Source organism: Chelonoidis abingdonii, chromosome 1, assembly GCF_003597395.2.
Source record: "Chelonoidis abingdonii isolate Lonesome George chromosome 1, CheloAbing_2.0, whole genome shotgun sequence".
Taxonomy (NCBI): Eukaryota; Metazoa; Chordata; order Testudines; family Testudinidae; genus Chelonoidis; species Chelonoidis abingdonii.
Window position 1 is genome coordinate 20084287 of NC_133769.1, and position 72089 is coordinate 20156375.

General features: G+C 42.8%; 1 pseudogene; it reads right to left on the bottom strand.

The window, feature by feature from the left end:
* Positions 1 to 2757: 2757 nt before the first annotated feature.
* Positions 2758 to 34684, bottom strand: LOC116837264 (semaphorin-3D-like; annotated as a pseudogene).
* Between the last annotated feature and the right edge of the window lie 37405 nt (positions 34685 to 72089).

Here is a 72089-nt window from a genome sequence, read left to right on the forward strand (position 1 = left end):
AGGGTTGCCAACTTTGGTTGGATGAATTCCTGGAGATTTCATCACATGACATAATCTTTAACTGAAGATTAATCTTTAATTCCTGGAGACTCCCGGACCATCCGGGAGGGTTGGCAACCCTAAAAAAGTCCAATGTTTCTGCTTTCATGAAGAAGGTAAGTAGGGTTTATGCTGTAAACAATAATTACAATACTGAGTCCAGTCTTGCTCCCATTGACTCCAGTGGTAGTTGAGCATGTAAGCCTGGGCCCAACATGGATTATTTGATGCTAGCACCTTAGCTTAGTCATGGTGTGGCACCACTCATTCCCTGGAGGACCAAGTCTAAGAGATGGCACTCTCTAGACTGATAAAATACAACAAGGAATACATCGGTGGGTTCTGTATGGTGACTGCAGTCATCCTGAGGCAAAAATTTTAGAAAGTGATTCCAGATTTTGAGTCTCTCATTTTTTGGGTGTTCAACTTGAGATTTCTTAAAGGGGCCTCATATTTACAGGATAACATCCCTTCTGGAGTCTCAAATTGGGTACCAAACATCAGGGCAGTCAAAATCACTGGTCACTTTTGAAAATCTTGGCCTAAGGTGCTATTGCTGTACAAGCTGACTTCTGAGCATAATGCTTACTACTGTGAAAAGTTCTATAGACATTAACAGACTACTCAGAGTAGTAAGGACTAAGCTTACTAATAAGAGCCTAGGACATCAGTCTCTTTAATTAAAGGCCCTGTATAATGAAACTCCCTCTCATCTTTTATAATATTTAACACTTGCAGAGTACACTATCAAAGTACTGTACACAAACTACGTAATGCCTTCTAATTAACTAATGTATCTCAAAGAAAAAACAAAAAATCTAAAATTAATGACACAATATCCCTGGCTTTATACAATACATGCACATTCTGTTTTGTTTTTTTGTTTTTTTACAATAAACTTGAGTCAGCTGAGGTTCCTTTCTACAATATGAAAAACACATCATCATATTTGTATCATGTATCAGAAAGGAAATGTACAATGGCACAGATTGTATGGACACAATTATTGATCAGGAACTGAATGCACACACACATTGGGTAGCAGATAGGGATAATCTCCAGCATGCAGAGCCAAAGTTCTTGGTTCCTTAATGAATTGCACACCAATTACATGGCATTCCCACAGACTTTGCTCTCAAGACATGTAGAATGCATGAGAAACAAGTAAAGTCTGTCGGTTTAGTATCCATCAAAGCTTTCTTCCATGTGAGGAAGTGGCTAATTTGTCATTTCACACTCAAAGAGGCGTGAAAAGCAGAAAGGGGGAGGTTTCGTGGAGTAGGGGAGAGGGGCTGCGAAGCATGAGAAGAGGCAATAGACTCGATTTTGATCTTGCTTACACTAGCGTAAATTGGGAGAAAGTCCAATGAAGGCAATGGAGTTACACTGGCGTAAATCACAACTGAAGGAAGCACAGTGTCTCTTCCTTATATAAGAAGATTTATCTTATTAAAGAGAGAAAGTAAAACTAGGAACACTTTACAAATGATGTTATTGTAAATCGCAAATCTGCTCATCTCTAACTTCTACTTCTGTTTATTTACACATGGGTTCTTTTTGTTTTTATTTAATTCTAATAAAATAATATTAATTCCAACAACACAATGCCTTGTTTGAAATACACAAGGGCTTTTATAAAACAAATACACAAGACTGAGGAATGTCTGCTCTCTCCCCATTGTTATACCTGGCGTAAGAGCACTGTCAGTTTCTGTCTGTCGCCAAATATGTTTCCCTCATTGACTCTTGTCATCAAGTTCGGGAGGGTTTTTGTGCGTGTATGTTCTCCACTTCTCTTCTTCTCTACAACAAACTAACCACACTCCAGAAAATGAAGCCAGCCGGGGATTAGAGTTGTAGAGGTGAGTGGAGACATTCAGGGTAAAATCTTCAGCGAGACAATAGAGGTGAAGGCAGAAATCCCATTATTTGTTAATAGGGTTTGTGCACATACCTCCCACATGCTACTTAGGACATTTAATCTTGAGTATCTTGCTGGCAGCATCAATTTGAGTCAACATTTCATTTCAGCAGATGGACTGCAAGCTAGAGGCTACTTATGCCCTAATGAATAAAGCTCTACATTTCCTCCTATTAAAATGTGATTACATTTTTATGGGGAAAACGAGCGTTACTCTTAAGCTGATATTTAATTTGATTTGTTTGTTTTGCTTCTGTGTGCCAGCAAATGCCACCCATGTACCTAAATATATGCCCAGTGGGTAATTTAGTATAGTTTTGCAGATCTGTCACAAAATGGCCTGTATCTATATGGCACCTCCCATCCTTACAAGATCCCAAAGCACTTTTGCAAATACATGCACATATCCCTGAACTGCAGCCATCTCTGGGGTGGAATGATTAATAATGCACTATAACACAGACTTTAAGTCTCATATAAAAATTATGCTAGACAAGCTGTGAAACATCCACATGTTCATGAATCAGCTTCTTGCGATCTAAGTGTTAACTGAAAAATCTGAATTTCTGGGGAAAAAAACCCAGATTTGGAATTATTGCCTTGAGTGTGATGCTCAGATAAGGAACTTGCCATTTGCTTAAGTATTCCAGTATTACAGTGCAGTCATATAAGACTAATAATGACTGTGCATTATCTAATCTCAGTATGAGGCAATATTAATTAATCGGAAGGATGCACAAAAGAGAACACAGTATTTTTGCATGTTTAATGTCCTTTCTTTAAATAGACTATAAAAGCTACGTAGATGTAGACCTTGCATGTGGGCTGCTGACAGGTTCATGGTGCCTTCGATTTCGCTTTTTCTTCATCTTCTGCATGTGCTTCCATTTTGCCCCACCTTTGTTCTGCTGCCGCCGCTTCTCCCAGTGCCACATCTGTTCACAATACTCATCCAGGCCAAAGCTGGGGCTGCTGACGAGTTGGATGTAATCCTTGTACCTCAGCCGCAACTCAGTAAGCAAATCTTTCATCCATCTGTCTTTGTCCTTCGTTTTCTGAGTGCTTTCCATGTGCCCGTTCTCCATGACGTTCAAATTTAACTTCACAGTGGTGTGAATGAACACGTGCTCTTGTGCTTTGCAGTAATACGCCCTATGTCCTTTCTCTGCAGGCTGCGGATCAGCAACCCGTATTCCGTTTTGATGATCCTCTCGTCAGCCTTCAGCTGTGAGATTGGACACAGCAGAAAACAATGCATTAAAAGCACAGGAAAAATAAAATTTAAGTACGTGTTAGGTGGGGAGTAAAGGAGACAGAGGGGATGGTTGGCTCAGGGACTGACAATGAGATATGCAGCCTTTTACCTCTAGGTCACTGGCATATAAGTACCTTAGATAAACAGATGCGTATGGAACCATTTGAATTTCAGAGTTCTACTATTCAATTGATAATTATAGTCTCATCAGCACGCATTAGTTAAAGGTACATATAGTCTGAGAGGATAGAGTCATCAAGGAACAATAACATGAAACAGACCAAAACAACGGTACGGTAGCCTACTTTCTCGAAGCAAGGATGGGATAGTTACTGGACAAATCCCATTAGACTGCAAGCTGTTTGGGGCAGGGGCTATCATTTTATTCTGTTTGTATAACACGTAGCACAGTGGGGTCCTGGTCCACGACTGGCGTGCCTAGCCACTACCGCAATACAAATAATAAATCAATAGTAATAACAATTAAGTCAATAAGTCTCATTCTGATGTGACACTGGTTTACAACACTCTCTTAACTTCAGTGTAGTTACTTTTTGTTTACACCATTGTAAGTGAAAGCAGAAAAACGCCAATAAGATTCAGGGAGCTAAAACCAAATGCAATTTTTTTATCATGTAGGGTTCAGGATCTGTGAATGAGAAAACCTAGGAAAAACTGAGATTTAAAGCTAAGGCTGAATTTCTGTGCATTATGTACCCTATTCACTGCAGCATTTGTGGAATTGTACTTGAGATTGTGAAGGCTGTGGAAATACTTGCTATGTCTAGCACAATATGACATGTTAGCCACTGGGGTGCTGGCTCAATGCACTTGGTACCTGAGGCAAACATAGCCATCCATGCTGCCAGCTACTTTGCAAATCTGGTAACCTACAAGTGATTTACAAAATTAATTAAGCCTCACAATCCCTCTCTGAGGCACTGATATGTTAGGATCCTTGCAGATGGACAAACATGGATGTTAAGTGATTTGCCGAAGGTCACACGAAGACTTAGTGGCAAAGCTGTGAGTAAAGCTCTGATTCCCAGTCCCTTGCTCTAATTCCATACCCTAGGCAACATTCCCTCTGAAGCGCTGATGTTCGAAAAGGAGGCTGGCACTTCACAGAGTGTGCAGTGTTCTGCTGACACACAGAGGCTGCAGGGGAGAACAACAGCGAAGGGATTGTGGTTCAGCTTAATTAGCCCACAATGCAGCATGCACATTAAGCACATCTTCAGCACGACTGGTGTCATTGTTATAATACACAAGGATCCTGTTTAATTCACTATTGTGCTGAGTGCCTCTCTGGGGGAAAAAAAAAAAGAAAGAAATCTGGAAAACATCTCAGACTATACATCTGCCCTTCCAGCATATTTCAGAGGATGAAGATCAGGGAAACATAAAGATGAGTAAATTAACTGTATTCACAGTGGGTAGACTACACACTGTTTTTATGTGAAAAATCTGTAAGCAATTCTTCATCCCCAAATAATATATATAAGTCCTGCTTGCCTGGCTTGCTACCATACTAGCTGAAGCACTCTTCAGCCAGATATGTGCAGCTGCCTGTGTACCATTGATGGCCCACTTAGAGAAAAGACGTCAGCTATTAGGCCAGGTCTACACTACGCGTGAAAATCGATTTTAGATACGCAATTTCAGCTACGAGAATAGCGTAGCTGAAATCGAATATCTAAAATCGATTTACTTACCCGTCTTCACCGCACGGGATCGATGTCCGCGGCTCGCCATGTCGATTCCGGAACTCCGTTGGTTTTGATGGAGTTCCGGAATCGATATAAGCACGCTCAGGGATCGATATATCACGTCTAGATCAGACGCGATATATCGATCCCCGAGCAATCGATTTTAACACGCCGATACGGCGAGTAGTCTAGACGTGGCCTTAGAATGGCGGGGTGGTCTACGGAACAGAACCCGGCTCAGCTGGGGCTTACTGGTGGGTTCTGTTTGGTTCTGTCACAGACACACAATATGGCCTGAGGCAAGGTAGTTCAGTTTCCTTATGCGTAAATTGGCAACAATAATACTTACTGCATCACAAGGGGGAAGTCAGGCTTATTTAATAAGTGTCTGGCAAGTGTTTTGTGATTTTGGATAACAGGCACTATACAACCCCAAAGTTTATCTGAGTTAAACTAAATTAGTCATGGTCAAAATACAAATACATTTCAGCAGCTAACAGTCCTGCAACAGCAGGGGTAATTTAATAAATCTTTTTCTTCACTAGAATCTATCATATAGGGCAGTTTTCCCAACCTTTTCAGGATGGCATCCCCTTATTTGAAATAAAAAATTTTTGCAAACCCCTTGCACTTACTGTAAAGTAACAATAAAAATGTATCAGTGATAACAAAGATAAACCAATATAATTTTTTTGTGTGTGTGTTTCACGCTGTTGAGAGACAATACTTGACCCTGAAGAGTAAGGCTGTGTGGGCAATGGTGGAGAGAGATTTTCTTTGGTTTAGATTATAATAAAATTTTCAGTGCTTCACAAACCTCCTTCATCTCCCCAATTGCCTTTCATGATCCCCCTTTTCTTCCCGCGTAAGGATTGTGACCCACTAATTAAGAAACATTGACATGGATATCTACTGGATAGCTGAGGAAGACAGAGAAATATAGGGTGGGATTTTCAAAACTGCTCAGTATTGGCCTTTACTCTGTTGCCATTAGAACCCATATGGATTTCAACAGGAGTAGAATTAGACCAAGTGAGCTTTCTTGAAAATTTCACCTAGACATGGCATTATATTGTGTCAAGTGATACCACAACATTTGGTATCCTGTAAAGATAAAATGTAAAGGAGATCTTTTAAGTTTTTGAAAAGGCCTATTTTAAGGGTAAGGGTTCCCTCACTTTTTCCTATGATTATTTCTAAGGCCACCCAAAGATGTATTATTAAGTGCCTTCCAAAACAGAAAGAAAACAGAACGCCTTCTCCAAAGTGCTTAGAAAGCCAAGATTATGAATTTAATCAGCATGGGCATGGCAGTATGAGGAAAGATTTTTAAATAATTCTGGGAAAACATGTCTTAACCTGGTTAATTTCATGTAGGCATAATGGCAAAACTGGATCTTAAAGAGGGGCTTAAATGAGTTGAAGGTGGAGTCTTTTCATAGAAGCTCAAGCAGCTCATGCCAGGAGTAGAGACTAGTGTGCAAGGAAGTGCAAAGAGGGCTGTGGGTAAAGTTGATGACCAAGGCAAAAAGTCTGGTGTCGCTGGTGGAGCAGAAGAGATGATGCAATAAGAGACAAGAGGCTCGAACCACTGCTGAGCCCAGGTAAGGGAGTTTCAAAGAGGCATCCTGTGGCTCCATGGCAGCATCGTTTTGAGAAGATTGAGGGCTGTTCTACACTATGTTCCAGCTGCAATGTCCACTGAAGAGCTGCTTGTCAGCTGGGGATCACCAGAGTACAGCTTGCGCTGGCCACATCTCTGATTCTGGAGGCAGAGCGCCAGCTACATTGGCTTTGGGTAACCAGATATCCTGATATTATCAGGACCATCCCAATATTAAGGGTTTTGTTTTATATATGCAACTATAGCTCCACACAAAAATGTGTCCTGATTTTTCATACTTGCTACCTGGTTGCCGTATATTGGCTACACGTCAGACCTCTTACAGTAATGGAATCTGCAGCTGGCTGTTTAAGCGGGCCGTACACTGGTTCAAAGGAACCAAGGTGGGGCTCAGCCTGTTGTCAGGTAAAAGGAAGGACAGAGCTATGGAGGCTCTTGAAGAATCTAGAATTGGAAAATAGCTGTTTGGTCACTTAGTCCATCTCTGTACTAATTATTACCATACAGTATTTGTAATATAGTAGCCTTCATATGCAGTTTGACATAGTATAGTTATAAATGTGCTAACATTGATGTTCCCATCACTCCTCGTGGGAGCCCACACCACAGGCTAACATCGCTAAAGTGGTTGTGTCTCTTAATCCTAATCCATCTCTACTTCTACTTTTAATTAATAAGGTTCTTATTCAATGTCCCATTTATATGTTGATTATTGATTTATGATGACTGTCACCCCCTCCTTTTCTGTGTCTTCATTGTTCATTTCTTTCTTATTCTCTGACAGGATGAAATTATGGCTCTGATTTCACACATATTGAGCCACACTTCATCATTGTTTTCCCTCTCACTTCTCTTTTTTAGTATCGTTTATGTTGTTTTACCCGTAGGTTCAGAACTCTTCCTGACTTTCCTCTCTACTTTTTCCCCCACAGGACTCTGGAGTTTCATAAACACCTGGCATTTCATTACTTGGTAGTAGATCTTTAACCTTTCACTTGAATGCTTAATTTGTTCTTTAGTTCCTGACCTGCAGACGTAAAACATGTTTTATTAAATTTTGACTATAGTGAAAAGCCTGGTTACACAGGAGATGTCATTTTATTTCTGTCATATGTGGTTTTATTATTTTTCAGCATATCATAACCATTAATTCTGCTGGAACTATAACGAGGTTTTTTTTTAGCAATTCAGAAGACCAGAGATTCCAATTCAATAATGTGATTAACTTTAAGCAGGTATTTTAAGCTGAACATATGATTAAGTGTTTTGTTGAATCAAAGTCAATATTGTGAGCCACAGAAATTAAGCAGTTGATTATCAACATTTGTCCATGTAACTTTTCTGGTGTCATGTAGTTCCTTTGATTCAGCATGCAAATAGGTTGCAGTGTGCATGCTATATCTTCTCAATGACAAGGTAGCAGAGTTGGACAGCATTCTGTATATTATTTCTGCAACTTTTAAATAGTTTTTGATTCTTGTTATAAAATATTAAATAAAATGTATAGAGCACAGATACAGAAGATGCCTGACAAAGGAATAAGAGGTTCATTTATATTAGTTGCTTGATTTTTACAGCATGAATTTAGCAATTGCCATAAGGATGGCAAATCTTGAAACAGTCAGATGGAAAACAGCTAAGGATTCAAAAGTGTCATGGCATCAGGTTAGGTCACCATTTTTTCTCCTTTATAAACTGTGTGTTTAGATGGCTTCCTCGTTACAAATAATTCACATGTCAACTCTTTCACAGTTAAAACATTGCACCTGTCTGTGAGAAGATAGAGGTTTCCAAGCCTGCCTTCCCTCATTAATCAACATGTGAAAAAGCACTAGAGGTAAAGCTGAGCTAACCATGGGATAAATGTTACCACTGAACAAAGAAAGGGTGGAAGAAACAAAAATAAGAAGCGTTTACTGAGAATTCTCCCTGGTCTTCATTATCAGTGGCCTATATCATCATTCTATTGAGAAGGTGGATCTTTTTATTATGTGCCATGTTGTTACTGTTATATTGAGAAAAATAATAATTGAATTCAAACTGTTTTTACAACATCTATTTGTACATAAAAATCTAAAGGAAAAATGAAGAATGTGTTGAGGACATAATAGAGAGACAAGATGGGTGAGATAATATCTTTTATTGGACCAACTTCTGTTAGTGAGAGAAAAAAGCTTTTGAGCTTACACAGAGCTCTTCTTTGCTTTTTGGGACATAATGTCATTATGTATGGAGAGACATCAGTTCCATTATAGGCAAGGCTGAAGCTAACTTCCCATTGGAAGGGTAATTTTTAAACTCCCACCCTACATTTACCCAAATCAAATCAATCTCCCTGAATTTCCACATGGTATATCTCAGCTCAGGATATAATTTTTTTCTTGGAAATTGTGGAAAAAATAATGGTCTGATTTAAGGACTTCAAGGAATTAAAAAACAAGCAAAGAACAAACAATAACAACCCACCACCACCACCCAATTGGTTAAAGTATAATAGAAGTGTGAAAGAATCATTGGCCAACAAAATGAAACAGTTCAAACCTTTAAAGAGTAAGTTGACTCTGCTATCAACACCAGGGGATTTGCCCAAGAAAGCAAATCACACCACTAACTCATGGTAAAAAGCAAATTGGCTGCACCTTTAATTAAATTCAACAGCAAATTAGTCAATAATTACCTACTATGACATTCCATCCCTACCCACTAATGTGTATTTCAATCTGGCCCAGAGTTCCCACCATTTACTGGGCCCCCAAGACAAAATTCGCTTCTCAAAGAATTGGACCTGATACAGGATGGTGTATTCTTAAATCTTTACTCAATAATAAGGTCTATGCCCATAACTACTATTCTCTGACAAACTTAGCCCTCTTCTCCACTCTGCTTTCATCTGACTTTTGGGTTTGGGGTTGAATAATCACAGAATCTATCTACAATCGCCACCAGAAACTCATGCCCTTGAAGCCGTGGTCAAAGAAAATAGGCTGTAATCACAAAAAAATCATCAACCACTGACTAAACCAACAGAGACCAATGCCTCACGCACCAATTCACCACCAAAAATATCAACACCACAAAACAGACATCACTGCCAGATGCAACTGAAGCCCAATCCCTCCAACCAGGGAAAAATGCACCTAGGGAAAAAATGCCTCCCTGTCTCCAATACGGTGACCACAGCAATAGAGTTCAATGTCCTACCAGACACATACCTTTCAAAGAGGATTACCAGCCAGGCAGGATAGCCCAATCCATGGCTAACATCAGCCAGCGAACAGGGGGTAGGACAATGGGAAAGAGTGAGCTACTGGTGAAGAAATATGCTGAGGCTCCCCAGTGGGTTATCTTCCATCGCCCACACCATACAAGGAGTTAAACCATATCAATGAATAGGCCATTGTTTCAAAACATATGACTTGCTATGTCCCATGGAAAGGACATGACAACCTGGCAAACCTGCAGCCACAGGAGACTCTGGGTCAGGCTAGCTGAATATTTTAAAAAACCATAGGAGGCCAATGTTAATAGCTTTGCAGGGAACACTGGATTTGCTTTTTCTGGCCCTGACACCTATTATGTACATAACACAACACATAGGAATTTAAAAAGGAATAAACAAACAGCCGAGCTTAAGCTGCAGGAAATTCAGCACATTAAAGCTTTACGAACAAATGATGTACAGGCTTTTTTTATTAATCCAAGTCATAAAAATGTTCTCCCACAAGTCAGTGACTAGCCTTCCAAATATGGGAATAAACATGATCAATTGCGTGAGCAACACTAAATACAAAAGCACCAGATAATTGACTCATGACCCACCAAACCGCAGGGAAACGCACTCCCCTTGGCAGTAGAATGACCTGGTGACAGCTTCTGTACCACAGGAGATCCTGTCCCCTCCCATAGGCCATTCTGACTAGAAGTAAGATTCTGAACCATGACCTTAAAGGTGAAATGCAGGAGACATCCTGCTGGGCCAAAGGCTCCCAATCTAGTCTGGATTTTGCCCTTTCTCTCCCCTCAGGAAGCTGGATTGCATGTCATGGACAAAGCGTAACCATCTATTTGTAAAGTGAGGTTTAAAGATCTGCTGAAACATTCCAGCTACACCACTGTAACTAAAAGTCTGTAACTTAAGTTCCAGGTGCACTGAGTCATTCACAAAGCATGGTATCGTCATCACAATAAGTTATACCTTTAAGACATGCACTACAATAACATACAGTGTTGTTAGAGAAATATAATGCAGGAAGAGAGAGCAGAATATAGAACTGTAACAGGAAAAGTTAGGGTAGGGTATTGACTGAGCAAAGATCAGGCTACATGTTAAATACAACTACCTTATTTCTGTTACATATGGTGTTTTAGTCAAAGTAAAGTGCATTAAAAAACCCTCAGCTTAATATCGCTCTATCTTTGTGTAACCCTTCTGCCCCTCTGAGTTGGCAGCAACAAGGGCCGGGTTCAGTATTCAGGGGTCCCATTTCAATAACACAATGCCAAACCAGCTCGAGTCCCCACCCAGTGACCTGGGAAAATTTTACACACACCCCTAGGCGCCTCAAAGAGGCAATGCTTCCCCTCTCACAAGCACAGAGTCTCGGTGTAGCAGAAAAGGTTTAATTACATGAGACAAACAACAAGCACAAAATTGGGAAAACACAGCAAATAGAGTTCCTAGACCAAACCGCGAGCAAAGACCCACCTCAGGAAATTGGGCTGTGTCCTTTTCCCTGGGCTCTTGAGTCCAGCAACCCCCAAATCACCCACAGTCCCAAAAGTCCCACAATCCAAAAGTCTCTGTCCTGGGTCAGTGCAGCCCCAAAGTTCAAGAGTCCATCTGCAGACGTCCCCCCTCTCCCCCCCAGCCTGGGTAGAAAGGGGCACCTTATGTGGTCCAGGGCCAACTGCCCTGCCTCTCCGTGGGTTCTGCTTCTGCCTTCTCCATGAACTGCTCCGCCGATTACCAGTCCTTACAGCTCCAGACTCTGCTCCTCCAGCTGTCCTCACAACTGCTCCGCTCCAACCATGCTCTGCTCCACCAGCGCCCCGTGAGCTGTCCAGTTGTCTCCCTGCCAACTGCTCGGCTCACTCGCCTTGGCCGCTCCACCCCTCCACAGCTCACTCCGCTCTTGCCAAGCGCTCCCTCCCACCAGCTGTCCCATGATCCACTCCAGCTGTCCCCACAAACTGCTCCACTCCGCCGGCTGCTCTTTTCCACAGTATAGCTTCAGGCTTCCCCACTAGTTAGCACAGTACTCAGTGCTCTCAGCTCAGTAATTTCAGCTCTTTGGTGATTTCAACTTTTAGTGATCTCAGCTCATAGTAGGGGAGCCCCAGTGCTAGTCCCACAGCACGGCAGCCTGGGATGGAGTAGGCATGCTATGCAAATACACTCTCTGAAATTCTTTTCATCAAATGTCAAGGTAGAGCTCATTCCGACTCTGCTTACATTTGGAGTTTCTATAGAGGCCATCCGTGTGGTATCCAACACTGAGGGAAAATTTTCAAACATGGGTGCCCAAAGCTAGACTAGCTCAATAAAAAGAACCTGTGGTTCAGAGATGCCAAACACCAACAGGAGTAGTGAGTGCTCAGCATCTCTTAAAATCGGGCTGATTTATTTAGGTGGCTACACATGAATTTACTTTAGGTACCCAATTTGAAAATGCAGCTTTATTAATTTTTTCTTTATCTTTAAAAATAACAAAGAAAGAACAGCATTGTAGTTGTATTGGTCCCAGGATATTAGCGAGACAAGTTGGATGAGGTAATATCTTTTACTGGACCAACTTCAGTTTTTTCGAGACAAGCTTTCAAACTTATACAGAGCTCTCGCCAACAGAAGTTGGTTCAATAAAAGCTATTTCCTCACCCACCCTGTTTCTCTAAAAGAAAGAACGTTTTTTTGGTTTGTTTTGTATTGAAATGCACCATCAGGATGGTTTTGAAAAGGGAAAAAATGGTTGCCCCATTGCTTACGATAAGAAAAACTAGATTGGGTCAAAATACTAGCAGATGGAACATAGGAACAAACATTCACCGGCAAGGATGGAGATGAGCTAATAGGTCTATTCCATCTTTAATTCCTATGATCTTGTAAGTAAAAAAGGACTCTGTCTGGGGACTTTGGTGGGGAAAAAAAGTATAAGAAAAAAAATACAGAACATGAGCTCCAGCATCTATTTTATCAAGATAAAACATTGTGTGTATAGTCCCATGGATATAGTGGCAGCATGTGATGAGAAACTCTTTGCTTGTAGTTAACATTCATAACACAGAAAAACAATCTGGAGAGTTTTCTTCTTAAATGTCCCAATGGTTAATGTGGCATTTTATCAAAACTTGACTTTTGTCATATAAACACGTCAGATTGTTACATAGTGCGAGCCTAGTAAACATTGCCTTGAAAGGCTGCAAATGTGTGCTGGGTGCATATTAGAGATGCAAGTGCCATAAAACTTATGCATACATCCCCTTATGCCTTTCATGCCAGCTCCTTGGCTCTATTTTTTGAACCAGCTGTGGAATCCTGTCATGTAGAGGAGCCCTGAGTGGCATAAAACCTATATGGCTCACTCTACACTACCTGTTCTCATGGCCTGGCTTAGGGAGTGGGGCCAGAGCATTCTGGCAAATTGGCTATGTGGGGCTATTACAAGTTGGTGAAAGTTTGCCCAGTCCTTAGCCTGTTCTCATGTAACCAAAGGCCAGTTTGGCCTTAAACCAGCTCCAAGAACAAATGAGATGGAAAGGTCCTTTAAAGATGTCTTTGTTTTGCCCACCATCAGTTGCACCGATGGAGTCTTCAATTTCTAACAAAATCTGAATTTTTCCAAACTGGGTTGAACAAAATCCAGGGAGGAAAACAAGTCTTGTTAAAGCATCAGATAGAGACCCAGGAGTTTAAATTCCTGATTTAGCTACAGCAGGGGTCGGCAACCTCTGGCACGCCGCTCGCCAGGGTAAGCAACCTGGCGGGCTAGGCCAGTTTGTTTACCTGCCACGTCCGGAGGGTTCGGCCGATCGCAGCTCTAACTGGCTACAGTTCACCGCTCCAGGCCAGTGGGGGCAGCAGGAAGCTGTGGCCAGCACATCCCTCGGCCCGCGCCACTTCCTGCAGCCCCCATTGGCTGAAACTGCGGATGCGGCAGGTAAACAAACTGGCCCGGCCCACCAGAGTGCTTACCCTGGTGAGCCACGTGCCAGAGGTTGCCAACCCCTGAGCTACAGGCATGGACATTAGTAACCCACCAACCCTGTCGTATCTCAGTTTCCCAACATGAAAAATGAAGATGATAATCCTTAACCAACTTTGCAAAGCACTTTCAGATCTACCAAGTGTTAAACATTATCATTATGAAATAAACCCTCTTCAGATGTAATATTTGGTTAATTAATGTTTGTAAATTCTTTTGAGAACCTTGGTTAGCTATTACAGAGGTGAAAGGTTGATTTTATAATGACTGTGGCTCATCTGAGCCCCAGTTCGAGTTCCCTGTTCTGGATCACAGTTAAGCATGTGCATAAATCCCTTTGAAAAGAATGGGACTTAAATAATTGGTCAATTGTTTTCATAAATTGGTTTGTATGTAATCGTATACTTAAGTGCTTTTTTGAAGAGGGCCACTAGTGAGGTAAGGAATACAACTTCTTGCACAAGAGAGTCAAAAATAAAACAATTAGGGCAAGAATTACAGTATTTCCAGAGTGATTAATATAAGTCTTCCAAGCCATGAGTAGCACATTTCTCAGTTTAGCCACCTAGGTCTGTTGTTGTTCTTTGGCCTTTCTCAAGACATAACAGCAGGCCTGCTGATCAGAATACAATATAATTTTTCAAGTATTGATGGATGTCAAAGACACAATAAATCACTATACCTTTGTGACACTCTGCACCCCAAAGCAACACTCTGGCACTCCCATACAATTATGTTATGTTTTGTGCAAAGTATGCCTGGTGAGGTATCATTCTAAAAGCCTTAATCTGTTGAGCATTAATATCCTGTTGGATTGCATGTGCTGCCATTGCAGTTAAGAAGTTATGGAGTTTTGCTGTGTGTGTTACTGAAATATGTTATGAAGTTGGAAACACCCACAACTGGCCTTTCAGGTACAACAGTGAGGCAGCCAGAAACTGATGATGGCCCATTAAGGGGAATAGACATACTCACAAGGATTATCCCAGGAACCGTATATAATGGAAACCTCCCAGAGATAGCACATACAAATTGGAGGCTGCTTGACTCATGTCATAGCAAAGGAACTTTCCAGCAAGCTGGAAGAAGCTATAAAAGGGTAAGTAACATCATCATTTGGCTTCACTCCTTCTCAACTCAACACGTAGAAACATGTCTAGAAAACAAAGACTGAACTGGGGAGGTGGTCCCAGGCTGGAAAGGAGAATCTCAGCTAGTATATAAAGGAACTATACCATCATGGTGAGACACTGCTTGATTTCAATCCTGTCTAGTTTATGAAACTCAGATTACTTTTTTGCTTGTTATTTATTAGATAACCAACACTGATCTGTACTTATATTCACTTAAAATCTTTCTGTAGTTAATAAATCTGTTTTATATTTTTTTACCTAAAACAGTATGTTGCTTGAAGTGCAAGGGAAATCTACTCAGGAGCAAGGGCTAGTGCATGTCCTCTCCACTTTGAGGGAGGGGCAGACTGGGTAATAAGATTACACTGGTCATGCTTCTGACCAGGGCAAGACAGTACAGCTCTGAGGTTCTAGGCTGGGGAACCAGGGGGCATTGGCTGGAGCTTCTGTATTGTTGGTTCATGAGTAGATGGCAAAAGCATTCATGAAACGAGGGGCGGCTCCAGGCCCCAGCATGCCAAGCGTGTGCTTGGGGCAGTGAGCCGCGGGGGGCGCTCTGCTGGTCGCCGCGAGGGCGGCAGGCAGGTTGCCTTCGGCGGCTTGCCTGCAGAGAGCCCGCTGGTCCCACGGCTTCGCCTGCGGGAGGTCTGAAGCTGCGGGACCTGTGGACCCTCTGCAGGCAAGCCACAGAAGGCAGCCTGCCTGCCATGCTTGGGGTGGCAAAATCCCTAGAGCCGCCACTGCATGTAACTCAGCTGAGTGTGTCCCTGCCTGTGAATGGCTGTGTGAGTCCAGCACCTTGCAGCTTGTCACAGCATCACAGTGTGAGAGGGAGCCCAGGTTGGTAAGACAGGATCAGTGATACCACAGTTCCAGGTTGCACCCCAGGTAACTTGTCACAATCCTTACCTAAGGCTTTGAGCCTGGGGCATGAGACATGTGAGATATATAAATACATTTGTTATGTGTTCATGCTCAGTAGTGACGTTCACTTTGCCAAGCCTGAGTGTGTAGGGGTTGGTACAACAAAAGTACCCCAAAGCCAGGGCCTGCAGACAGTCCTGTTCCTCCAGCTCATGTGGTGGAAAAGCAGCTGCAGCCTGAGCTACTTGCACATAAAATAGATTATGTGACTCCCAAGGTTAGCACCCGTCACTACTCTCCATGTCCCACTACTGTTGTCCTAGCCCTCATGTGGCCTCCCACATGGCGACTTTCCTCAAAGAGCCCAGATGGTGATCAGGGTTCTCTGCAACCTGCTACAGGGCTATAACCTCACAAAAATCAGCCACAGCTGGAATTTCTTGGCCCTTAGAAAGAAAGAGAGAAATCTCGCCATCACAGCCAATGGGAGAGTAGCTAGTGCCCACAATCAATGGAAGGCCGAGCCATAAACCATGATGCATATTTAATAATTCCTGTAGGACTCTGATATTTAAACTCTGCTTGAGCTTGAAAAAAAACAACAATTCAATCTGGTTCAGATCCAAAGGCATAACTAACTAAAGACTGGGATGAACATTGAACAATAAAGCTCATCTAAAGCCTTCGACCAGCCTATCTCCCCCTTTTCATTACCACCACAGTTGTGATGACTACACAGGTGGCAGGGAGAGGCCTGAGATGGAAAATGGCTTTTATGAGGACAAAAGTCATTCTCTGTGAGGGGTCCTTAGGTTTGAACGTCAGTCCAAACCAGTCCCAATGTGTTGACCTTCAGGACATGCTCTAATGCCCATTGGTTTTTCAGTAGCTGTGAGAAGACTCCATGGGAAATTATAAAGATTGTAAGCAGGACCGGCACTGGTGTTTCTCCCACCCTAGGCACATGTCCATTTCGCCACCCCCAACGCTGATCCCGCAGCTCTGGTGGAGCTGCTGCAGGCATGCGTGAGGGCTGTCCACTGGAGCTGTGCGAGCAGCCGACCGTCCGCAGGCATGACTGTGGCAGCTCTACCGGAGCCGTGGACCAACGGACCCTCCGCAGGCATGCCTGTGGCAGCTCCACCGGAGCCGCCTGCCGCCCCCCCGGCAAAATGCCGCCCCCCGAAAAATCCTGGCACCCTAGACGATTGCCTGGCTGCCTAAATGTTTGCGCCGGCCCTAATTGTAAGGCAGGAAACATCTCAGATGCTGGTTCTAGACTATGGAATTAACTCCCTCAGGAACTAAGGTTCTCAGATACTAGCTTGATGAGGGTGATATGTAAACTTACAGAGAGCAGAACATTCCTAATATGCTTTTGGCTGCTGAGTTATTCCATGTGTTAATTATAGGGGGAAAGGGTGTTACTGGAGTAGTCTGTCTTTTTAAAATGCACTCAGGAGTGCTTAGAGCAAAGGTTAGGTTCTCGCTCGCTCGCTCTCGCTTTCTCCCCCTCCCTTTTTTTTTTGAACAACTTTATAAATCAGAATAAATAAAATAAATCTGCCTGTAGTACAGTGGAAATGGCTTCTCTCCCACCCTCTTTATGCCCTAAATAGTGATACCAGAACGCTATATGATCCCTAAGGTGAAGCAAGGAAAAGGCAAACCTACTAATCCCAATAACTCCTGACTTCTAATACTCAGCTGAATTCTCCCCTGAGGAAGCTTGCTTTGATGCCTATAACTTACCTCTTCTCGATGGTCTTCTCCAGAGCATTGAATATACCACTTAATCGAGGCTTGCTGGGACTTAGGAATGCATTCCAGAAAAGATTAATTAAATTCGATGCCAAAAATCACCTTTTCATCAGCAGTTTCATGACTAATGCCTGAAAAGCAAAAATGGTACCGAAGATTAACCCTGACCTGATTTTTAAAGCAATGATAAAATAGACTGATTCAGAACAGATGCTATAGGAGCAAGTGAATTATAAAAAAAGACAAAGGAAACTTAACTTTTAGCTTAAAATCTAATAGCTAGGATTTAGAAGTGGCTGCTAACTTTTCTCCGGTGCAACTGTTCTTTAGAGCACTTAATAAAATCTGTACCACTGCCTTACTTACGTTTAAAGAGATACAGCCACTGCTGGTGAATTCAATATTTTACCTGCATTTTTCCTCTGCTCCATCCTCTGTGCACCCAGTGGAGACTGAGCAGAGTAGAGGTGGGGTAGCCATAAGTGCTGGTTGTAGTTCCACCAATTCTGAGAGCCACCAGGGACCACTTTAGCACCCTGCATACTTTAGAGCAGCCTCAAGGCTATCTGAAATCACTCTCTTTTAGTGGCCATCTACTAGGCAGTTACTACTGAAGCTCGATGTGTTCCAGACAGGGCACTGAACTAGAAGTAAGGAGACTTGGCTTCTTCTCTTGGCTCTGCCAATGACTTTGAAAAAGTCACTCCACCTCTCTGTGCTATTGTTTCCCCTCTCAGCCTTTGTCTGTCTTGTTTTATTTAGGTTGCAAGATCTTCAGAGCAGGGATTGCCTCTTGCACTCTGTTGGTACAGTGTCTAGCTCAATAGGGCCTAGTCACAACTGGAGCTGGGAGGTGCTATCATAATATAATTATCTATTATTAATAGTTATTATTATTAATCTGCCGGGGCTGGAAGTGGGGTTGCACAAGGCCATCTGAACCTGTTTTACAGCACCAGGGGAAATACCCACCTAGCTGCTAAAGCTATCCATACATTCCATTTTTGCCACCATTTTGGGGCTCAGGATGGAGTTCATATTAGTGCAACATCTAAGTAATTTTATATTTGTTCATCAAAGACAATAACTTCAATAACCATTTCTCTACAAAGAGATACCTGACAGCAGCTGTCGGGATGGCATTCCTACAGTAACCCTAAGCTCTGTGGCATATCTCAGATACCACTATGTAGTAACTGTGGGGTGAATCGTGAGAGTGCAATCCCAGTCCCTTTGAAATCAATGGGAGTTTGGCCATTAACTTCAATGGAACTGGGATTTCACCCTGACTTTTTAATGATCCCTGCAGTATATAAGCACAGTGAGAGCCCAGTATATCGTGCAACAGACTGGTCTTTGATCTCATGGCAGACAGCCCTAATTTTTGCTGTGAAATACGCTGAGTTCTTCAGCAGGTGACATGAAAATTATTGGAGATCAATCAAATAGAGCAGCTTCTACTAGGTCAAAAATTAAACTCAGCAATACTATCAATACTGTTGTGTTTAAGGATGTAAAAATTAGCTAATAAATTTAACCAGTTAAGCAATTACAATTATATCATTTAACTGGTTAACAATTAACTGAGGTCGCTCTGGCCAGCCTGGCATAGCGGGGGCTGGGGTCCCTCTGGCTGGCAGCACAGTTCAGTGTGTCCAGGGCTCGGGCTTCTCCAGCCCACCTAGGGTCCAGCCAGCCCGGCCAGAGCTGGGTTCCGCCAGCCCGACCAGCACGGTGCAGCTGAGGCTGTGGTCCCACTGGCCGGCCGGCCTGACTCAGCCGGGGTTGCTCCTGCTAGCCACATGCAGCCAGGGCTGGGGTCCCTCCCGGTGGCGCAGAGCCTCCAGAGTTAACAGTTAAGATTTGTTAACAGTAAGCCTAATGCTAACTGGTTAACCGTTTATCCTTTTACATCTCTAGTTGTGACTGGGCTGTTCATTTTAATAATTGAATGTAAAAACCCCAGACTAACTCAAACTTCAGTTTTGAAAGTTTTTCATTTATTTTACACTGTCACAGAAATTGCAGCGTAACCGCAGGATTTAGCATTGACAGTATACTCTGTAAGTGAACTGCAGCAGTTGCCAAGAGAGTGAGCCAGACTGTTTGGCAGCTGGGAGAGGGGGATTTCTTGTTGAGGGAAAAGGAAGGCTCATGTTAATAGGGGGAGTGTTTAAGGGGGAACTGGAGGGTTTGGCAGCTGGAACAGGGATTGGGACTTTTATCAAGCATGTGTATGTATTAGGGGAGGAAGAAGGAGCATTTCCTGCTTCCTCAGAGGTTTTCTTACTTGGATTTCTCTCCAGATACTCTGCAAAGGAGCGGAGGTCCTGGCATCTCACTCATGGTGGGATATGGGGTATTCATATCTACTGCCTTATTTCTCCCTTCATGTGGGTTTCTGCTGGTGTCTCTCTCATGTGGATATGTGTGTGTTTTGGGAGAGGGGGAAGTTGTTTTCGCCATTTACTTCTTTTAAGTTCTCATGGCTCAGTGAGTCTAACTGCTGGATGAGGGCTGAATGGAGAGAATTTGGGGATTCTAACTGCCTGGGCATTAGCTGCCCAGATACCTGCAGAGGCTGAGTTCCAAAGAGCATAGTAAACAGCCAGACACACTGACCGTACATACCTTTTTGGAGGAAGAGGCGCAAACAGGGCCGGTGCTACCATTTAGGCCAACTAGGCGGTTGCCTCAGGTGCTAAGATTTAGGGGTGCCAAAAAGTGGCACCCCTAATTTTCTTTTAAAGCGTTTCAGTGGCCGCTGCGCTGGGAGGGAAAGGGAGTCTGAGCTGCCGGCAGGCAGCCCAGGGGTTCCCCTGGGTCACTGCAACGCCGCTGGCAGCCAGCCCAGAGGCTCCCCTGGGTCAGCGTGCCACCGCTGGCAGCCAGCCCAGAGGCTCCCCTGGGTCAGCGCGCCACCGCTGGCAGCCAGCCCAGGGTTTCCGGCTGCCGGCAGCGTGCTGATCCAGGGGAACCCCAGGGCTGCCTGCCGGCGGCTCAGACTCTCTCTCCCTCCCAGCGCAGTGGCCGCTCCATCCCATGTGATTCTTCTCATTGCTGGCAGGGGCAACGGGGGCTGGGCAGAGCTCCACAGCTCTGCTTAGCGCACATGGCAAAAGCCCGGCGACGGGTGCAACAGCAGGGCATCTGGAGCAGAGGTGAGCCACACGGCTCCGGGCGGGGGGCCCTCAGGGCGAGGGGAAGCAGCCACGGGGGGGGCGGCTCAGGTTGGGAGGGAGCTGCCTCAGTGGCGATGCCTCAGGGCAGGGGGGCAGCTGCCACGGGGGGGACGCCTCAGGGCAGGGGAGAGGAGCTGCCACGGAGGGGTGCCTCAAGACAGAGCTGCCATAGGGCGGGGGGGGTGCGAGGTGGAATTTTCACCTAGGGCACGAAACTTCCTTGCACCGGCCCTGCAGAGGTGAGCTGGGGTGGGGAGATGCAGCGGAGGGGGAGTGCCTCAGGCCAGGGGGGGGATCTGCCATGGGGGGCACCTCAGGGCAGAGCTGCCACAGGGCTGGGGGTGGGGCGCAAGGTGGAAGTTTCACCTAGGCCGTGAAACTTCTTTGCACCGGCCTTAGGCGCAAATACTTACTTCCATATCCCAGCACTGAGCGACTGGGTCTCCATATTTAACATCTTGCCTCCTGGCTTGCCTATAGCAAGAGCATTAAAATGTGTAACACTTGAGGCATAATTGCTGGAATTCAGTAAAAAAATGCAGAGGAGCTCGGCAGATGTGGGACTGCAGCACTCCTGCCCTATCGTTGGCAATTACACCCCTAAGTAAATCCAGCCTCGGTCTCAAGTGGCATGTGACACAGAGAGATTTGTAAAAATGGCACAAAGAGACAGGCCAGTGATTTAAGAAAATCCCTCTGGGAAGAGAGATCTGCCTAGAAGAGGGTGAGTGCAATCTAGTGGCAGAGACAGCTTCCAAATCAGCTATAGATGCTCTGCCAGATCCAAAGGCAGAACAAATGTTGTGATCTGGTGGGCCAGATCATCTTGGAAACCATCAGAACCCTCAACACTCTACATCATGTAAACCTACGAGTTTAAGCAGACCACATTCCTAACGAAATTCAAGGCCAACACAGTATAATGTCAACTACTGAATTATCTAAAACAAGAAATGCTGAAAAAGCGTAGGTGCTGCTTCAGATGGAACAGTTTTGAGAACAGCAGCTACAGAGCATGGTTTGGGGAACTTTATGTAGAGATCAACAGAGCAGGGGATTGGGAGTCAAGATTCCTGGATTCTTTTCCCAGTTCCGCTATTTAACTTGCATAGTGATCTTTGGGTGAATTACTTAACCTCTCTGTGACTGTTTTTAGGTTTCATTAAAATAATATTGATAATACTTAGCTCTTAAGAACTCTCATCCATAGATCTCAAGAGCATAAATCTAACTATATTCATTCTTCAGATGGGGAAACTGAGGCATAGAGAGGCAAAGTCACTTCCTCGAGGACACACTACGAGCCAGCATCAGAGATGGCAATAGGCCCTTACTAGTGCAAAGCACAGCAATGTCTAAGTGGAAGAGCTGGCTTCTGATGCCGATGTGTCCATTGGAGAAGACACTTAAATATACCAGGAGCACAGTGTGCCAGGTTGCTAGACTGAGCTAACAGAAAATATCCAAGTAACTCACCTATGGAAGACGCACAAAGCAAAACACCAATTCCTACTTCTGGAGCCTCGCACCCACGAAGCTTTGACCTATCCACCAAGCCAGAGAGCTCTATAAATAAATGAGCCCTCATTCTCTGTCTCTGCATGCAGTGGAAAGCACTGCAGCCTTCAGCAACCCCATGGGGCATAACTAGTTCATTGAATCTTAGCTTTTATATTTCTCTTTTCATTTACATTTCTCTGAATTTATTCTAGTTCACCTTGGCTTAGGGGAAAATGCACATGGTTGCACAATGAATGATACAATAACCTGCAACTCATTAACTACAATAGCACATTTCATCATTTAGGCCCAGTACTGCAGTCCTTAAAGACGCAAAACTCTCATCACAGACGGTAACCATGGACCTTTATTGTAAGCAGAGCTGGGCAACATTTTTCAGATGATTAGTTTATATGACAAAACAATGCAGTTGTAGCCAAAAAATCTTTCGTTTGGGAGGGTGGGGGAGAATATTTTATAATACTCTGATTCAAACTAAATTTTGTTTCAATTTTTTGGAACTGCCAGCAATTTGACCCGGGAAAAAATGCTTTTGCAATCTCGCATGTGACAATCAGTTAAACTCCAAGAGCACGAATTATGAGGACGGCCCACAGGACAGTTTCATCGAAGGGGTGGAAGAGAAAGCTGAAGAAAAGCCTTGGCATGACCGGAGAAATTCTGGCTGACGGGAGTCAGAATGCTAGTAGGGGGAGATAGTGCCAACACAGTAACTCTATTAGCCTTCTAGAGTACAGCATGAAATCCTTCCATTTGGCTCAGGGAGAGTTCAGATATGGCTCCCATGGTCCTTTCTCTTTTGGGAGCAGGGGCGGCTCCAGGCACCAGCACACCAAGTGCGTGCCTGGGGCGGCAAGCCACGGGCGGCGGCCTGCCAGTTGCCATGAGGGCAGCAGTCAGGCTGCTTTTGGCAGCGTTTCTGTGGGAGGTCTGCCAGTCCCGTGGTTTCGGCGGCAATTCAGCAGCGGGTACACTGAAGACATGGGACTAGCAGACCTCCCGCAGGTGCGCCTCCAAAAACTGCCTGACTGCCGTGCTTGGGGCTGCAAAATACATAGAGCCACCCCTGTTTGGGAGGCTGGTGCTGCAGCTGGTATTAGCCCAGCAAAGCACTTGTGTAACCTATACCAACACACTATGGCTCTCTGTTCTTCGCTAGTCCATGGATAGAGGTTTGTAAACTCTAAAGCACTTGAGCCATGAGACCTATGTCTTTTAGCTCAGACAGCAGCAGCTCATCCTTTCAGTTCCTCCTGCTGATGACCCACCCAGGGGTATCATGTGAGAGTCACACACCCCATTGTGATTGTGCCTGGCTCCCATGCAGAGGCACATGTACGGGAGACTCCTTGAATCACTTCCCTCCTTTGCACCCTCATGCAGAGCCAGACACAGTCTAGCCCTTAGCCTCATAACTTGGTATCTTAAAGCACGTAGCATAACAATAAGTATTGTGATCTTCTTACGTTAGACACCCTAGCACAGTTATCGCTATTCATATTAAAGTGCTGCACTGTTTTCATAGCACTCCCACCAAAACATGGACAAAGTTATGTCTACAATTTACCTAAACAGCATGTTGAAAGAGTGCAACTTGTTTTCGCTGGCCTAGAAACTCACTGGGAACCTCTGAAGCCCTTAATGTAGAGAACGTGAATGGGTGGATTTTTGATAGGAACTCTATACATATTCTTACCTTTTAGAAGTTAGTGCATATCTGGAACATGAGTTTTCATCCCAAGCGCAGTATGGGTCTCTGGCAAGGCAGCAGTCTGCACAAGCCTTCCCATACGTGTGACATCTGTGCAGGGAGAGCTGAACCAATCCATCTTTGGAACCAATGTAAAATTGTTGCTGCAAATCAGGCAAGGCGAATGAATTAGAAGCATTCTTCAAGCAATTATTTTAAATGTTCTCTTTCTCGCTACCACCCTAGCAATCTTTCAATCTTGGCCCAGATTGTATTGAACGAGAGAGAATTTCACATTCATTGTAAAATGTTTCTCAGGGCACTGTGTGCACTGGACAGTCTCCATCCATTGCAGATGACATGATGGCGGAAAGGGGCTACGGAACTGGAAGGACAAGAATCTAAAACACTGGTAGGATGTTGGCATGAATTTACAGTATAAAAAATGAGCAGCAAAACCCCACAGCAAAAGTAATTTTACAAATAATTTGATAGAGGAAGATAGATCTTCCATGGGGCTCATTTCTGGTTTATGTCTTATGTTCCTAAAAGCTCATGCGTCAGGGTTTCAGATAGTCACCTGCACAGGTCAGAAAGGGATTTTTTCCTCTCCAAAGTACTTATCACCTTCCACTGAAGCATCAGGGATGGCCCTGGCTGGAGATGGGATATTGGATAAGGTGATCCAGGGCTCTGAGGTGACATTGAACATTCTCTCTCTCAGGTGCTTGGCAGGCTGATTCTTGCTCAAAGAGTCTAACTGACTGTCACATGTGAGGTCGAAAGGAATTTTTCCCCAGGTCAGATTGGCAGTGACCTTGGGGCTTTTTGTCTTTCTCTGCAACACGTGGGTGCAGGTCACTTGCTAGGATTACCTGGGTATATCTCACCTAATCATTTCCCTGCCATTGCAGAGACCTCAGGTACTGTGCACCTCGGTCTCTCACCTACTCTCTGCTGTAGCACATAACAGTTCAGTTTCTTGCGGGCTGTAATACTTGGTTCTAATTTCAGTTATTGGATTTAGTGTCCAGGTCCTGGGTGGTGTTGGTGGCCTGTAACATACAGGAGATCAGACTAGATGGTTTGGTAGATGGCCTGTAACACGCAGGAGGTCAGACTAGATGGTTTGGTGGTCCCTTCTGACTTTAATCTATGACACTGACCTGGAATTCGGGACATTTGGATGACCTTGAGCAAATAACTATACCACTCTGTGCCTCAGTTCGGCATGTAAAATGGGGAATAATAATATTTCCTTTCTCCCACTTTTTGTGACTTGTGTAGTTAGACTCTAAGCTCATAGCTTGGGGACTGCCTCTTACTATGTGTACATACAATGCCTTGAACTGTGAGGTCCCGATCCTTATTTGGGATCCCTAGTGGTGCTGCTTGTAATACCGCTACTATAACCAACAATAAAATAATAACGTCTCGTTGAATTGATAGATTACACTGCTCTACAGCCAAAATGCTTCTGAAATAAATGTAGTCAAACTTTACTAATTCTGGGTCACTGAGAACGAAAATGATGCTTAAAATTGTTGATTGGCTCTAGTCTAGCAAACTACAATTTGCGAGCAAATGTCAATTTTCCAGGCAAATTAGTTCACACTATACTTTCCAGTTGCAGCTTAAGTGGCAGCCTTTGAAAATTTGACCAACAAGTAACAGATGTCACCAGCAAAGCAACAAGCTAAATGCTCAAAATACCAAACTATTCATGTGAATTAAACAAGTGTGTGAATTACCTGCTTCAGGGACATTTCCATAGTTGAGATAAATGTTGGATGCTGAAAAATTAAAGAGTGAATGTCAGTGTACCTGTTCATTGACATTTGCTTCTGTCTTTAATAGAAAAGATGACATATTTTAACAGCTGCCTAACAACAAAATCAATAAAACTACAGATCAATTTAATTGGTTTATCCAGTTGTGAAAAAAATATCAGCAATAAGGGAATACCTGCTTCCAGAAATAAATGCCAGCAAATATTTTCTGCTACTTGCCAGTAGATGATTTCTGTCCAGGAAGATTGTAATTCACGCTGCACAGAGGACCAGCACCAGATCTAAAAACTCCATTTAAGCACTATTTTGAAGGCTTAAATGGGACTTCAGGTGTGCATAGGTTGCTCCTCTGCACCAAGGGTGAATTTTACCTCTAGTGAAGTCAGTGGATGTTGTGCCAATGACTGTAGGAAGAACAGGATGGTCCTGGTATATTATTTATGCTTTATCACATAATGGAACATCTAAGCCTATTGTTTAATTTTGATGTGGCTTTAGGAATAAGGAATGGTTTGCAGCTGCTCTGTTCCTCTTCAATTTCCATATTAAAAAAAAATGTAGAGGTAACATTTATAAAGTAGAGGAATGTCTGCTAAGCAAACCCCAAACCTTTTAGTGTTAAATATGATATGGCATGTTTGCCCTCGACGTTATGCTATAAGAATGCAGCAAATTGGTGTACATACTGAAAACTCCTGATTACTTGGCAGACAGTCGAGCAATCTTGGTATTTTTAAAGAAATATTTATAATTGGTGTTCATAGCAGTGGAAAGAGGACATTGAGAGCCTTTAAATCAAGAGGATTCTCATCCTATAGATGATTATTTAAAAGGCACATAGAGAGATTAACTCAGTAATATCAGTTTTACAAAGCCCGTACTAGTGCTGGGGAACTCACTGCGTCTGATTTCAAACATCATTTGATCATTGTGAATTAGAAAGATCGACTACGACCCCACTGTTCTTTGGCTTGCAGTGCACTTAGAGGAGAGAATCTATGAAAAAGGGCAGATGGTGGGGAGAAAGGAAAACACTAATGAAACAGTGAGGTGAAAAATAAAATAGAACTGGATGCAATGAAAAGGGAACAGCAAGAGACTGCCAAAAAAGGAGGAGAGAGAAACACTGGAATGAAAAAATAAATCAGCAGGCACATTCTTTTCTGCATTACACTGGTGTAAATCCAAATCAACTCAACTACCATTAACAGAGTTAATCAGGATTTATCTCAGTGTAAGAGAGAGTAGAATTTGGCCCAGGATATATACCATTTATAGGCAACTCACTGGAGCTGGCCTGACTCTCTCTGACATTCTACCAGCATTGCCAACCCCAAGCACACAAAAAACCTTGAATCAGGCTCCAGAAATAACCCACCCCAAAAACAAAACAAATCAAGAGATTGATTTAAAAATTATTAGACTTTAAACAATCGCAGATATTTCGTTCATTTGCCTTGTGTTTTTTGTTGTTTTGTTTTTTAACCTTGATTGTTCGTGTTTCAAGGTTTCCTCCACAACCATGAGGGCTGAAAACATTTTTATTAGTGATAACAGGGATTGTAGGACTCCAGAAGCTGAGGCTTTAAGAAAAACACTAAAAATCAAGCAGTGTTGGTGAGACAGCTGAGAAAACTGTGAGTTGGCAGCAGTGTTGTACATAAAAGACTTCCTAGGAGCTTGAAAACTGATGTTCTTTTTGATTCAATCATCTTTGGAAAAAAAACTTAAATATATTAGAAACAGTAGCCAATCAGTTGTTTTAATTGTCATATTTGAATTCAGCACATCAAAATACATAATAAATACCACATTTTATCTCTGAAGCAGACGGCTTCTCAAAAATTGTAGACCATTGTTATACAGAGTCCAATTTTTGTTGTGTCTGGAAAATATATGTGTATTAACTTAATTCACAAATCCCACATCCATATGACTAAGGATTTGTATCCATGAGTAATTACCAGTTTGTGCATACAAACCACTATTTGCGAGCAAATGTCAATTTTCCAGGCAAAATAGTTCACACTATACTTTCCAGATGCAGCTTAAGTGGCAGCCTTTGAAAGTTTGGCCAATAAGCAACAGATGTCACCAGCAAAGCAACAAGCTAAATGCTCAAAATACCAAACTATTCATGTGAATTAAACAAGTGTGTGAATTATCTGTTTCAGGGACATCTCCATAGTTGAGATAAATGATGGATGCTGAAAAATTAATGAGTGAATGTCAGTGTACCTGTTCATTGATGTTTGTTTCTGTCTTTAATAGAAAAGATAACATATCTTAACACCTGCCTAACAACAAAATCAATAAAACTACAGATTAATGTAATTGGTTTACGCAGATGTGAAAAAAAGATCAGAAATTATGACCGCCAGCAAATATTCTCTGCTACTTGCCAGTAGATGATTTCTGTCCAGAAAGATTGTAATTCACCCTGCACAAAGGGCCAGCACCAAATCTAAAAACTCCACTTAAGAACTATTCTGAAGGCTTAAATGGGACGGAAGGGATGCACTTTACTCATCTGCACCAAAGGTGAATTTTACCTCTAGTGAAGTCAGTGGATGTTGTGCCAATGACTGTAGAAAGAACAGGATAGTCCTGGTATATTACTTATGCTCTATCACATAATGCAACATCTAAGCCTATTGTTTAGTGTTGATGTGGCTTTAAGAATAATAAATGGTTTGCAGCTGCTCTCTCCTCTTCAATTTTCTGTATTAAAAATGTGTAGCAGTAACATTTATAAAATAGAGGACTGTCTGCTGAGCAAAGTCCAGCCCTTTTAGTGTTAAATATGATATGCCATCTTTGCCCTTGACGTTATGTTATAAGAATGCAGCAAATTGGTGTACATAGTGAAACTCCTGATTACTTGGCAGACAGTCGAGTAATCTTGGTATTTTCAAAGTAATATTTATAATTGGTGTTCATTGCACTGGAAAGAGGACATTGAGAGCCTTTAGGATTCTCATCCTATAGATGATGTATCAAAAGGCACATCGAGAGATTAAATCAGTAATACCAGTTTTACAGAGTCCGTACTAGTGCTATGTGAACTCATTGTGTCTGATTTCAAACCCACTTGATCATTTTGGGTTGGAAAGTTTGAGTATGACCACATTGTTTTGGGCTTGAACTGCCCTTAGGAGAGAGTCCATGAAAAAAGGGCAGATGATGGGCAGAAAGGAAAACGTTAACAAAACAGTAAGGTGAAAAATGAAGTAGAGCTGGACACAATGAAAAGGGAACAGCAAGAGACTGCCAAAAACAAGGAGAGAAACACTTGAATGAAAAAATAAATCAGCACACATTCTATTCTCCATTACACTGGTGTAAATCAAAATCAACTCCACTCCATCAACAGAGTTAATCAGGATTTATGTCAGTGTAATAGAGAGCAGAATTTGGCCCAGTATAGATACCATTTATGGGCAACTCACTGGTGTTGGCCTGACTTAGTGGATTTCTTCTCTCTCTGACATTCTGCCAGCATTGCCAACCCGAAGCGTACTAAACCTTGAATCAAGCTCCAAAAAATCCCACCCCAAAACAAAGCAAGCCAGAGATTGATTTAAAAATAATTAATAGATTTTTGGTTCATTTTATTTGCCTTGTGGCTTTTGTTTCTTTTTTTTAAACTTGATTGTTTGCGTTTTCAAGATTTTCTCCACAACCATGAGGCTTGAAAACATTTTTAAAATGATAATAAGGATCACAGGACTCCAGAATCTGAGGCTTTAGGAAAAACACTACAAATCAAGCAGTGTTGATGAGACATGATAAAACTGCACGAGTTGGCAGCAGTTTCCTAGGAGCTTGAAAATTCATGTTATTATTGATTCAATCACCTTTAGAAAACCAAAGGATCTCAATGTTAAAAATAAAATAAGTTTGGGAACTCGCACTAGTTCTGAGAAATGAATTGCTTCAGAGGTTGAATTCCACAAGGTTTAAAACTCCCCTAAACTATTCTCTGATGCTGGTGAAACACCTAGTGGCTGTTAATGCTTACCTTGAAAATCTGCAGCTCTTCCACAGTCCACTTCTTCTTTATAATGCTCACAACTTTCAGTACTGCTCCTGTGTCTGAAATAAAGGTATGTAGTATACAAAGCAATGCTTGTGTTTCAGTATTTAAGTACAGTTCTGTTTCTAACTGACTTTGTATTAACTCCCCTTCCCATTCTTTTTCTAAGTGATGCTCTAAACTTCAGTTAGAAAGAAGATAAAAAAAAAGAAACTAAACATCAGAGATCATGCTTAATGTAGCCAGGAATTTGCTTTCTAATACATCTATCCATCCTAGGTACTTGTATTGCCTCCATCATTATAGTGTCTGTGCAACTCGCAATTTTTAATGGATCTTAAAACAGCTGTTTTTTCTTAACCTCAGAATACTCTGTGAGACAGTGCTATTAGCCCCATTTTACAGATTGGGAACTGAAGCAAAGCAAGATTTGCCCCATCTCACAACAGAAATTTGGGGGGGAAGCAAGGAGTTGAACTAAGGTCTACTGAATCCCACTCTAGTGCCTTAGCTACTGGATCATCCTTCTTTTTCAGTAAGAGCTTATCTATTTAAACAGTTTTAGGAGCCTTAAAGGGCCTAAAGTCCTTGGCTGAATAGGGATCTTAGTGACTACCTGTGCAGCATGGTGTGATCAGACTTAAAACTGAATTAAAGTGCTTTTAAAATCAAAAAAAGAACAGGAGTACTTGGGGCACCTTAGAGACTAACAAATTTATCTGAGCATAAGCTTTCGTGGGCTACCGCCCACTTCTTCAGATGCACAGAATGGAACATATAGTAAGGAGATATATATATATATATACAGAACATGAAAAGGTTGTTTAAGATCCCAAAGGATTAAGGGTGGAACCTCACACCTGCTGAGGCCCAAATGTGGGACATGTCATGTGACAGTGACCCAAAGTTAGGGATACAGAAATGTTACTCATGCAAGAAAATTGAATTGCAGTGGGATCCTTTATTTTAGTTTAAATAACTCCTTGGATCACCTCAGCTCCAAGATTCTGCATTTCTGCTGTAAATAAGTTCCAACCATAATAGTGAAGGGACACCAAAGCTGTGTGGCATTTAAGTTTTTGGAATTGCAGTGAGTGGCACCCCTGAAAATGAAGCTCAGTTGAGAGGGGGTGCCACTCACTGCAATCCCAAATACTTAAATGCCACACAGCTTTGGTGTCCCTTCACTATTATGGTTGTGCCTGAACAAGGCCATCTGCAACACCCACATCTCACTTGGCCTAAACCCAGGACTCATGAGCTGCATGAAGCCTTGTGCATGGGTTGCACATTTTCCTGACAGAATACGGTACATATAGGGAGGCAGGTTGGAAGTCTAGTGAATTGAGTATTGGACTCTGGAGTTCTAACCCCACCTCTGTCATTGACTCACTGGGTGGCTTTCAGAAGTTCTGTGCCTCAGTTTCCCAAATTCATCAGGAATTAAAACACCTCTCTACCTCAAAGGGAAGATAAAATTCATAGATATTTGTGAATCTCTATTAAAGATATCAGGCTTGATCATCTACTGGGTCGTCTACTCCCCAGTGCCGTAAATTCCAGTTGGTGGAGTCTCACCATTCAAGGGAGCTAGCCAACCCTGCCCCCAAAACACATAGGCTGGTGAAGGGACATGACATGGATGTCTGGAAGATGCAAGGCAGGACTGAATCAAGCCCATTCAGTACTAAATAGCATGTGTTGCATTAAATCAATATATAAAACAAATAGTATTAAAATGACAAAAATACATTTTAAAGCAAAGTAGGAGACTACAGCTGATGACTTCAAGTGGACGTTAGAAAATGTCACTACCTGCCTTCTGTGTTAGTAATGTCAACATCTTTATCTAGGGTTGCATAGATACAAATGGGCTGCTGCTGGAATAGCTATACATAACAGGCAGCCTTTCTAAATACTCTAGCAATGTTGGTTGAACACATTCAAACATACTTTAAGCTTCTGATCTTCTGGTGACCAAAACCTCCCAAGTTATTCAGTGTATTTTTTTAATTCAGTCATTATATAATCTTTGAAATATTATCTTTCAGTCTGAATTTCCACAGCATAGATTTAAACATAAAATGAAATAAAACCATGTACTTCTGAAGAAAGAAGAGTTCATTTGTTAACTAACAGGTGCTGTAGCTAATAATTTTCTCTCCATTCAAATTATGGAGCACCACCTAGTGACTACATGGTACCTAGCCACCTCTAAATATCTAAAGAAGAATTAACACTGAAGAATTAGATGTCAGTGCTATCTATCAGTAGCTAACCCGACAGGAGGTTAGCTATTGATCTAATATAAGTTCATTCTGTATAATAAAACCTACTGCAGTAGCAGACGGCACAAAACTGAATGCAAATTGTAGAACATGCCAAAACAATATTCTACGTTAGGCAATAAATCTACCTTTTCTGAATCTATGTTTAATTTTTTCATAACTTTTCAGCGTGTGTAACTTGAATGATTGTGTGTGTGTTGTGTGTATGCTTCAGATGTATCTTTTATACTTGAATTGTAGGGGTTCACAGTTTTTGAAAGTGCATGATTATTTTCCTCTTTTGATTGCTGTCAGAAAGACTTCATTCAGAAGCAAAGCAATGAAGGTTCTCCGTGATTCAGGCAGTGCTTGTTCCTGGATAGCCAACTGTGCTGTGAAAGCAAGCCACACTGAAGTTCTTCCTCATGCTAAAATCCTAGTCCATCTTACTCTCGGTCAAGCTGATGGGAGCCAGCAAGCTAGTGAAGATGCTTCAGCAAGATGGAAGGTGAATAGGCCTGCTTTACAGGCTACCCTGACTGCCCTCTGAGGGCACGTCTACTCTGCATTTGGGAGTGTGATAAGTGTTCTGAGCCGGATGAGTCATCCTTGTTCCGAGTCTGACCTGTCATTACCTCTCAGAGTCCTAAGGGTCCAGACAATCCACAAGCAAGGGTCTAACCAGGTGACCCCAAGTCAGGTATGTAGGCTCCTAATTAAAGCAGAAACTCCAGTATGCTCAAGGTCGCTACCAAAGCTGGATTTCCAATTAGGCAAAGTGGGCACGTGCCTAGGGGCATTGGTTTTCTAGGGATATTGCCAAATATGAGACTTTCTAGCCAGGCATAATTTCCTTTTACTGCAGAAAATGTTCTGCAGTTCCATGTTTCTCCCACCAGAGGCAGCTGTGGCACCAGAACAGCCTGAGCTGGCTGAGGCTGACAGCTAGCAAGCGGGCGGTGAGTCTATCTTTTCCTCAAGTGAAAAGTCACAGCAGCCTTCTTGGAGCCAAGTTAGGAGGCAGAGTGGGCCACACAGGGATGGGGGGTCACAGGGCTCCAGGCAGGGCCACATGGGGATCTGGGAGCGGACCCCAGGCAGGGCCACATGGGGACACAGGAGGAGGGTTCCAGGCAGGGCCACATGAGGACACGGGAGGGGGTTCGAGGCAGGGCCACATGGGGACAAGGGAGGGGGTTCCAGGCAGAGCCACATGAGGACACAGGAGGGGGTTCCACGCAGGGCTACATGGGGACACAGGAGGGGGGTTCCAGACAGGGCCACATGGGGACATGGGAGGGGGTTCCAGGCAGGACCACATGGGGACTCGGGAGAGGGTTCCAGGCGGGGCCACATGGGGACACAGGAGGGGGTTCCAGGTAAGGCCACATGAGGATGCTGATGGGGGGCTCCAGGCAGGACCAAATGGGGCAGCAGGGGGCTATAGGCAGGGCCACATGAGGAGTGGGAGTGCACTGAAGATGCTGTGCCTAGGGTGTAAATCCGGCCCTGGTCGCTACCTTGATGGGGAACACCCAGCTGCCTGATAGTTCTGACAGACTGCTCCTGCTCCAGCCTGTCCCTGCTCCAGCCTGCCACTGCCCTGTCCCAGTCCCAGTTGGTCACTCAGCTGTCTTGCTAAGGAACAAGCCTTCCAATCTGGGATTACAGACTTGTGTTAGTGGGGCTCATGCTAATACTCTAAAAATTGCTATGTAGGCTGAAACTTGAGCTCTGAGGTCGGGGGAGGGAGCTTAAGAGCTAGAGCCACAATGTCTGCAGAGCTATTTTTAGGGTGCAAGCATAAGTCCTGATAAGTCTGTGGAACCGGGCTGGAGGGCTCACTCCCAGCAATAGTAGAGACATGCTCTGAAGAGCCAAGGAATGGAGGAGTGTACAGACAGATACCTCTGTGAGGGATGAGGAGAAACCAGGCCACCACTAAGGCAATGGCAACACGTATATGGGAAACCTAAACAGTTTTCAGGGAAGCAGGAGGGTCCCACCATAACCTCTTTGCCACACTTCTCAATGTTTCTGTGGCAGGGAGTTGTAAAGACAGGATTCATGGTTTTGGGGTTGAAATTCAGTGGGTTTTTTTCAGAATGTCACATTGATTTGTTGTCATATATCCTACATTATTTGCCTAACATAGGCAACAAAGAACCTGAACTCTGCCTTAGCAAAACCCACAACATCCTACCATAACCCAAAGTGGAAAGTCACAGAAGATGAGGGAAGATGGGAGCAGGTTTCGGTGCCTTGTAAAGCCCAAATCAGCATGAAGTGGATGTATCCAGGCAAAGAAGAACGCCGGGTATAAAAAAGGCACACAGGCTAAAAGTGTGCATGCTTCATGAAGCTTTGAGCAGAGCTGCACCCATGAAAGAAACCACAATGTATCTGGCATTAGGGATAAACTTCACTCCCTGTCTAAATCTGTTCCCCACTCCCACATGCACACACACACACACACATGAAACCTGGGCTTTGCATGGGGGAACTAAGCAGGGTTGTGGGGAGGAGAAGTCCTTCTCCAAGTGCAGATAGTCCATGCCTCTCCTGAAGCACTTTCCACCTACTAGATCCAAGTAAGCGTGGATCGTTTTGTTCTGCCCCTAGCCATACCCAACACTCCCCTTGATGCCAACATTCTGAGTCAGCATGTTGGCACGCACGGGTGCAGTGGCCATTCTGCACAGCCACTTCACCCAGACCTTCCCATGTCATCCGTCTGTGGTAAATTTCACCATGCATTAATTCTCCTTTTCTCTGAAGGAGTGAGTTACTGTGAATATTGCATTAGGTTGATTACTTCAGCAGAAGCAAACCTGCATGGAGACAGGATATGGTTGCTTAAGTGATTCCTATAGGTATTACAGTATGTAATTATCAAACATGCGGGTTTTAACTTCTATTCTCTTTCCGTAGCAGCAATAGAAATGGGAATAAAGAAACAAAATACAGACACTTCAGCTACTATTTACAACAAACCAGTCCCTTATGCCCTCCAGTCTCACATGTCACTTTTTTTTTTGGTTCACAAACCTACACAGAATAATGCATTCCTATAAACTGCATTCACTGAAAAACACCACAGTGAATAGTTCAATAAACCAGAACAACAGCCAGACTGTGCAGGTTCCTCCAAAACAGGCTTAACTTCCCTCCTCTGTTTGTTATTTTATTATCCTAGCAGGGCCACTGGTGCTCTTTTAGTTAAGGTTTTGTCAGCACTTCTATTATAATGCCTCATTTTTAGGGATTTATAGTTTTGACTAAAGTAATTCATTACCGGCTTAAACTTTAAATTTTTGAGCTTTTAACCCAGAATCAAATGGTTCTATAATTAAAAAAAGAAAAAAAAAACCTCAGCTTTTCTGTTCAGATTATTCTGTTTTGCTACTGTACTATAAACCAGTTAGGACCTGATCCAAATATCATTGAAGGTAATGACTCTTCAGTGAGATTTAGAACATCTATTAAAATAATTTCCATGCGGGTCATAGGCTCCAATTCAGAAAAGTAGGTACTGAGGGAGGATAGCCCCCAGGTCCACCACTTCCACCCAAGTCCAGGGGTGGCAGGTTTGTATAATTTTTGATGGCAACCAAAATGGGGCCAAGTGTCACGTGCCCCCCGACACACACCCACACACCCCTACCTGCCCTGTAAGCCAATATATATATTTTTAAAATAACGTAAAAATGGACTGGAAACAGTAAGCGTTTAACAGTTTCCCTATATTGGACAATGTGCGGGGGAGGGCTCTGACTGTGGGTGAGGGCTCTGGAGTGGAGCTGGGGATGAAAGCTTTGGGGTATGGAGAGGCTCAGGGCTAAGGAAGAGGGTTGTGGTGTGAGGGTTCTGGAGTGGAGCTGGACATGAGGGCTTTGGGAGGGGCTCAGGGCTAGGAAAGAGGGTTTGGGTTTGGGGGAATGAGGGCTTTGGCTGGGGCTGGGAATGTGGGGTGTGGGAGGGGCTCAAGGCTAGGGAAGAGGGTTGGGGTGAGGGAGTGAGGGCTGTGGATGAGGGGTTTGGGGTGTGGGAGGGCTCAGGGCTAGGGAAGAGGTGTTGGGGGGTGAGGGCTCTGGGTGGGGATGAGGGGGTTGGGGTGTGGGAGGGGGCTCAGGGCTGGGGCAGAGGGTTGGGGTGCGGGAGGATGAGCGCTCTGGCTGGGGGCATGGGCTCTGGGGTGGGGCTAGAGATGAGGCGTTTGGGGTTCAGGCAGGCTGCCCTGGGGCTGGAGCCAGAGAGGAGGATTCCTCCCAGCCCTCTCCCCACTGGCAGCAGCAAGCTCCAGGGGCAGGCCTCCCTCCTTCCCCCTAGCAGCACACTCAGCCCGCACTGGTCACTGCACGTGCTCCTAGGGCCCCTCTCTGGTCCAGAAATCCCCCTCGCCTCCCCTGTGGTGGGTGCCAGGGAGAGAGGGGGCTGCCATCACATGTATGCCTCCTTCCTCTGCAGTGCCGACACCTCGGCCTGCCGCTGGTGCTGCTCCCTTTGGTAACCAACAGCAACAGTGGCTGGAGAGGGAGCACAGCACGGGGCGGCAGGGCAGCCGCCCGATACCTAGTGTGCAAGCAAGGATGCTCCGGGGGAGGCAAGCAGGGGTAGCAGCTGGGGCCGGGGATTGCTCCGGGAGAGGAGCACAGGGTGGCAGGTTGGGCTGGGGGAGAGACCCAGCCCCAAACATTGGTGGTGCTGGGCCCCTGGGCCCTGAATATTGCTGGAGCATGGACACCATGGGCCCATATAACTCTCCGCCCTTGCCCAGGCCCCCTGCCACCAGAGCCCCGAGCCCTCACCACCACAGCCACTGGCCCAGTCCTGCCCCAGGCTATCCCCCCAGCCCCAAAGGAGCACCTGGAGGGCAGATGGCCCCAGCCACCCCAGGCCCAGAGTGCCAGGAAGGCAGGCAGCATGCGGCCATAGCCCCTGCAATCTGGAGCGCCAGGGGGGGTGGGCGGACACAGCCCATCCAGCCCTGGAGTGGGGCTGCTCTGGGGACTGGAGCCTCAGGCAGGCCAGAGAGCAGTGGTAAACTGGGTGTGGGGCCACGCCTGGCTCTTTGGAGAGGCACAGCCTCCCCCAGCGTCTGTGACCCACCGCCCGTGCCCATTGCATTCAATGAAGTAGGCACATGGTTAAAATGTACGTGTATACAATTAGAGTGTATAACCCTGTGAACAAAAGATCAGTCACGAAGGGCTAAATTCACAAAGAAATGTAGGTGTGGTACAAGCCTGGGAATGACTCTGTAGCCTGGTGGTTGGAGCTGTCATCTGGGAGATAGAAGAAACAGGATCCAGTCCCCTTGCTCCAGTACCTTTTTTCATTATTTAACCATAGTGGAACAGCTTTAACATGAGAGCTTCAGAAAGCCTACTGTCAGAATATCCCCTAGCCCCGTGGTTAGGGCTGCCTGCTAAGAGGTAGCAGAGCTTAGTTCAAATCCCTATTCCCTCTCAGGAAGAAGAGAGACTTGAATGGGGGATGATTCCTACTTTCCATGTGAACACCTTGACCACTAAACTCTAAATTATGAGGAAGGGCCTCTGCCCTCGCTCCCCAGTGCTTTGTGTAAGCTTTGCTACAGGGGCCCAATCCAGTGGGCAAGCTCTCTGAGCCCATTTACGAGCTCAGCCCCTGCAGATGAGTTAGGAAGAGAATTGCTTATCTTCCTTCAGTTCATGCATTGCTCTGAGGTTTAGGTGTCCAGATGCTTGGCATGGGACTGCAGTGTACATTCTCAGAGGTGGAAATGTAGGTGCTGAAGCAACTTTTATTGCAAAAATGTAGATGCTGAGTGATTTTAGGCACCTACTGTGTTCAGGAACAGCTGAGAGGGGCCTGATTCTGGGATTTAGGTGCCTAAAGTGATAGTTAGGCACCTAAGTCCTTTTATGAATCCAGCCCTAAGTTAATAATTTTCTGGTTTTTAGAACAGGACAGGCTGAGAAAAGGAAGAAAATCAGGATTGTAAGTGTTGTTTTTCATGTTGTGTAGTTTAAGCAAAATTGACCTTTCTGTCTAAATTAATTGAAATGTCAAGGATGCAATTTGACCTAATTCAGCTGGATCTCATTGCATAATTTGTTCTCACACCTCTTTATTAATTCATCAATGTGTGCAGCCAGCTCTTACAAACATGTCAATTCCTTGCTGAAAATAAGAGGTTGGTTTTTAAAGAAAGTAAAGTTAACAATATACTTGGTCAAATAAACGTGCTGTGTGGTCCACTGCCACCTTTGTTGACTATAACCTACTAATTCAATAATTCAGGGTTATTGAAAAACATCGTAATGTGGACCCCAGGTGGTTCACTAAAACGCAAAACAATATTTATGAAAGATCAAAAGTTCAATGCCAGTGAAAAGCAACCATCTATTACAAGGCTCAATACTATAATAAATATTTTCACATTGTCTTGTACAGGCCTGTATGTTTTATTGGCCAGAAGCGGCACAATGGCTGGATGTAAAAGAATTAAGATATTAATTGTTAAGTTCACTGTCACATGTCAAAATAGCAGATACTAGCAGTCTCAAAGCAGCTGAGAAAATCTTGTTTGAACACTGAGTGAAACACATACGTGCTCAGCAAATAAAGACTCTTTGTCTCTCTCAGAAATTCTCCTGCTCAGCATTCATTGTTTTACTACAATATATTGGCAATGACAAGCGTTGTTACTTATAGAAAAGCACTTTTTGAAAATATTTAGAACTACAATTAATGCTGCAGCTTTTTTGTATCAATTGCATTTGTAAGAAGCTGGAACTTGAAGTAAGACTCTAGGGATATTCACAGGTCCGGTGTTTTTGAATTGCAGTTTGCACATAATCTCTGTGTAAATCATTTTAAACCTTCCTACTGATACACTAATATGCAGACCACTAAAAGGTTAGGGGAGGGGAAACGACAGAAATGAGGAGCACTGAGACATGGCGTTTGGCTGGTTTTTATTGAGAATACAAGCATAAAATCATTTTAAAGAACATATGAAATAAGATCTCGGAATCGCAGTCAGACCAGTCAAAAGAGTCTGCATTGTAAAATGTATGCTAGTTCCTTATTCTTCATTTAAGGCATACAGACTTACAGCATTTTTTTTTCAAACCTAGGTTCCTAAAGTTAGGCTCCTAAATCTGTGTGTAAGCACCGAAATGAAAGTGAGCTGATTTTCAGACTTCCAGAGAACTTACTAGTGCTGCTGAAGTCCATGACAACTACAGATACTGAACGCCTCTGAAAAGTGAGAGGCGAATCAGGGCCATAAATTCTATTTGCTGAGCTTTAAATATCCCAGTTACCAGATTGGTTGGGGCCAATGGGTTTACATTATAGTAATGACATACATCACAGAGAAGCAGCCAATTCCTTTGTCATTGACTGGTCCCTAATAATTCTCCCCATACTCGAGTGGTCCTTTAAGAAGAAGATTGCAGTGAGTTTGGACCTTTAGGCATTGCCTAGAAAGACCTCCTCTGGTCACCTGTGAGGAAACCAGCAAGACTTGGACCTCCAGCAGCTAGAAAGGCTGGGAGCAGGCAGAAGCCAATCAGGGCCCAGCTGGCCCAATAAAAAGTGCTAACAGCGTCTCTCAAATGGCAGTTCTGGGTGAAGCAAGGGGAGGGAAGAAAAAAATCTTTCTCTGCCTTAACCCAAGAAGCCAGGCTTGGCCAGAGCCTATTTCTGACTGCACTTTGTATTTACATCAATGAGAAACTTTTGATTTATTTTGGGGAGTGTAAGGTCCAAGTGGCCCATCCTAAATTAGACATTAATTGGACTCCTGAAAATTAAGTGTGCTCACTTTGCCTACTAGTTCAGGCAAGCTGGTGACAGGGAGTCTTTGTGCCTGCAGACCTGCTGGAGCCGGGTGGGATGACTCATGGTTACAGTCGTACTCAACCTATTTACCATTGTGGGCCATGTATTCAGCTCTCCGTTATGTGGGCCACAGCCACACAATATATTATACCAGTGACCATGATAAATAATACGGCGGGGGAGGTGAATCAGCTGGGTTCTGTACAATAGTCAGGATTGTTCTGGGTTGTTGATCACTGCAGGATAATTGTGAATCCCCAACCTCAGTGCTTAAAGTGGACTGAAAAAAGCATGTGGGGAGGGGCAGGGGGAATTGATGATAATCCCATATGAAATAAATATTTATACACTTGGTGGGGCAAGTCTTAAAGTGCACCCCTTGGTGACCCAAATCCATTTTTAAGTGTTTTTTGCCAGGACTGTGACCCTTTGCAACTCTGCCCACTTTAAGCCTTACCTGAGCTGGGCCCACAAAACAGCTGCATTGTCAGCAGTGTGTCCTCTTCCAGGTTACTGGGCTGTAGTGCACACAGTAGCTCTGTGCCCTGGGCACTTCTTATCTGGCTAGGGTTGCCAGGTGTCTGGTTTTCGACCGGAATGCCTGGTCAAAAAGGGACCCTGGTGGCTCCGGTCAGCACTGCTGACTGGGCTGTTAAAAGTTTGGTCAGCAAGGCAGCGGGGCTAAGGCAGGCTCCCTGCCTGCCCTGGCTCTGAACAGCTCCCAGAAGAAGTGGCATGTTCCCCCTTCAGCTCCTATGCATGGGGCAGCCAGGGAGCTAGGCTGCAGCTGTGTGCTAATTGGGCTGCAAGTGGCCCAAAAGCTGTGGGTTGAGAACATAATCATCCAGATATTGCGTGTTGTAAGCATAAAGTTTTCATTAGCTATTTGAAGGTACTTGAGTGATTTCCATTGTGGGAAGCAGGTTGACAGTATACGCCCAGAGTCACTCTTTCTGACAATGAAACCAATAGAATGCTAGGGTAAGGATTTTAGAAGTAGGAGCCAGACTGTGAGACTTAGTGGTGCAGCAACATAAGGACCAGAAGGGTCATCTATAAGGGTTGTGTCCCAGAGAATGCAGTCTTTTGTTGCATTTCGACTGCAGGCCCCACCTCCGCCGTGGAGAAGAGAAGGACTAGAACTGCTGCAGGATGTGCAAATTGTACACTGTTTTTTGCAGACACTCAAAGGAAGTTAGAAGGAGACTGTTGGCCTTTCGCTTGTTTCCCAGACTTTAAGAAGCTGGTGTGCCTACAAGGGCTTGGACACTATTTCACAGCATCTGAGAAAAGTAAACCTCCCAGAGAAGAGCCCAAGGCAGGGTGGATGTGTATGTATGTGCATAATTATGTTTTTCATTTGAATTTTTGATAGTAACAAGCAGGGCAGTACCTAGGAGGGTGCAGAACCCGGGACAAATCAACCTCCCTTTAGTCTCCTCGCCATCCGCAAGGCACACTCACCTGCCTGGCTGCCACTCGCTTCCTCACCTCTACCCCACCCGCCCATCCACCACTCTCTTCCTCACCATCTGCTCGCCTACCTGCTGCTTGCCTCATCACCCACCTGCCCATCACTCCCCTCCCTGCTAGTCTCCTCACCATTCATCCGGTGCCCCCCCATCTGCCCTTCTCCTAGCTCTCTGCCCGCCCACCTCCTAACCCCCTCCCGCCTTCCAGCCTGCCTCTCACCTCCCCGTTCACTTTCTCACCCCACTCACCCATCCCTCTCCCACCACACCTCCATGCCCACCTCCTCACCTGAATATCGGGGCAAATAGCATCCCGATCATACGTTGGTCAGGATGCAGGACTAAGGGCTAAATATTGGGACAGTCCCAATTTTATTGACGCACGGGTCCCCCCAAAGCACAGGGCCTGGAATGGTCTCACCCGATACAGCCTATCCAAGGGATGACTCTGGTAACAAGTACTAAAACTTGGGTGGCACACACATCCTTCCCTGAAAGTGTTGTCTTTAAAATAGATGCTATTGACAATATTCACAATTGTTTCAAGGTTATAGGTAAACTGTTGTGTATTCATACAGATAGATTTAATATACATTTTCCTTTAGAGATTTTGTCTCTTTCTATCAGAAGCTTAACTCTATCTTATTTAGATAGATATATAAAGTCCTGAAAAGACTAAACTCTGGTCTGGTCCCCTGCTGAAAAGTAAGCTCAGAAACAGAAAGTGAAAAGAAATATCCAATATTAGCATATTGCCTTCTGCAAACGTATTACACATACATGCAGCATACTCAGTTCATTTGGATACTACAGTTTTAGGGGACTGGGTATGCCAGGGAGCTATGCTCGAAATGGGCTTAATCCTGCTCCCATTAAAGTCCATGAAAAAACTACTATCAAGTGTAATGGTATGAGGCCATGCTGAAAGTCAAGCATTGCAACTGGGCCTGATTCCTCTATAGAGATGTGCGGCAGGAGGGCTCAATATGAGTTTGTGTGTGTGGGTGAAGAGTAGGGGACTCAGAAAAGGGAACTCATACGCAATATCATGAGGCTAATTACACTCATTGAATATTTTGGCCCAGATTTAGCAGTTGCCTTTTTAGCTCTCCAATAAAAAATCCTGATGCAGATTTACTAGCTGAAATGCATGCATATTGCTATTTCTTCCCCTGTCCCTGGAATTATGTGACAATCCATTGTCAGTCAAAAGGGTAAATCATTCTGGAATTCTGCAGCAGAACTTCCAGTTTGAAATAGGCTTGCAGTGAAAACCTAAATGGAACTATCAGTTTTTCATATTAACACCTCCAGGAGTATGAGCTTCTAGAATTACCGAGAAGGATATTTTCACATCATAAAAAGGGCTCAGTCTGAATTTTAAGCCAACCCTTTCTTTTTTTAACTTCTTTCCTCAAATTTTATTTTAGAGGAACAGATGAACCTAAATCTGACCAGGTCTCATCTGATATCCTGCCTCTGCTAATAGACAGTACCAGTTGCCTCACAGGAAAGTGCAAGTAATCTTGCATTAGGCAATGACAGGAGAACCCATTCACAGGGAAAGTTCCTTCTTACTCTCCACTAGTTACAATTTATGAATATCCTTCTTGAATTATGGGCACCAGTATTCAAGCAGCAGTCACCTCAGTGCCAAAGACAGAGGTGAAATAACCTCTTTCCTCCTATTCCAGATTCCCCTGTTCATGCATCTGAGAATTGCAGTAGTCCTTTTGGCCACAGCATCACACTAGGAGCTCATGTTCAGCTGATTATCCACACACACACACACACCCCCAACAAAATCTTTTTCAATCACAACATCCCAGGATAGAGACCCTCATCATGTAAGTATGGCCTACAGTCTTTGTTCCTAGTTGTATACATTTACTTTTAGCTTTATTAAAATGCATATCATCTGCTTGCACCCATCTTACCAAGCGATCCAGATTGCTCTCTATCAGTGACCTGTTTGCTTCATTTACCACTGCCCCAATTCTTATGTCATTTGCAAATGTTATTAGTGTTGATCTTATATTCTTTAAGTTATAGATGCTAAATTGAGGAAGAAGCCAGAGACATTTTAGCTCAACGCTGTGTGAGAAAATTGATTGCACAGTCAACTCAGATGAAACATTTAAAGATAAGATGGCATTTTTGTATCCTTATCCATTTTATTCTTATAAGCATCATGGGAAACATGATGACAGAATTGGTAAGCCATCGTTAAAAATTGTACTGATTATCACTTGTTTCAAATTATCCATATTAAGAATCCCCTGCCTCACAAACAAAAAACAAACAAACAAAAAAACACCTCACCTCACTTACACAGTATAGTTCAGGGGTAGGCAACCTATGGCACGCGTGCCAAAGGTGGCACGCAAACTGATTTTCAGTGACACTCACACTGCCTGGGTCCTGGCCACCAGTCCAGAGAGCTCTGCATTTTAATTTAATTTTAAATGAAGCTTCTTAAACATTTTTAAAACCTTATTTGCTTTACATACAACAATAGTTTAGTTATACATTATAGACTTATAGAAAGAGATCTTCTAAAAACGGTAAAATGTATTACTGTCATGCGAAACCTTAAATGAGAGTGAATAAATGAAGATTTGGCACACCACTTCTGAAAGGTTGCCAACCCCTGGTATAGTTTATAGCTTTGCTAATTTGTCCCAATGTCTGGATGGCCCTTTGAAAATGACTGAATTCTGTAAATAATTAAATGAAAAATGTATTGATAAGAGGCAAATTGACTTATAAAAATACTCTTCACATCCTGAAATGAACCAGACTAATTATATTTTATTTTTTCCCATCCATGTGGACCCCAAAATGCTTTAGAAACTTCACTAACTGATTGTACAAATAACGATCTCTGTCTATATATTACATACCTTTATTCATAAAGTTAATCTCTAGTGTGAAATGCATGAAGGGCTAATGCAGGAAGACAAAACAGTATATATTTGAAATTACAATGATTATACATATATAATTACCCAAATTTGACAGGACAATAGGATTAAAAGCTCTAGTCTTGAGAAAAGTGCTGTGTGTCAAATTTTCTTTTAATTTTTAAAAACACCAGGAAATTTTTGAGTATTTTTAACAAAAAAAATCCTTTTCCTACATATTACGGAGCTGTTGAAAAATGTTCAAATTTTGAATTCTGAAAAAAGAAATGTTTTCCTCTTCTCCCCCCACCCCAAGCAGCTCTAACTATAGCATTTTTCATGGCTACAACTGGACTCTCATTCAACAGGATTCTTTTGAACATCCCAACCCACACCTCAAAGGGCCATTTGCAGAGTGGTGCTCTTTAACATCATGAAGGGGTATAATGACTCATAGGGAAAAGGTGCATGCACAGAAACACTACTTTGTTTTTCCTTACAAATCTCTCATGTGAACATAACCTAGCTTGACTATGGTTAGTATGGGGTCAGTTTGAAGTATTATGAATGAAAGCAAATAAACATTCACTGAAGGCTTTCAGTGACCATATCACCAAAATGTGACTCTATTAGGTAATTGATATATCATAAAATTTGAGTACCTTGCTGTTATTAATGGATTTCTTCCTCTCTTCTCTCATGTGACAGAGATAAGTATTAATTCTATTTCACAGCTGGGGAATGGAAGGGTGGCAGCTGCCAACTTAGTTAGCACACCAGGGATCTTCAGAACCAGAAGCAAGAACTGCTACAGCTTGAGCTAACAAGAGAGGGTCAGTAGATGGGATGTGTAACAACTTGTATACTCTGTAGATTGGCACAGAGGGGTACCTGCAAAACATGCTCATCAGTGGGTTACAGAAGCACAGTGAGATTAAGATCAGACATTTCCACTAATTTTGGATGTTCAATGCAAGATACCTAAACCCAATTTTTCAGAGTATTTAGTATTGTATAGCTCATTATATGCCCAGAGCTGAATTCCCATTGACCTTAGTTGTGAATACACAGCACTTCTAAGAGTAAATTAAGTGATTCTGGCCAATGCCACACAGGGTATGTGTGTCTGAGCCACAAGTTGAACCCAAGTTTCCCATCCACTGCCATATCCACCAGACCATCCTTCTACCTTGCTATATCTTTCCCCATATATTTCTCCACATATATTACATGGAAAATATATACGAAATATGTGATACCTAACCTAGTTTCATCTCACAGGCCATCTGACATGAAACTAAATGAATTTTAAATATATAAGTAAAATAGCACTATAATCGTTAATATATTGACTCTAAAATATATCTAGTTCCAAGCTCAAGTCTGTATATACTACATGTATTCTATGTACATATGAAATATCTTTGATGAAATATAGGGGAGATATGGTTTATCAATACAGCTTAGTTTTGACATAAGGGAGTTGTGTGTTTCTATGGAGAACATAATACACAAAGTGGGAGAGGCAGGTGTTCAACTGGATTTTCACATACGAGTGTCTTAAAGGTCACTCATGGTGATGAGATCTCAGAGATTCCCAAATTTGCATAAAAATACTCCTCTTCTCCCCACTACACTAATCACCTACTGCTCTATTGTCAGTTGGTGACATGGTAGGTTTTCCTCTTCAAATTCGACATTGACCATCTCTGTCAATAAAAAACATGGGCATCTTTCACTAGCCATGATAGGCAAGGGACTGAAACACTGGTGGCGATTTACATTTCCTTTGCTTCATCTAGAACATCTTGCTCTGTGAACTGATCAGGTATGTACTTTGCCTAGGGTTGGTGTAGGGTTGCTGCTGTCTAGAGATGTCTCAGATGTGCTCTACCTTTTTAAAGAAGTGTATTACCAATACCTCATATAGTGCTGAGTTGGTTTATAGGGTGGATTGTGATTAGGATTGACAAAGTAGTTTAAATTCTGTCAAGTATCAGAGGGGTAGCCATGTTAGTCTGGATCTGTAAAAGCAACAAAGAGTCCTGTGGCACCTTATAGACTAACAAATGTTTTGGAGCATGAGTTTTCGTGGGTGAATACCCACTTAGTCGGATGCATGTAGTCCGATGAAGTGGGTATTCACCCACGAAAGCTCAAGCTTCAAAACATTTGTTAGTCTATCAGGTGTCACAAGACTCTTTGCTGCTTTTAAATTCTGGAAATTCTGCAGGGCAGAATTACTGACACCAATTGGCCAATAGCATGGGGTGTACCTAGAGTTTTACAAGGATCCTTTGGATCAGATAAATGCATAGTAGTTCACCCAAGGATGATACGTGAGATCCCTACCGAAAGCCAGTAACACACTGGGCATCATAATCATTGTAAAATGTGGGAACAGATATTATTTAGGGATTTGTGTGGCTACAAAAAATATATTCTTAATGTCTTGGAGTTGTGGCCCTTCATTGCTCTGTAATGTTCCTTTCAGACAGTAAGTGACAGACACTTATCTCCCTGTTTGATCATCTGTGTATTGTATGCCTCACAATGTATGCCTGTTTGCAGACTGAGCCACAGACAAAAGAAGACATTGCAAAATCTACATGAAAGGAAATCTACAAAATGAGACAAATGGCAAGGGGGGTCCTTTCTATGAATAAAGACAAAGTATTGTGCTGGTATATCTGGGGGTACAAGGAAACACAGGGGGTCCTTCGTCAAAGAGGCAAGTGGACAACATGTTTGTTTCCTGAAAGAAGGGTCACTGCAAAGGTTGGCTGTAAAGTGCTGCTGGGATTTGGGGTGAGCAATATTCTATAAGACTTGAGAGTGTCTTGTTAATTAAGTCCAGGCTCTAGAATGTGTGTTATGATTTTATTTTATAAGTAACAATTTGTTTCCAATACTTCTACTAGCTACTACTTCAATCTCTATGCTTTGTTAAATAAATTTAGGCTTCATTTCACTAGAAACATACCGAACTGCTGTGTGTCAAGCAGAGAGGTGACCATGAATGGAACTGGTAAGCTGGGATGTACAGTTTCTGTGGAAGCAGTGAATCTGTAAATACTGTGGGCTGGACACTCCAGGAAGACATTGGAGGGGCTGGAGGGTGTCTGTCGTGAACCTGTAGAGTAATAGCGGGACCTGTGTAGACCTGGAGGGGAGAACTTGTTGCCCATGGCTGGAGGAGTCGGAGAGCTGACCCTGGCAGGCACAGTCAAGGCTTTCTCACAGTAAGGGCAAGTGTGGTAGCGAGGGACCTCACAGCCCTGCGTACTCCTGGAAAGGATCACACTTACCCTCATCCATGACATTGGATGTTAGGAATTCTTTCTGTTGGATTTTATCTGTATCTGAACGTTTTTTCCAGCAATTATCTAGTTGGAGCAGCAGTGGGACAGTTCAATGCATGTGGGTATTCTACAGCGAGGTCTAAAGCTCTTAAGAGGCAGACATTAGGTAATTCTAGATTTTTGAAAGTGTCATATCTGCAGAAAACTCCACTAACTTTGCACATGCAAAATGAACACCCAGCAGCAATGAAGTGGAGATGTAATATGCATTATGATTTGGCATAGAAATGTTTAGATGCTGACTTCTTGATAAGACACTCACAGTTTGAGTGAGAGCTAGTTGTTGCAAAATAAGAAATATTGAAATATGTCTTAGAATGAAGAATCTCAGCTTTCTTAAAAAAAATGTAGAACAAACCATACCTCCCATTTACCAGTGGCAAAGCTTGACATTCTTCACTATAGATAGCTACAGGGAGAAATACGTCTGGTTGATGCACATTTTAGTGATGTAAATGGAGGTATGGTACAATGGTATTGTAATGAACTGGCTGGTATGTCATTTAGAGTGAGAACCGTTTGTGTGTCAGGAGCTCTACAATGCTAATAGCTAATGAAGATTCTTCTTTAGCTTAAGTAGCAGAGGACTATGATTTCGGAACAGGAGGCCCTTAGTTGTATTCCGCTGCTGCTGTGTGGGTCCAAAGAGCAATGACAGCCAGTATAGTGACAACGGAGAGTCCTGTAGCATTGCTGAATGGTGTTAAAGTTTACTATTTAGTAGTACAACTTACTTAGCTAATGCAATGGATTAGCATTGGGCACAGTGATGCATCTGCTAATGGTAATGCTTCAGCTGCTCAAGGGGCTGTAGGGCCAGGAAGGGAAGATTCCAGGGCAGTTGGGAAGAGAAAGTCACAGAAGCAGGATATCTGGGGTCCTGGGAGGAACAAAGCATTTGAAGGCAATTGGGAAATGGCACTGGAATCAACCAGATGTTACAGGTATTAGCAGCTGAAATGCCTACAGCACTTGTCTCAGCTGTGTTAAAACTAGCACACTAACAAGGGACTGTATCAGGTCAAGGTTTGGTACCACGGCACATTGGAGACCTCACAGAAGAGCTACATGTGTCTCACACATTAAGGTTGATGACTCCACATGCACGTTAATGACTCCGATCTCTACCATGCCATATATGACTGGTGCTGTCAAGGAAAACACCTGGAATTTTTAGTGAAGAAGATATTAGCCTCCAAGAGGATAAATCAGACAGCGGGATGGATGTGGAGTTCTGTTTCTGACAATGCATTGCGTTGCTGTATATGATCTCGAGAAAACCATCTTTGACTTAACCCCCCTGCTCCACTTGACAACATTTAGATACTTATTGAACTGCTGACCAGCTTAACTAATTAATGCTGGTAAAGCATTTTGTGTGCTGCTGTGTACATCAATCTATTGCTATTACTTTTACAATCTGAATCAAGAAAGCCTATGAAAAAGCAAACTATGAACGTGGTCTGCTAGGTGGGTCTCAGGGCAAAGGATCTGATTCAAAACCCACTAAAAAAAAGAGTCCTTGTGGCACCTTAGAGACTAACAAATTTATTTGGGTATAAGTTTTCGTGGGCTAGAACCCACTTCATCAGTATGAAGTAAAAAATACAGGAGCAGGTATAAATACATGAAAAGATGGGGGTTGCTTTACCAAGAGTTACCAAGATGGGGGTTGCTTTACCAATCTCAGTCTAACGAGATAAATCAATTAACAGCAGGATACCAAGGGAGGAAAAATAACTTTTAAAGTGGTAAGAGAGTGGCCCATTACTGACAGTTAACAAGAAAGTGTGAGTAACAGTAGGGAGAAATTAGTATTGGGTTTCGTAATGACCCAGCCACTCCCAGTCTTTATACAGGCCTATTCTGTTGGTATGTAGTTTGCAAATTAATTCCAGTTCTGCAGCTTCACATTGGAGTCCGTTTTTGAAGATTTTTTGTTGAAGAATTGCCACTTTGAGGTCTGTTATTGAGTGACCAGAGAGATCAAAGTGTTCTCCTACTAGTTTTTGAATGTTATGATTCTTGATGTCAGATTTGTGTCCATTTATTCTTTTGCGTAGAGATTGTTCGGTTTGGCCAATGTACATGGCAGAGGGGCATTGCTGGCATGTGTTAGCATATATCACATTGGTTGATGTGCAGGTGAACAAGCCCTGGATGGTGTGGCTGATATGGTTAGGTCCTATGATGATGTCCCTTGAATAGATATGTGGACAGAGTTGGCACCAGGGTTTGTAGCAGGGTTTGGTTCCTGGATTGGTGTTTTTGGTGTGTAGTTGCTGGTGAGTATTTGCTTCAGGTTGGGGGGCTGTCTGTAAGCGAGGATAGGCCTGTCTCCCAAGGTCTGTGAAGCTGCAGAACTGGAATTAATTTTCAAATGAGATACCATCAGATTAGGCCTGAATAAAGACAGGGAGTGGTTGGGTCACTACAAAATCTAAACTTAATTTCTTCAATACTAATTTCTCCCTACTATTACTCACACCTTCTTGTCAACTGTCTGTAATGGGCCACTCTCTTACACTTCAAAAGTTATTTTTCCTCCCTTGGTATCCTGCTGTTAATTGATTTATCTCGTTAGACTGACCTAACTCTTGGTAAAGCAACCCCCATCCTTTCATGTATTTATACCTGCTCCTGTATTTTTTTACTTCATACATCTGATAAAGTGAGTTCTAGCCCATGAAAGCTTATGCCCAAATAAATTTGTTAGTCTTTAAGGTGCCACAAGGACTCCTCATGTTTTTTTGCTGATACAGACGAACACAGCTACCACTGAAACCCAAAATCCACTAAGTATTTGTAAGGATTCCCACTCATTTCAATGGGCTGTGGATCAGGCCCTAAACAGAATATGGGCTACTTTAGCAAATCTCCCCAACTGATTTAAGAGGGAAGTCAAATTGTGTGAGGAAGTTTTCCTTTTGGTCAGTCCCTTCCAAGAAATCTAGAGAACTTATTCTCACTCGGGGGAAGCTGCTCCTGCTAACTAATTTGGAGAACAGGAAAAAGGAAATTGCACACAAACGGGGTTTACACTAGACAATGGAACAATCTCATTATTGCTTAAACATACAAGCTTCAAATTTTTTACCCTACTTCTCTTTTCATGACACAAAAAAGGTAAATAAACATGAAAGACATATGGACTTATTACATTTTACACAATAGAGTGCAGCTTTATTGGGCTTTATTACATCTTGAAAAGATTAAGTGCACCTGCCTATGAAGAATCCTCCTCCATCCAGATAAGCAGGCAAAGGCACCTTCTTTATTAGAGCACATTCAAAGGAGACATTTCACTACACTGTTTTATAGCAAGAGTAGTTTAACCAATGACAGAACCTATAACTTGTGAGGTGCAAGACTGCCACCTAGTGGTTAGACTCAAATGTAGAGGGGACACAAAACATTTCTTTGGACTCTATGGAAGAGAAAATGTTCAGTAGGAAACTTACATTTTTCTTCATTTTAATTGTTGATTCCGGTGGGGAGAGGGTTAGTGCTTTTCTTAATTTTCATATTGTTCTGCACACAGATCTGGGAGAAAAAAAGTCCAGCAAAATGATTAGCATCAGTAATTTTTTACAGTTGTTTTTGTTATTTATAAATTATAGATTATGCTCAGGGAACTATAATGCTGATTCAGAAGGACATGTATCCTAGGAATACATAAGCCTGCAGGATTTCAAGGGGAACAGTGGGGTTCTTGGAATATGTGGTTGGAAGAGACCTCTGGAGGTCATCTAGTCCAACCCCCTGCTCAAAGCAGGACCAATCGCCAGACAGATTTTTGCCCCAGTTCCCTAAATGGACCCCTCAACGATTGAACTCACAACCCTGGGTTTAGCAGGCCAGTGCTCAAACCACTGAGCTGTAATTTGAGAAAAATGCATAAAACATAAACTTTGTACAGTGCTCCAGCTTTTTCATTAACTAATGAAACTGTCCTTCCTTGCCCGCCCACTGGAGCGATGCGGAGCCTTCCCAGCAGGCGGTGTGGCGAGCATCCCGCTGAAGGAAGCCCTGGCTACCCCCCTTCTCTCCCCCTTGCTTGCCAGGTCACACAGTCCGCTGCCAAGGGCACATCTGCAGGGCCGGGAGTCCCCTTGCACCTGTGCTCCGGCCGCCCCACAGTTTGTTTTTTCTTCTTCGCCGCTGCGGCTGGCCCACAGGTTTTGGGGCTTTTTTCCCCCTTTGCGGCTCCAGCCAGCCCACAGGTTTTGTATTGTTTTGCTTTGTTTTCCCCTTCACTGCTCTGGCCGGCCCGCAGGTTGTTGGTTTTTTTTTTCCCTTCACTGCTCCGGCCGGCCCACAGGTGGGTTTTTTTGTCTTGTTTTTTGTTTTTTTGTTTTTGATTTTTTTATTTGGGGTGGTAAAAAAGCCAGAGCCAGCCCTGCTCACATGTTACTCTTTATGGATAAATATCCTGTAAGACTTATCTTTGGCACAGTGAGTTCATCAGGTCTGAGATGAGAGTTGTTTTCAAAGAACAAGGGACCTTTCTTTTTTCCTTTGCTAAAGAGCTTCTGTTTCACAACTACCTAAAGGCCTTATCTCCTGGTTAAGGCATTAGAATGGTAATTTGTTCCTGGGACAAATCATGTAACCTCCCTGTGCCTCCATTTCTCTGTTTAAAACAGGGATAATAATACTTACCAAGTTTACAGGCACGTTGTGTGATTTGATATGCTATAGTGCCTTTACAATGCTTTATAAATGATAGTGTAAGTCTAATTACTATTAATTTCAAATAGATCCAATGACGGTGCATCAATCTGTTTAGCATAACAAAGAGACATGTAAAGGTTGACTTGATCACAATCTACAAGTACCTAATGGGGAACAGAAATTTTATAAGGGATGGCTCTTCAGGCTAGAAATAATATGCAGAGTTTTAAGAGTGGTAGAAATGAACTATCGGAGCAGCTTACTAATTGTGGTGGATTCTCAGTCACTGGCATTTTTAAATCGAGACTGTATATGTTTAATAAAAGACATACTCTCATTTAAACAGGAATTAATTCAGGCAAATCCTACAGCCTGTGTTAGACAGGAGGTCAGACTAGGTAATGGTCCCTTCTTACCTTATGATCCATGAATCAAAGACTTTCCTAAAACCATTCCATTGTTCCTACTGTTAGAAACATTTTTCTTTCCTTTTCCTTAAGTTTTCCTGGTACAAAAGTTTTCAGCTACTACATTCTGTTACTAGAGGTGAGAGCGGAAATCCAAAAGGTATGACGTTCCAATAAACATCTTGACCTCTGAGTTACCTTTATCTGAACTGGTCAAATCATTTGGATTCAAAATAAGGCTGCAAATCTTGTGAGAACAAGTTCTTTTGCGGTGTTTTGGTCTCTTGGTCTCTAGCGAAGGCTAAAACCAGCTAGGACCCACAGAAAAGTGTGATACTGATTTTTCTTACATTTACCCAACCTCAAAAAGATTCAGGTCTATTTTGAATAGATGGGTGCAGCTTCCAAGCTGTTATTCTTTTAGCCAAATCAGTTTTTCCATTCCTAGTTGTTATTCCTTTTTTACTCAACCTCTTAGCAGTTCAGGAAAGAGAAACATTTTGTGAATCTTGAGATTTTTTTTTATTAAATTCAATTGTTTGAGTAAAAGGATCATATCTGGCCCCAAATGAAAAGATCTCAAAAGATTTCAAAGGAAATTGTATTCTTTGTATAACTTCTCGAGTGCAGTGTATTAAATGTTTGTCTGAGCAATGCACCACTAGAAACTCTTGCTCCCAGGCGGCATTACAGACATCGGGTATGTATTTTGGTTGTCCAATAGGAAATCAGTGCTGTTCCACTTGCAGTTCTAGAGCTCAGCAATATTGTTATGCAGCTTTTACACTGGTTGTGTTACTTACACATAATTGTGTTTTGAGGGATATAGTACCCTAAAATTAGGAAATAAAATTAAATGTTTCATTTTTAAAAATATCAGGAAGGCTATACTGGTTTCTCCAAATAACCCCATGCTATATAGAAAAATTAAGCAAAAGAGAACGAAAAGAAAAACAAGGGGCCAAGATCTTCAGCTGGTGTAAATCAGGGTAGCACCATTGCAATAAATGAAGTTACACTATTAGCCCTAAACAGGACCGGTGCTAGGGTTTCTCGCGCCCTAGGCGCACAGCCATTTCGCCGCCCCCCGCGCTGATCCCGTAGCTCCGGTGGAGCTGCCGCAGTCATTCCTGTGGAGGGTCCGTTGGTCCGTGGTTGTGGTGGCGCTGCCGCAGGCATGCCTGCAGGCTGTCCACTGGAGTCATGCGAGCAGCCGACTGTCCACAGGCATGACTGCGGCAGCTCCACCAGAGCAGCGGAGCAACGGACCCTCCGGAGCTGCTAGCCGCCCCCCTGGCAAAATGCCGCCCCCCGAATAATCCTGGTGCCCTAGGCAATTGCCTAGGCTGCCTAAATGGTAGCACTGGCCCTAGCCCTAAATGTATACATCTAAATACACAGAGCTACCATCAAATAGCCTCTGGATTAATTGAATGTTCTGTGTTTATTGGCTTCTAGGTATCTCACTTCCAAAAGATTTGCAGTCTAATTGTAGCATGTTTGATCTCAGGACATGAAAGAGACAAGTAGGTGAGATAATGTATTTTACTGGACCAAGTTCTGTTGGTAGAATGTGCAAGCTTTTGAGCTACGCAGAGTTTTTCTTCTGGTCTAGGGAAGGAAGCTGAGGTTTGTAAATCTGTCCAGTGAGCAGAATAATTGTCAGACATTCTTATGCTCGTAGTAACCTTCTGTACCTGACCTTTGCCTATTGTCCCATAACTTCTATTCTGAAATACAAAGATAGTCTGAAGAAGTTAGTCCTTCCTAGGCTTCCATCAGGGCAATGGGAAGCCTTTAGATAAGACAGATGTGTGTATAGACTGTTGTCTTGAAATTCTTTTTCTCTTGTATTATCATTTCTTCCTATTGTTAAGATTAAACTACACTCTGAAGACTGTCTGATCACTGTATTCACCACTGTTCATAGACTTGCAAAGGGAAGAACCACAGATGCCAAATCCTCTCAAATCTGCTCAGTAAGCACGGTTGATACAGAGGATGCTGTAGCCATGGGCCCAGTGTAAGAGTGGGAGAATTGTGTGATTCCACTCCAGGAGAGTTAATGGCAATGAGGCCTGATGCTTGAGGGAGTGCATTTAGAGGATATGTCTGCATTGCATCTGGGAGCAAGCTGTCCAGCTTATGAGCTCATGCTAGCATGCTAAAAATAGCTGTGTAGATGTTACTTTGAGGTTGCAACTGTGGGTCTCGCATTTGCCCACCCCCAGGCTTGAGAGCCCAAGCTCTAGCCCAAGCCTCAGGCACACAGCAACATGTCTGCAGTTATTTTAGCTTGCTCACACAAGCCAGTACGCTTGGGTTGGGAGTCTCACACCCAGATACAGTTCAGTTAGGAAGGGGACAAAGGGCAGCTAGCCCTGTAACCATGCCATCGTGCTTTAGGTGTGGGTGGCTTTTACAAGAGGCAGATTAATGCTGTGCAGATCTGCAATAAAAATCCCTTTACATGGCTGCCCTTTCTTTGTGAGGTCTAGGGGTTGCTACGGCCCCAGCGGAGAACAGTGAGGCAATATGGTTCCTGCATGGACAGTGGATATAATAGGCCAGGGGAGACTAAGACTCCCCTAAACCAAGCCCTGTCCCTGCCCATGCTCTGCTCTCTCCCCCAAGCGGGCAGGAGCTCAGCTCTGCCAAAGCTGAGAGCTGGGGGGCAGCCCAGTCGTGGTGCCGGCTCAAGTCCCGGGGTGGTTTGGCTGCAGCTCCTTCGACTACAGGGTGAGAGGGAGCGTTCAGGACTCCAGCGGATTGGGGGTAGGGGCGGGGCCTTGGGCAGAAAGGGCGGAGCCACTGTCATAAATAGATAGGTAAGGTAAGGGTTAAGTTTCTTTTACCTGGAAAGGGTAACCAAACACCTGACCAGAGGACCAATCAGAGAACTGGATTGTTTAAAGTCAGGGGCGGGAATTTGTATACTCGGGGTCTTTTTTGTTTTCTCGGCTGTGAGTAAACAAGGTTTCCTCCTAACTCCTTCTTATTTCAAATATTATACCAAAAGTCTGTGAGTACAAAGGAACCCCCAAAGCAATTCGGCTATGAGGAGCTTTGGGTTGTACGAATAGATGTGGATGGCTGTGTCTTTTGTTGTTTTCTCGGCTGTGAGTTAACAAGCTTCCTCCTAACTGCATCTTATCTCCAAGTGTCTCCTACACATCTGTGAGTACAAAAGAAACCCCAAGCAATTCGGCTATGAGGAGCTTTGGGTTGTATTTACATGTATGTGGATTGGTTGGACTGGTTTAATCGGGCTATCTTTTAAATCAGACTGTTTCTTCATATTTTCTTATAAGCAAGAGCCTGTATTGAGTTTCTTAATGCAAGATTATTGTTTTATATTTTCTTTCTTTTTTTTCTATAAAGTTTTCTTTTTAAACCTTGTGAAAGTTTCTTTTTCTAGTGAGGCAGAGGGGGGAGGGAAAAGCCCAAACTCGGTGTCTCACCTCCCTATTGTCCCAGGGCGGGAAAGGCTATAGGACAAAGGGAGGGGGAATTTCTTGTGTGAGCTGACTAGGTAAATACCTAGCCTCGGGGAAGCTAGATTGCTTCTCCGGTTGTACTCAAGGAGTGAAGCATAGCATTGCACCGGCTAACCCAGGAAAGGGGGGGAAGCTGGGAGAGGAAGAGAGGGAGACCCAGGGCTCTGGGTCTTGGGGGGTCCCCCAGGGGAAAGTTGGGGTGACTCGGGGGGCATACTAGGACCCCCAATAGTCCTAGTTGGTGGCAGCGAGAATATCCAAGCTGGTAGTGAGCTTGGGGGAGTTTCAGGTAAGCCCCCAAATTTTGGACGCAAAAGTCCAGGTTTGGGACAGGACCAGAGTTTGGACGCTAAAGTCCAGGTACTGGGACAGGTGGCTATTACTACAGCCACATGGCTCACATGCCGCCCATGGGTTCCTGTAAGAGACGTACCACCTGAGGGACAGGGAGCCAGGGAACCTGTGCAGATGCTCCTTCCCTATGGGATTTTTGTGGATTTAGGAATTGACTTCCCTGCCATTTCTACAGCAGTTAAACACCACCTCCCTGCCAATCCAACTGCTACATCTGTCTGAGTTTAGTAATACTCCATTTATCCAATTCTCTATTATAAGGCTCTCTGTGTTAACCGAACAACCAGCGCACATAGGTCCAAAGTGGACGGTCACTCCAGTAGCCACTAGTTGGTGATGTAGCCTCGCACTTTCCCCTTTCCGAATTATCCGAATTTTTGATTATCTGATCTGGTTCTAGTCCCAGTTAGATCGGATTAAGGGGTTCTGCTGTACTTATACGGCCCTCGTTAGTGTAGTGTCTGGATTCCATGGCAAACCGGGAGGAAGTTCCATTAAGAACCAGTGCATGGAAAAACCCACTTTGGGGTAGCATATATGAAACAATCCAGATGTGTGTTTGACATGAAAAGCCATTCAAATACACTTAAGTGACAATAAAAGAACTATTTATCTCTGGATGAAAAGAACAGCTGTAAAAACACCAGCCTTTACCTCATAGGGGCTTCTTACAGGTGAGCTCAAATATCGTCCATCAGTGTGTCAGATTTGGTCATTTGTTTTTAGAGATTTACCCAGCCTATATTTTGCTGTTATGCATTCCTATAGTCATTACTTATTATTTCTAGACATGGTTGAAACTTGTATTTAAAAAGCCTTCAAAATTACATTTTTTCCCATTTCAAAGGTACTGAAGAGGATTTTAATAAAAATCTATAAAATATTTTTGTTGGAAATGTTGTAAAAATGGTTGAACTCTTTCATTCACTGAAAAAAAATCATTTTTGATAAATGAAAAATTTCAAAACCATTTTAGATTCAAAGCAAGTTACAAATATAATAAAAAAATAAACATTTTGAAAAAGTCAATGTGGGGAAACATTTTTCATTTTTGAATAAAAAGACCCTTTTTCGATGGGAAAAATGTGTTTAAGAATTTGAACGTCCTTAATTATTTCCAGCAGTGTGTCAACTGGTGGCCTCAGCTGAGAGCAGGACACCATTGAGCTATACGTAGTTCAAAGACATAGTAAGTGAATGTCCCTGCTTCAAAAAGCTTAGAATCTAAATTCACAAGATAGACAAAGTGGGGGAAGGAAATAAATATTGCTCCCATTTTACAGGTGGGAAACTGAAGTTCAGAGAGGGCTGAGGCCTGATTTTTTGGAAGTTTTGAGCACCCACAAATATCAGTGATATCTATTTGAGCAGTTAGTGCGCAGCAATCAGATTCTAAGTGACCTGCCCAAGTTCACATGGAAAGTATGTTGCAGGGCTGGAAATCAAAGTCTGATTTTCTGAGTTCCAGTCTGGTACCTTAATGAAAAGGCCATTGTTCCTTTGAAATGATAATGGTTTTTACCCCACTGGTTGGCTTTGTTGTGGACCACCTCTTGATATGGTACGTGGTTACTGTTTCGTTGATTTAGGTATTGGTGTACTAATTTTAATTAGTAATTAAATTTGGTGTACTAATAAGTAAAAGTGGTTCCATTACTGATGTCTAATCATAGCCGGTACTTTCAGAAATATCCTTTTGACATTAGATTTTATCTTGGAGTCCATGAGAGTTTTATTTTTGTTTCTGTACCCCATTCCAGTTTTACATCCATATTATAAGGTGATGATAGCAAAGCATTGGAATCCCACCTGTCTTCTGAATTTTTCCATAGCTTTTATCTGTTCATCCAGATGGTTTGATCTGCACTGACAATTTTTGTGGCTGCTTCAATTAGCTTATGCTGTTTCATGGTAAATCTAATTATTTTAACATTCATTAAAAAAAACCACAAATTCAACAGCAGATTTTAAATCAAATGCAGGAAGCAATAAACATTAAAATATGTGATCATAAACTCTGTAGCCCAGTGGGCTAGTTTACCTCCATTATAAATTCACTGCTTTGTATTGTATTCTGCTTTCTATACTCAGCAGTAATGCAAGGAACCAGCAGGCTTGTATCCTGTAAGATATTGGCTTCAGCAGTTAGCATAAGGCTTGAGGCCTGTGAACTTTGTCATAGATAAACTGAGGTAACTAACGTTTTGAGGAACTGAAAATTAGTGTGTGTGGGGGGGGGGGGAATTTTGTCCATAATGACATCAGCCAACCACAGAATATGAACAGGCACCAGCTTCTGGACAGAACATCCGCCTGCAAGAGTGCCATGGCAACGAATTGATGTATATGGTAACGGAGGTGAAATCATACATACACTAACCTATGGAAGAAGGAAACCTTAACATTGATAAGGGGAAATAACCCCTTACTGAATATGCATTAGGCATGGTATTGTCAGTGTAACATATTATAAAAGTGGCATTCCAACCGGGGGCAGCAGGGGAGAGAGAGGTGTAGCCCTTGGGAGGGCCAGAATGATGGACACTGGTGTAGATGAGGAAGGTGATGGTTATGAAGAAGATAATGGCTAATGTTTCAGGTTGTTCTGCAAGGGATGGTATGAGTATGGATGTTCAAATGTACTTTCTGTATTATTGGTATCTGCTGAGTTAAAATGTGCAACTTTGCTAAATATATTAATACATTATTTATTTGTAAACATATAAGAGTTCCTATAGTGTGAGTGTTGCACCTGTGCACATTGGGGTTCACAACTATATAATAATTTCAATAATACTGGGCCTGATCTTGGGACAAGAATCTGTCAACGCTCAAAGTGATAACTGGGAATTTTTATTCATAATCTATAGACCAGGCTACAACACCCAATGCTATAGTCTAACAGAGAATAATATTAGAAGAGCATGTTGGTTATTTTGTATTACATCCACTTTAATTAGACACGCTTTCCTTCTTATTATTGTGCTACAAAAAATTCTAGCAGTAAATTACAACATTTTTGAAAATTTAACAGTATCTGATACTATATCAATATTTAGCTATTATTTACAGATGGTTTTTTCTACGATTATAGACATTTTGGGGCAAACTTTGCTGTTGGTACTCTGGTATAAATGAAGGATGATTCCATTGACCAATTTACATCTATGTAAATGACACTAGAATTTGCCCCTAATTATTATTAGAGGTGGTGAATCTCTTGTAGTTGGTCAGGAAATTTCCAATAAAATGTTTTTGGACTGAAAACACTGTTTCTGCAAAATAAAAATTTCCCATAGGAAATATTTGATTCCTGCCCATTTTCCCATATTTTTTTGGGGTGGGGGGAGAAGGAAGGGGTCAGGAAAACCAAAATAAAGTATTTTGTGTCAGATAGCACTGACCTGAAAGAAAACATTTCAGTTCATCAGCATAAATCAAAATATTTAATTTTGGATCAGTTCAAAATTAATCTTCATTGGTGTGAGCTGTCATGGTGATGCCTCATGTAAATTGAAGTTCAGATGCTTCATGCGCCAGTCTCCTCCATGAGCCAGTCTCCCTGGCTGGACTACATCTCCCTACATGCCTGCTCTGAGCTCAGGTGGACTTAAACTAGAAGAGAATGGATGATTTTGGGCCCTAGGCCAAGCATAAGACTTCTATTTTCTATGCCTGGTCTGTCAGGGACAGTGAGGATGTAGGTATAACAACTACAAAGGAAAGACATAATGCAGAACATCTCAGGCCTGATGGTTAACTAGATTGGCTACCAGTAGCGGACTGTGATCCAATAACCCCTTAAAGCCAACTGGAAAGAGGGTTACAAGAATATCCTGATTCTGGTATGTTCATTCTGGTTCATCAAAGAATGTCATGAGAGGTCTTAAATGAAAGCCAAGGGTCAAACTAGTCATTGATATCATTGTGAAATGGATGCAGACACTATGTAAGGAGTTGTACATGCATACTGAAAATACGTTCATAGATTCTGTAACACAGCAGAGGGGGAGAAACAGGTTTTCTGTCAGTGAGGAAATGCTTCTTCCCCAGTCTTGCTGACAGAATGTAAATTAAGCATTGTAAGCTAATATAATGGATTTTCATTGACATAGGGAGTTAACAGAGAAATGTGAAATCAACAGGGAAAGAAGCACACAGGAAAATAAGCCAGGTGGTTATCATGTTCTGAGTACAGACAATGAACTTTGGGGCTATAAGTAGAAGGCAAAGAAGACACTCCTTTATCCTGCACCTAGGAAACAAATGTGCAGTGTATTTATAGTCATGTAAATGGGATCACAACCAACTTTGGTTGAAATTCTGCGAGTAATTTGGGGGCAAAGTAAATTTCTTTAATCTGTTATGTTTAATCTCTAGAAAACATGTTTTGATTTTTTGTATATGTAACTTTGTGTTTCTATTACCCTTACTCCCTATCTCTTAAATCTTTGGTAACAAACTTATCCTTATTTTTACTATAAATATATCTCAGTACTGTGATATTAAGCAAAGTGCTGATCCTGACTTGAATCATACAAGCTGGCGTGTGCACTCTTTCCTTGGAGACAGCAAACCTGATATTTCTGGGAGAGTTCAGTCGGTAAGGGGCTGGACACTATAGGGAAGTCTTCAAAGAGGCTAGGGACTGGGGTGCACATGTTGTTGACCTATAAAGCAAAGTAAGGGCTGATAGAGCATGGGTGGCTACCAAGCTGGTAGTGTCAGGGAGTTGACATTCATTTAAGCACAAGCAAGTCTCCCTCACACTGGAAGGTAATAAGGTGACTTACAGTCCTGGGTGCCCTGAGAACCACCACATGGACACAGTTTTGTTAAATGGTTTAGAGTCTCTGCAGTTGTTATAGTGCCTGTTTTCTATTTCCCTGCAATGAAAGAGGCTGTCACAACAAGCAGTTGTTGTAGAAAAGGTATCCAGTACTGAAGAATGAAACTATTGTTTATAAAAGTGAATGATAAATAGCATGGCTGGAGCCAAGCATAGGCCCTGATTCCAAAGCCCATTGAAGTGAATGTAAAGAAGATCCTGTTGAGTTCACTAGACTTTAGATTAGGTCCATGGAGCAGACAGGAAGTGATCAAGCTCCCTGGACTGCTATGTTAAGGATCACTCCTCTGATTTCCCCTGGAAGAGATTCTCTCATTAAGGATGCGAAATCTGGATTGTGTAGGAGATTATGAGGTTATACTATCTCATATAGCATTGTTTGGGTATTGCATTGAGTCTATAATCCATTGCTCTGTAACTTCTGTTAAAGAAATCAGGTAAGCACCTGGAGAAAACCGTCATTGTTCACTCACAACCTAAAGTAACTTCTATTTGGTTACTCAACATGGTTGCATGTAACTTTTAACAGGAATCCTGCCTCCTTTAGTCAACAGAATTTCTTCTCGTTTAGCTATTAATATATAAAGCCAATGACGTCTTTAACAAAAATCCATCAGAATTCTTTTCTTCCTTCCCCTGTTTACTGAGGTCTGTAGCATAGAGCACACTATGTATCACTAAAGCAGACATGTTTAGAAGTAGCAGAAAAAAGTATAACTGACATAGACAAAAAGGATTGTCTTGTAGTTAAAGCATTGGTGTTGAGACTCAGAAGATCTGGATCAGCTCCCAGCTATAAACAGACTCCCTGTGTGAACTTGGATGGATCACTCGATCTGCTCATGCCTCAGTTTCCCATTTTGTAAAATGGGGATAACATATTTCAACCACCACTTGCTGGTCTTATCTCTTTAAATGATAAGCTCATCAGGACAGGGACTGTCTCTTACTTGATTTGTACAGTGCTTAGCAAAACAAGGATTCAGTCTCAAGTGGGGCCAATGGACACTTCTGGAATAATGGGTGAATAAAGGTTAATGTAACATAACTAGAGTCTCAAAAGAAATTAACTAGTGAGTGTGATTATTCTATATCTGCTATTGCTGAACTGTATGATTTTTCTATTCTGGTAATTTGTCTTGTGTCTTTGTATGCGTTCACTCTGATTTTGTTTTTTCATAATAGATTTCCTATGAGAGCCTGAGATTTCTGTTCTTCATTCACTGGTCCAAACTATACCTTTTCAAATATTGCTCTGGAAAACGTTTCTTAGCTGAGCTTTTAGATTGTGTGTGGGCCATATATTTGAATAAGAAGGGCCATATTACATACAGCTAAGTTTGGAAGAGATCCCAGGGTAAAAAAATATTAAATAAAGTGGAATAAAATCAACATGTGGATGTTATCAATGTAGAATGGAAAATAGCCAACTGGAGTGGGGAAATTCCCACTCAGAGGGAAACAAGTAACCAGTATTTAACATTGCTGCCAACACAAAGGGCTAGCACAGCTTGTAAACTAAACTCAGGTGGTGTGGGGATTGGATTGTAAAGGGAAACACGAGTACATCCTTTTTTACTTGGGACCAAATATGTAACGCTTCTGTTGAAAAAAACAAAGGATCCTGGCAACACTGTTAGGGAGATTATAGAGACTTCACATAGACGCAGCCACTATCCAAAGATGTTCATAATCACTGGCAACAGAGAGCCGATTATATTACAATATGAGAAGCAGAGTGAACTAATGGACTGAGCACATGGAGCTGTTAAGTTCTCACCTTTGATCTATCATTCAGTGGCTATATGACTTTGGGCAAGCCACTTAGGTCCAGATCCTCACAGGTATTTAGGTGCCTAAACACCCATCGATTTCAAGGCACTGGAAGCTACATCTGAGGATTTGGGCCAGGTGCCTGGGCTACACTGGAGAGTTGCAGCGCTGGTAGTGGCTTTACAGCGCTGCAACTCACTCACCGTCCACACTTGTAAGGCACATACAGCGCTGCATCTCCCTGGCTACAGAGCTGGCTGTATTCCTCCTCTGCCTAGAGTATAACGATTGCAGTGCTGGTGATGCAGCGCTGCTCCGCCACTGTGGCCACCAAAAGTGCTGTTATTGACTTCTAGAGGTATTCGGAGGTATCCCAGAATGCCTGTTCAGCCACTCTGCTCATCAGTTCAAACTCTATGGCCCTGGCCTCAGGTGACCCGCCCTTTAAATGCCCCGGGAATTTTAAAAATCCCCTTCCTGTTTGCTCAGCCAGGTGTGGAGTGCAATCAGTGAATCTTTGCAGGTGACCATGCCTCCACGTGCCAAACGAGCCCCAGCATGGAGCAATGGCGAGTTGCTGGACCTCATCAGTGTTTGAGGGAAGGAAGCTGTGCACTCCCAGCTGCACTCCAGCCATAGGAATTACGATACCTATGGGCAGATATCAAGGGCCATGCTGGAAAGGGGCCATGACTGGGACGCCCTGCAGTGCAGGGTTAAAGTGAAGGAGCTGTGGAGTGCCTATTGCAAAGCCCGCGAGCGAAACTGGCGCTCCAGCGCTGCCCCCACGACCTGCTGTTTTTACAAAGAGCTGGACGCAATACTTGGGGGTGACCCCACCACCAATCCGAGGACTATGATGGACACTTCAGAGTGGGGCAGGGAAGGGGAGGAGGAAACCGAGAGTGAGGGTACTGGGGTGGGGGGAGACACCCCGGAGTCCCTGGAGGCATGCAGCCAGGAGCTCTTCTCCAGCCAGGAGGAAGGTAGCCAGTCGCAGCAGCCAGTACTTGGAGGACAAATAGAGGAGCGGGTTTCTGGTAAGCAGTTTTATTTTCAGGATGGAAATTTTTCGGGAGAGGAGGGAGGGTTAGGGCTGCATGCAGGCATGCCTAGATGTGGAATAGCGCATTCATGTGGTCTATCACATCGCGGTAATCGGCCTCGGTAATCTCTTCAAAAGTTTCAGCCAGAGTGTGGGCAATGCGCTTGCGCAAGTTTATTGGGAGTGCCCCTGTGGTCCTTGTCCCAGTCAGGCTAACGCATCCGCACCACTGTGCCACGAGGGGTGGGGGGACCATTGCTGTAGAAGACCCTCCCGCGCTTCCCAGGTGACCAGCAGCAGCGAGATATCTTCCAGGATCAACTCCTGTGGAAAATGTTGGGATAGTGTTCAGTGTAGGTGCCCCCTTGCAGCCCTGTGCTGGGCCTCTGTAGTAGCCCTGCTCTCTGGCTGTGCAAATTCAGCCTCAAGGCGTTGTACCTCAGAGGTCCATGCCTGACTGAATCTTTCACCCTTCCCTTCACAAATATTATGGAGGGTACGGCACGCAGATTTAACTGCGGGGATGCTGCTTTCCCCCAAGTCTAGCTTCCCATACAGAGATCGCCAGCGCCCCTTTAAATGGCCAAAAGCACACTCCACAGTCATTCAGTACCTGCTCAGCCTGTAGTAGAACGTGTCCTTGCTCCTGTCAAGGTTCGCTGTATACGGTTTCATGAGCCAAGGCATTAACGGGTAAGCGGGGTCTCCAAGGATCATAATGGGCATTTTGATGTCCTCTACTGTGATCTTCCAGTCTGGGAAAAAAGTCCCGACCTGGAGCTTCCTGAACAGGCCAGTGTTCCAAAAGATGCTTGCATCATGCACCTTTCCGAGCCAGCCTGTGTTAATGTCAGTGAAACACCCACGGTGATCCACAAGCACCTGGAGAACCACTAAGAAATACCCCTTTCGATTAACGTACTCGGATACTAGGTGGGGAGGTGCCAGAATAGGAATATGCGTCCCAACTATCACCCCTCCACACTTAGGGAAACCCATTTGTGCAAAGCCATCCACAATGTCCTGCACGTTCCCCAGAGTCACGGTTCTTCTTAGCAGGATGCAAATAATGGCCCTGCAAACTTGCATCAATACGATTTCAACAGTTGACTTTCCCACTCCCAACTGGTTCCCGACCGATCGGTAGCTGTCTGGAGCTGCCAGCTTCCAGATTGCAATAGCCACCCGCTTCCCAACCACAAGGCAGCTCTCAATCTCGTGTTCTTGCACCGCAGGGTGGGGGCAAGTTCAGCACACAGTCCCATGAAAGTGGCTTTTCTCATCTGAAAATTCTGCAGCCACTGCTCGTCATCCCAGACTTCCATGATGATGTGATCTCACCACTCAGTGCTTGTTTCCCGAGCCCAAAAGTGACATTCCACGGTGCTGAGCATTTCCGTGAATGCCACATGCAAGTTCGTGTCGTACGCGTCACGCGACTCACTATCATCGTCAGACTCCTCATCACTTTGGATCCTAATTAATAGCTCAACTGCCAAACGTGATGTGCTAGCGAGACTCATCAGCATATTCTTCAGCAGTTCGGGCTCCATTTCCCACAGAAATCGCACTGCACAGAAACCGTTGAGAGAGTCAAGATGGCACCAAACGTGGACAGAAATACAGGGATTGCTGGGATGTGAAGTGATGTATCACGGGGCGATGGGACAGGAAGCAGAATGACCCGCCCCCTCCGCCCCCTTCCCACGTAGCCAAAATGGCGCCAAAATGGGAGGAGGTGCTCTGTGGGATAGCTGCCCATAATGCACCACTCCCAACAGCTCTGCAAAAGCTGTCAGTGTGGCCACACTGCAGCACTTTCCCTACACAGCCATATGAAGACAGTTGTAACTCCCAGCGCTGCACACTTCCAAATGTAGCCAAACCCTTAGTCTCCTTCTGTAAAAACTCCCTGTAAAATAGTGATAATCATAATACGACACAGAGAAGTTGAGGTTTGATTAGTGAGTGATTATCAGTATTATTTTGTTTCAGCTCTAGTTTGGAGAGCACACTCTGCATAGCCATCTTCAATAGCTAGATATTTGTTCACCTACCACATAATTATATCATGCACCAAAATACTGCCCTCAGATAGCAGTAGCTGTAGGAAAGCTATTTCTGCAGCCATGAATACTGTTTTGTAGGCTGAACTAACATTTACAGATTTATCACCTTGCATAGGCTGGACTCCCCAGAAGTACATTAGAGTGAAACTAGGGCTATGATATTGTTCCTTTAGGGCCAAATTGTCCCTCATGCTAGTATGAGTGCACAAAGGGAAGGGTGAAAACAGCACAGGAGAATGGCCAGCAGACCCTACACTCATGGGAGTGAAGGGACCAAACATTCTATTCACCCCCTACCAGAAGAAATGGGGAGAGAGTGGTTCATGCCCTGAGTAGCAGCCCAGAAAACTGGCTGGCCACTGAGAAAGAATGCACCATTTGAGATGAGATGCAGCACATGCATTTCTCCTGTACACTAGAGAACAGGGGGAGAATTTTTTCCTTAAGATGTATAACTTTTTCCAGAGGTCTGCCCAGTGGTTCTAAACTGTTCTAAATTTGAGTCATATTGCAATCAACCCAATGTGGCAGACCTGTGGGTATTTACGGTTCACATTGTATGTGGGTGCAGTTCTGCTGAATGAGGATGCAGGACGCACAAAAATATGCAGGGGTTAATTTGGTTATTGTGGGTTGTGGAAATATACTCTACATGGGTGTTTGCACTGAGACATTGGAGTGTGTAGTTATATGGTTTTCAGGAGGTATGAACCCCCTGCACAGAGTCTTTGCATCTTGCACCTCTGCCCAGTGAAACCAATTATTTGGGCCACAAGTTTGGGTCTGAAGGATGATAAAAAGAAAGGATGCGTTATTTTTGTGGCTAGTGAATTCTAGACTATGCAAATTCATTCCCTTTACCAAACCTGGAAAGCAGGTGCTTGGTTCTCACAGGGATTGGAGAAGACGGAATCCTGGTCAATTCCACATGCATTGATTGATTAGCCTAATAAATTATATTTGAAAGTATGTCGTTGTGTTGCAACACTATTGTTTTAGGACATATGACATATTGGATTTGAGCAGTAGATGCAGGAGAAATAAAAGGGCCATTTTAAAGTTAGGGATGTGGACTAGAAGAAGGTTAGAAATACACAGTTTATTTTTGGCTTATACTTGATAGAGCTCTCAATTATAAGTACATTTTTGGCGTTATAATACACTCCAAATTGATCAGCTGACCTAATGATAATTCACCTATGTCTTTGGAACAGTTTCTCAGTGGAGAAAAAACATTATTTCCTAATGACAACTAAATTAAAAACCAGAATTTCTAATCATTTAATAAGCAGAAACTCTTCCTTATAATTGTACAAAGACTGCTGTTACTATTAATGTTGCAAAAAGTAATAACCTTATTAAGCTTTATTAATGTTGCAAAAAGGTAACCTTATTAAGCTTCCTATGAGCAAAATAAATGAGTTCTGATAAATATAGCTTCATTATGGTTCTCTTTTATAATTACAAAATTGTATCTTTATGCCACCAAATGGATGTGTATGCTGACCATTACTGTTTAAAATCTGATTCTTAAAATCAACAGTCAGTGGTTTCAATTCACTTTTTACATGGCAGGAGGCCACATCATAAAAGACTTCGTGAAAATTGGCAGTCTCCTCATCTGCACGCGTCAAAGTGTATGGTTGGAATTAAGGACAGAATGTAAAGACAATGAGATGGCAGAGGTGTACCTGAGGGTAGAATCTGGCCCGAGAGACCCTTTATAGCTGGTGATCACATCTGAGAAGGAAAGAACTGTCTTGACTTTCAGATCCCAGATTGAGAAAACAGGGCGAGAATTTGGAAATAACTGTTTAAAATGTAAACTGTCTGCATTCAATGTGGAAATCATTGGAAGATATTATATATGCAATCCCATGATGCTATTTTTATAGACATACTTTTCAAAGTAGAACCATGCTTTAAAGTTTTGGTGCTACAGAGATTTGTGGGGTATTTTGTTACTGTACTTCGGAAACATTTTTGTCTTTAATTTATGTAAAGTACAACCAGATACTGAATGCATGCGATAATAATAGGAGGGAATATTAATTTTCAATATGGCTATGCAGAATCCTAGTTTGAACATCAAACATTAATCTGTAGCAAACATGCTGTATATTTCATAGTGTTCCTGAAAGCTAAAGCAGTTTACATTAATAGATAGGGCAAGACACTTCCTTTTAATGCAAAGTAGTACAGTCCACATAGCTAGGTAGTGTGCGGCAAAGTAGTGTACTAGAGATTTAGGTTCTATCTTGCAGTGCATTAAGTCTCGATCTAGACAAGCCCTTACACTCCCATAAAGCAGAAATAACTGACATCTGCTGAGTTATATTGGTGTAAAACTAGCGTGAGAAGGGAGTCAGCCTCACTAGATTTTCAAGGAGGTAGATTAGCTATTTTAATTCAACACGATAGAGACAGCAGTGACACATTGGACCTTATTCATTATTTTCCTGCACCTTGTATAGCCATTTACATGAGTTCAAAGTGAGCATTGGAATGGTTGCATTTTAAATTCATTTTATGTGACAAGAGCAAAGCAGTTTACAGAACCCAGGTGGTGGTTGTTTAATATTTGTGTTTCTGTAGCCTGGGCTCCAGCCAGGGATCAAGACATCATTGTTCTAACACAGAAGGAGAGTCCCTGCCTCAAACAGCTTACAATACAAGAAGACTAGAGTAGACGATATCATCCCTTGATGGAGGCCCAGTCAGTTTAGAAAACGAACTCTTCATATTTAATGTGGAAAAGGAAGATGTGCATGCTTTCATCAGTGAAAGTTCACAGGCAGTTTAAAATTAATGTTGAATATTTAGGTGGTCAATTTAATTTCTGTATCAACTCCTCACACGCTGCTTCTGAGAATGCTTCAGAAACACAAAGATGAATCTCTACTATAAAAATTATAAATCTATCCCCAGAAATATATTTAATTCCCTCCTTGAATAGTTGCATTGGAAAATTTATTGTGGCTACCTTGGCATCTTAATTTAAATAAAAACCTACCACTACTTGAGGAAGTTTATTTTACTTATTTCCCTTTTATCAACTGAATGTCAAGAAAGCCAGCAATTTTTTGGAAGATGAGATTTAGAAGGTACTAACATTGTGACTGGCTTAGAGTGCATATTCTTATATCAGTTCAGATACGAATGCGAAAGCTTTAATACCTGAATTGGAGTATTTCTTATAACTTGGAAAGCATTTCTAGAACTGGTCAGCATTTTTAATCTGAAAAGCCTATTCATTGGAAAATGACCATTTCAAACAAAATTATGAACAGTCATCAAATTGCCAAAATATTTTGTTTTTCATTAACAACTTTTAGATTTTTTAATAATGTCATCAGAATGTTTTTGCTTACTAAAAATTGGATTTGTTGGTAAACAAATAATTCCCATGGCTATCTGGATAACATATCAAGAACATTTTGTGGAAAACAGAAAGTTAAAAATATGGGGGGAAATGGTCTGCATTTAAAAAAACTGACAAAATGAAGTCCTAAAATAAGCAACTCCCACTTAAGTCAGTGGGAAGTATATTCAGTTACACCAGGACTAAATTCATCCCCTTGAATTAAAACAATGTATTTGCATGGATTGTTGATAATAATTAATAGTGGGGCCAATTTTCCCATGCTGGACCTGGTGTAGTCATTTATACTTATGCAAAGTGAATGTCAAATGATATTGAATTAGAATGACTGGTCAGAGTGTCAACTTATGCAAATCAGCACAAGTCCATTGAAGTCAGTGGCCCTGTACCAGCTAAGCACTGGCAATATAAAATGAACAGTTCCATGGTCCTCACTCTCCACTGCTTTGAACCTTGTGTAATTGTTTACATTAGTCCAATAAGGGGGTAAAATGCTGATTTGGGAGCCTTTTGCATAGATGCGTATGACTGCAAAAACTGCAGGCTGTGATGTGATTCAGTCCTCTGTGTTCAAAAATTCTTCAGTGAAAAATGTATTTAAAAACCTTGAAAGATATTAGTTTTAAATGAAATTTCACAGAGCCTTCCAATAATGCACATCCAAAATGCATCTTCCATCATAGGTGCTGGAAGTGGTGGTGCAGCAGCACCTCCTGGCTTGAAGTGGTTTCCATTATGTACAGGGTTTACGGTTTGGTTCAATGACTCTCAGCACCCCCACTATAAAAATGGTCCAGCACTCCTGTATTCCATTGTTAAGATTCTGACACTAATCAGTCGGGATGGGGGTTAACAGCATTCCATGGATCAGAGATGTTCCCATTGGTTCATAGTCAGACATTGGGGTTGCCTATACTAACTTTTTTGGAAGGGAAAAAATAAATGATTGATTTCTCCAACAGGAGTGAGTAAATAGAATCTGTGTGGAGCACTTAGTGACATTATAGTGGTTTGGATATGTTTCATTTTACCAGGAAGGCAACAACATCTTTATGACTTAACAGCTTATAAAGTTGAAAAATGAAATCCCAGTGTCCCCGAGAAGAGTGAGAAAAACAAATTGCCCAAATGGAGTTCCCTTCAACTGACCATTAGCAGCTGTATTTAGCAGTTATTAAATGTGTCTGTGCCTCTTATTGATAAGTTAGCCTTTCAGATTCACTGCTGCAATTGTTCAGACAGAATATCAGTTGCTCTTTTTAATATCAAAAGCTTTTGAGAGTAGTATTACAGCTGTTGAATTTGTAGATTTTTTTTCTGTCATCTCAGAGTTACATTTGTAAAAGTCAGCTAGTAAAATGAAGACAGCTTCTCACTTTGAAAGGCTAGTGACAGCCATCATTTATCTACAAATGTTATTGGTTTTCATGCTGTCATCATGCCTGGGAGCTCTAGTCATGGCCTAGGATCCTAGGGTGCTAGGTGCTGTTCACACACAACAAAAAGTCAGTCCCTGCCTGCAAAGAGCTTTCAATCTAAGTATAAGAGACGAGAGTGGGATGCAGACATACAGGGGAGTTCCAGTTGTTTGCAGGTACAGCCTTAAAACCAGATTGTGGGCTGCCCTGGCTCAAGAATGCTGGGGCATTCAGAAAATCACCTACCCCTACTTACGTGGCTAGTCCATTATCCTGCATTATATGTTACATGATAAGAATCATTCAGCCACTTGGTAAAAGAGAATAAAGCATGACATTTAATGACTCACACCTTGACATCATTCTCATGCCATTAAAAAAAGACTTTGATCTGTTGGATTGTTCCATTCAATACAAGGAAGAAGTTAAGCTATCTGAAGTTTTCACAGCTTATGTTTCTGTTTTCTTGTCTATTAAAAGTGCATTTTTTTTCAGCTGGGCTGGCCTCCTTCCTAAATAGCTGACTGACTGACTCCTAGTGTAAGACTACTAACGCAGGACATATGGCATCATGGGGGTATTATTTCTTAATCCTCTGAAAGCTTTTTATGAGACATATTCTTTTACAGTTCAATTAGTGCTTTAAATGAAATGGAACATAAACTGAGAAGCACAAGTCAAAAGAATGATGGGCCATTTCCCCTCAGAAACCTTATCTCTCGAAATTTGGCTCTAAATAGCTGTTCGCAGGTTGTATTTATCTATTACTAAAAAAGAGAAACATTAGTAAACTTGAATCTACCTGCTTGCAGGAGGCTCTGAGGTCTACTTGCGCCAAACAATAATAATCAGAGACTAATAGAAACCACATGTGGAATGAAGGGCAATTTATAACCAAATGCTCAATAAAAACAAGTAGCTAGGAAAGATCAGTTTTCGTGTTCTACCTCACTGATTATGCAGATGTCCCTAAGGCACTTATACTCGGTATATTGTATCCAGAAAATACCGTTTTTATGAGCAAAGGTATAATCCTAGTTTTGTGCTTCCCTATCTTTCT